This window comes from Hylaeus anthracinus, unplaced genomic scaffold (genome assembly GCF_026225885.1).
Source record: "Hylaeus anthracinus isolate JK02 unplaced genomic scaffold, UHH_iyHylAnth1.0_haploid 11981, whole genome shotgun sequence".
NCBI lineage: Eukaryota > Metazoa > Arthropoda > Insecta > Hymenoptera > Colletidae > Hylaeus > Hylaeus anthracinus.
In genome coordinates this window covers 9933326-10005414 of record NW_026534329.1, presented here as the reverse complement: position 1 = coordinate 10005414, position 72089 = coordinate 9933326, and the positions used below count along the sequence as shown (strand labels likewise).

At 37.2% G+C, this 72089-nt stretch overlaps 4 protein-coding genes and 1 pseudogene across 4 annotated transcripts; 3 read left to right on the top strand and 2 right to left on the bottom strand.

The window, feature by feature from the left end:
• Positions 1 to 8894: 8894 nt before the first annotated feature.
• Positions 8895 to 10862, bottom strand: LOC128885605 (E3 ubiquitin-protein ligase AMFR-like). The gene is made up of 3 exons (XM_054139703.1): positions 10809 to 10862; positions 9099 to 9356; positions 8895 to 9014 (listed from the first exon to the last, which is right to left on the bottom strand). Exons 1-3 carry the CDS (start codon positions 10860 to 10862, stop codon positions 8895 to 8897), a joined length of 432 nt encoding a protein of 143 aa, XP_053995678.1.
• Positions 10863 to 16594: 5732 nt separating this feature from the next.
• Positions 16595 to 17164, top strand: LOC128885603 (uncharacterized). Its single transcript, XM_054139702.1, has one exon. It carries the CDS (start codon positions 16595 to 16597, stop codon positions 17162 to 17164), a length of 570 nt encoding a protein of 189 aa, XP_053995677.1.
• Positions 17165 to 30839: 13675 nt separating this feature from the next.
• LOC128885687 (uncharacterized) lies at positions 30840 to 32287 on the top strand. Its single transcript, XM_054139871.1, has 2 exons — positions 30840 to 31265; positions 31343 to 32287. Exons 1-2 carry the CDS (start codon positions 31001 to 31003, stop codon positions 31654 to 31656), a joined length of 579 nt encoding a protein of 192 aa, XP_053995846.1. The 5' UTR covers positions 30840 to 31000; the 3' UTR covers positions 31657 to 32287.
• A 14113-nt stretch (positions 32288 to 46400) lies between these two features.
• On the top strand, positions 46401 to 48193 carry LOC128885683 (uncharacterized; annotated as a pseudogene).
• Positions 48194 to 62102: 13909 nt separating this feature from the next.
• On the bottom strand, positions 62103 to 63841 carry LOC128885692 (uncharacterized). Its single transcript, XM_054139877.1, has 2 exons — positions 63567 to 63841; positions 62103 to 63473 (listed from the first exon to the last, which is right to left on the bottom strand). The coding sequence occupies exons 1-2, from the start codon at positions 63819 to 63821 to the stop codon at positions 63396 to 63398; spliced, it is 333 nt and encodes a 110-aa protein (XP_053995852.1). The 5' UTR covers positions 63822 to 63841; the 3' UTR covers positions 62103 to 63395.
• Between the last annotated feature and the right edge of the window lie 8248 nt (positions 63842 to 72089).

The following is a 72089-nucleotide window of genomic DNA, read 5'->3' as shown; positions in this document are numbered from 1 at the left end:
AGATTCTTGTGGTGTGGTGTTTGGTACATTTGAGAACGCCACACACCACAAACTTGTGGCGACCTCTGCCCCCGCACGCGCTAAGGAAAAACTAGTTACTTTCCGTTAGTAACGTTTTCCTCCGGTAGGCGGCAAATATACAGGAAGCGACCAGCGCAATCTTGTCCAGCTTTTCAATCTTCTCCTAAAAAAGCAGGGAAGAAAGCATTAGGAAAAGAGTAGGCGTAAAACGTGGATCGTAGAAAGTCTGTAAAATCGTCGCACACATAAATAGAAAGTTGTTATTGTTAAGGAGGTATCCTGAATTAGGAGGTCCAAAAAAAGCGGTTCTTCGTGATTTTTTTAAGGATGGAAAAAAATAATTAATTCTATCGAACTTTTTATCCTATTTTTATACATATTTGAGTAGTCTGTACAAATTTTTTCAACAAGAAATATTCAAATTGAGTCGAGTGCTACGCACATTTCTAGGGCACCTCACAATTAAAACCTCCTATCGGCGGGAAAGATGCATGTCGTAATTTTGGTTTGGCACAAAAAAACCAAAAGAAATTTTCGTTCTCATACATTTTTCTTCTATGTGAATTAAGAAAAACCCGCAAAAATGGTGAAATGTGAAATTACTGCACGTTTGAGAAAAAGAACACGTTCTTTGAGTGAAAAAAATCACTTTAACTTGATAAAAAGGTTGTTTAAAATTTTGTTGGTATAAATTTTCTTAGTTCACATAGAAGAAAAATGTATGAAAATGAAAATTTCTTTTGGTTTTTTGTGTCAAACCAAAATTACTACCTGCATTTTTCCCGCCGATAGGAAGTTTTAATTGTGAGGTGCCCTAGAAATGTGCGTAGCACTCGACTCAATTTGAATATTTCTTGTTGAAAAAATTTGTATAGACAACTTAAATATGTATGAAAATAGGATAAAAAGTTCGATAGAATTAATTATTTTTTTCCATCCCAAAAAAATTCACGGAAAACCGCTTTTTTTAGACCTCCTAATTCAAGATACCCCCTTAACCCCTCAACTTATAAGTACGTGCGAGACTCGTAATCTTGTATTTGGGCCAATTGTAAATATTACGGCCTTGGCCCGTAGTACATCGGTCGCGCCAATCGTAAACATTACGGGCATGGCCCGTAGTACGACGGTCGCGATTTGTAATGTGATCACAATCAGTTACATGTTATTCTTGGTCGCTAATTTTTTATTATTGATTTTTGTATAAATGCTAATTATGTTCTTGATTTATGTTATATTTTATTAATTGATAAGAAACCTTTTGTAGTATTATATCTACCACGATTATTATTATACATCAGGTTGTAAGTACTTATCAAATATTTCACAAAATTAAATCAATTGTATATTACACATACAGTAGTGCGCGATTGGTACAACTTAGGTCCGATTTGCCGAACCGCGGAATGGCTCGAAGGCTGAGCGATCTTGTTTACGTTTTGGGCCCAGGCTGTTGGAACGTAAATCGTAGGTTAAGGGGTTAAGTTGTTGTTTGTATGTCATTGTTTTAATAAAACTTTATAAATATTAAAAATACAAATCGCTACAAACTGACGCCGAGTCCCGCTATTTGTTTAGGCTAAGTTTTAAGAGTGTCCGAGCGAATGGGTCGCTCTGTATACTGCGTGTTTGATTCGAAAGAATGTTTAGAGTGTCTGGTCGGAAGTCGCGAAGGGTGCGTATGTTTAGTGTTCGTTTAGAGTGAGAGGATTGGGAATAAATGAGATAAAGAATGTCTGTGATGTTTGAGCGAACAAATGGTTAGTTCGGTAAGATAACTCGTCGAGAACAGTCACGCGCGATACGCTTGCGGAGCTCGGAATAAAACTTTACTTCGTACAAGTCGAATCTTTATTCTGCACCTGCATACCACTACCTTCCCCATAAATTTTAAGAGTTTCATCGCGATTGGTTAATTCCTTGACGAGTTACATCAAAGAATAGGAATTTTACAGTAACAATAGTTATAAACATTAAGAAACTCATAAATTTCTGCAAATGTGATCATCGCGAAAACCTATCCGGCAACAAAATGTAAGGGGTTTTATCGATTTCAAATCAAACGTACGTAAAAAAATAATAAGCCGAAATGTTTTTTTATTGGATCAAGTGGCAGTGATGCTCTAACACAGTGATTCCCAAAGTTGGCGCCATCGCCCCCTGGTGGGTGCTGTAGCGATTCAGGGCGCTGATGGACAATATGGGCTGTAATTCAAAAGTTCTTAATTGCATTTCCTTCATCATATTTAGCGGCAGGTAAGTTCACTGCGGTAAAAAATTTATTAAAAAAAAAAAAGAAACCAATTGCAAATAGTCAATCGCAGTGATTTAAGATTACTGCTGACGAAAATAGAGCCAAGGATTACTAAATTGGTAGCAGCACACCAGGTTCATCCTTCTCATTAAGATGATTTCAAATGTTTTACCTTTCTTTTGTATTACATTCTACCCTGAGTTCAATAAATAGTTTCATAATTTCAAAGTTCAATGTTTTTAATTTACACCTTCCTTTACTATATTTTATGAGAAAGGTGTATATATATATTTCGTACTAATTGCTATTAAAATTAAAAAAAAATTAATTTCCGGGGGGCGTTAAATAATATTTTTTCTGGAAAGGGGGCAAAAAAGTTTGGGAACCACTGCTCTAACACATGCAAGAAGTTTCAATCCGATTCGCCCATTGGTCTCGGAGTAAGAAGCAGTACAAATTTTTCGGTCTTTCGCAAAAAAAAAACGGGTGAAAAATAACGGGGTCAACGGAGCGACATACTGTACAAGACGCAACAGGTTTCATTCCGATTGGTCAATCCATCTCGGCGTAATTGGAAAGATCATTTATATAAAAAAAAAAAAAAAAAAGAACATCGAATTGAGTAACCCGGGTGGTCTTATTGATACGGCAAGTACCATGCGGTCCTTGAAATCGGTACAGAGGGTCTCGTTTGGGATTGTAGGCCCAAGGGAGGAAATACGTGAAAAGTATTGTTCATCACTGATGCATTATTTGCAGCATACACGGTCTGTCTAAAAAGAAACCGAACTTTTGCTCTAAAATTTTTTCTAATCACGCCATCTAGTTACAGACAATAAAAGATGATAGGTTGAACGTTAATTGTTGACGGTGCACAGTATCATTTGAATTGGTCGTTCACATTCCGTTGTGTGACTTGAAATATAACGGACGTTTTGTGACGCTTGTTGGAATACCGCAATGGAGCGCTAACATTAAGTTCTGCGTTAAATTGAAAAAGACTTTTACCGAAACGCTTACGTTATTAAAACAAGTGTATGGGGATGAATGCCTAAGCCGTACACAAGTTTACGAGTGGTTCACTCGATTTGAAAACGATCGAGAGTACATTGAAGACGAAGTTGGACGACACACAGTGGTCCGGATGGCCAAAACCTGGTCAAAATTAAGAGTTTTCGGAACTTCGTGAAACTTGGTATTTTATGGTTATTTGGGCCGCAAATTACGAATCTGGTATCAGAATTGCAAAATTCAAAATGGCGGATCCAATATGGTCGCCATGTATATTACAAAGTTATTAGATTCTCATGAAACTTGGTATTTTATGGTTATTTGGGCCGCAAATTACGAATCTGGTATCAGAATTGGAACATTTAAAATGGCGGATCCATAATGGTCGACATGTATATTAAAAATATTAAATTATTATGAATTTTGTATGAAATAGGATTTCTAGGTTTATAGGGCAACATAGTTAGAATACATTGGCAGAAATAACAATAATAAATTAATGTTAAATTAAAATTAAGGATAATAAGGTTTGTTTTAATGCCGCGTAAACAGTCTTTCTATCCTTGTAAGCATGGCGCAAAGCGATGCGACGCCAGTGGTGCTTTTTCATGAAAAGCTGCCCAAGATTCATAAATTTTAGAATAAAGAATGTTGTTTTTAATCTTTATATAATAAGTACTTTATTTAAATGGTTATTTCGTTATTTATTTAAATGATATTTCGTCAACTTTGAACCTCTGTATATCAGTAACCGATTACTATTTTTTTTAAATTTCAAATGGCATTTAATGCACTCATATATATACAACACACGTACAATATTGAAAAAAGTGTGTTTGAAACTTCGAAAATTGCATTTTGGCCAGGTTTTCGGCCATTCGGACCACTGTGCGACAATGCACCTGCACCAAAGCCGCAATTGAGCATCAATTTTTGGCTAAAAAAGACATTGTTATCTTGGATCATTCACCCCACTCGCTTGATCTGTCACACTGCGATTATTTTTTTTCCCAAAATTGAAAATTCCAATGAAAGGGACACATTATAGCAACGTTTCGGATTACGCGGTCTACCAGCTGTATTAATGCAGAGGGTGATTATTTTAAATAAATAAACGTGTGTGTACAAACTTTAGTTGTACTTTTTTCTTTTTATAGCAAACGTTCAGTTTCTTTTTAGACAGACTGTGTATATAATTGTATTTTAAATGATGGCAGACACGTTGAATAAATTGTGTGTTGTTACCCTCAGCCATATGGCAATCACTTCGTGCACCAATCATCTGGTGATAACCCGCAATTCATTTCGTATAATCCGAAGTAGATAATATTCTTATCGTGCATTTTCACGTTGAATCAATGCTTTCTTTTTGCGGCTAGTCTTCGACTTACTCGTTTTAAAAGTTTCGACGAACGCCCAAGTGTTCTAGCTATAACCATTTGCGAATGCAGACAAACTTTGTCCAACAAACGACCAATATATTGATTTCCAGACGTACCACCCCGTGTAAATAAAAGATGGCAAGTAGTGCGTTGCGTGAAATGAGACAATGCAAAACCAGTCATGCTCACGAATGTCGTAACATCTTTGTTGCTCGTCCTCTATAAGACGCCTGCCAACTGCAGGGGCTGGTGCATCTCAAGTTAGTTGGTTTAAAGTGTGCTAAGATATTCGGTATATTTAACCGCATGTACAGGGTGGATCACGAAAATGAGTTTAACTAACAAGGGAAGTTCGAATAGAGATCATGAGGAACTAATCACAGTGCCTTTTTCCATTTTGGCTTAATATTTTCCCCGCCATAAATATTTCTACTACATACTGCATAAAAATTGTATTCGAAATTTTGTGGACGTTTTCATACTGTATAACTTTTATCTAACCAATTTTGTTCTATTCTATACTCATCACGAGGGACAAACTTGCAAAAGGAACTGTGAAGGAATACATACTTAATTTTGTCGTCTAACATTCTTTCCTCGAATTTACGAGACACTGCCATTTTCCCTTTTTATTCTTAATAAGCTTTTCTCCTGACTCAATGTGTCCACCGTTTTAGTCCTACAAATTCCGTAATTGAATTTCAACGTTTTGACAATATTCTTTACCAATGTCCGACGAAATTCTTCGATACTGAGCTATATACGTGTCGTAAAATGTAAAACCATGAAACAAAAATAATTTTTGGAAAAAAAGATTAACCGACTTCAAGAAAATATTAAAACTGCATTAAGAAGTATGAAATAATTTCTATTTCCTTTATCTTAAATGATATAGAATAATATATTAAATTTCTATTTTCTTTATGTTAAATTATGTTAAATAACCTTTTCTTAGTCGGCACAAAATTAAAACTTACCTATATTCAAAATGACCAAACTTGATTTAACTCTCTGTCGAAGCGAGAAAACATATGGCCTTCAATTATTGCTATCATTATATCTACTTTATTCATCATATACATTAAGGGGGGAAGACCATTTAGAAGATCCGAAAATGAGCGGTTTTGTAGGTTTTTTTTTTAAATAAAATAGATTGTCGGATACTATTGGAAGTTTGCAGCCTTTTTATTTAGGCTTTGAATATTGTAAAAAAAAATAGAAATATTTTTTTTAATACAAAATGGCGGTCGTAAACGCCGGCCATTTCGCCGGTAATCTCACAGCTGTTGGGATTGTACCTTCGGTAGTAATTGTCTGAAACAGATGAACCAATTTTTTTTTTAAAGTTTACACCCATACGCTGTCGGTGTACCAGTAGAAATGAAATATATGCGAAATTCGCAAGATGGCAAACTATCAAAGTCAATATTGTGATTTTTCACCAAATATTCGTTACATTTTGTAAAAAACTATATGATGTGATTCGATTTCCACACGTTTCTTAGGTTCACCGATACACTCATAGTATAAGGAAGACCTATGCAAAATTTCATTTAAATCGGTTGAATAGTTTTTGAGAAATCATGCTAACAGTTCGGAAAAATGTAGTTTTGAGAAAAACTTGTTTAAAGTTTCAACAAGGGAAAACTCGATGATTTTGACGGCTTTCCGGTTAATCGGCGATTCCTGCGCCATAAAGCAACCCTTCAGCTTCTTCGTTGTACTCCTCTTGTTGTTGCTGTAGTTCTTTTCGGGCCTTTCGAGCTTCTTTTGAAGTAAATGAGCTGCGGGTCTCTTGGCGAACTAAGCGACGCTCATCAGCTTCCTCGGCGAAGGTCTTCGATTGCCTACCGACGCTGACTTCCATCGCGCCCATAATTTTCAAAACTGCAGAATTCCCTTCGTTGAAAATGCTGCCTGCTAGGTATGACGCAATTTCGACAATTTTCGCCCCCAAATGTAGATGTTTTGGAGCTAAACGCCATGCGGTGGAATTGAAACTTTCGTTGGCATTCTGCGTGTAGCCACCCAAGCATCTCTGCAATAATGTGTCTTCGGACAAGTCTATATAAATAGGCAAAATATACTTTTGAACGTCAGGGTGAAGAGGCGCAGGGTGTTTAAAATTTTCACCAGTGACATATGCCTTTTGCCACTTGCACCAGCTATCGGCTCCTGGCGGGCAGCCCTCGTGTCTGGGATTCTTGTCGGTGGAAGATAAGTGATGGAATATAGCCATTATGGCTTTCTTCATATTTTCAACACTTTCGACATTTCGTCGAATTACCAGTCCATAATATGTAGTCATTTTTTTTTATTAGGCTGTCGGTTAATTTTCCAGCTCCTCTTCCTCCAAGCTTATGAATTTTTTTTGCATTTCTCGACGACCGCATCGACATTTCGATGAGTCGTCGTCTTACCTGAGATGTCGTTGAGGGTTCGGATGGTCCGCTAAATCTAAAATGCGCAATACGCAACAGACGGAATACAGAAAGGACCAAACACTGACCCGCTGAGCCTCGGCCGTATACCTGTAGTCGGTCTCGGCTCATAATGACATTGGAAATACTTGAAATATCGCTCTGGAAATTTAATATGATATTCTTAACATATTAAACTATCATTTTCTGGAAATTTTTTTTTTTCGATTTTTTGAAGTTTGTAAATGGTCTTCCCCCTTAACACTATTCAATATCTCCATGCCCACCAAATACTATCCCAAACCTAATTAGACAGTATTTTCATAGGGTGAGTATGAGTTATGTCACTTCGTTAACGAAATCATATTATTCCATTAGAAAAAGAAATGATCTTGTTCTTGGAATCTAATGAAACATAGCCATGATAACAAATTGTTTTCTTATCAAAACATTACACTCGTGGAAAGCTTCAGAATAAATTAACAAAAATTTTTCCAACTGAATTACAATTAAAAACAGCAATTTCTCATAGTACTGTGGATGCTATATTAATTTTAACATTCGAACGAACTAAGAAATAGCAACAATAAAATTATCCTTCAATCCTTACGAACCTCTTTCATAATCAAAGTGTTACAGAATTAATTGATTATTTTGTTAGAAATCTGAAATTATTTTGCAAATTATTTCCTTTAAGGGGGGTGTCTGGTCCAGCTAATGTACGTTTCTAAGGCATATAATTTCCAGATATAATTAATTTTTGTTATTGAAACTTTTTTTACATATAAAGGAACATTCAAAGAAGAAAATTTGACGGTGTAGATTTAATTTGAATGTATACATATATAGATATAGTAGTCGCAAGGAAAGGATTCGGTCAAAACGGTGGGACGCATAGCTCATCGAATTTGTATCCGATTCATTTGATTCAACGCTTAAATTGAAGGTAATTAAGTTTATATGCTAATGAACCTCGACTCTTAATAAATTATTATTGTAGCATAAAGTTATTGCAAAATAACGGCCGACATGTATCGTTCATTTTCATGTTTTTTGCCGCTATTTTTGCAATTAACAATTTTTTTTGCAAATTGAGGTTCATACGCATTTTACGTATCTACTAAAGAAAAAAATTTTCTGATTTTATTTATCAGATGTTTTCCCAGAGCTCCCCATGTCCCACCGTTTTGACTGAATCCTTTCCTTGCGACTGCTATATCTATATATGTATACATTCAAATTAAATCTACACCGTCAAATTTTCTTCTTTGAATGTTCCTTTATATGTAAAAAAAGTTTCAATAACAAAAATTAATTATATCTAGAAATTATATGCCTTAGAAACGTACATTAGCTGGACCAGACTCCCCCCCCTCCCCTCCCTTTAAGTAACTCCCTACCGGGATATTTTTAAAAATAGCTATTTTTAAAAATTTATTTCTCTAAAACGAAAGAGAGTTGCCCCTTCCTACTTTCAGAGATTGTTCTACATACCATTCTTCACATGTGAACAAAATTTGATTAAAAATTTCGGTGCACACTTGGAGCTGTGTCCTTGTTAGTAAGTGTAATTTACCAAATGAAATTATTATTATTCTTCTTATTTTATACAAACTATTATTGCGATTCCAGTAATTTTATTTAAAAAAATTAGTAACTCTGAACTTCAAAAAGAAAGTTCACTTAAAAATTCCACAATTAAACAGTTAACTTACAAAAACAGTTTTGAAAAAATCTGATAAAACCTGTAAACCTTGCAAACTTTTATATTTGATAAACAAATTACGAATCTAAGAAAACAATGACTTAAACCCCTCCTGTTTTCACATAGACTATAGCATATTTCAATCTCATCAAAATATCTGACTTCGAGAATGCATTAAAGTGATCAATTTGAGCAAGGATCAGCGAATTTATCATCGATCCCTAAAATATAATAACGCAACTATCCTCCGTTAATAATACACCCGTCTATAGTATGTTAAAAGTATAATCGTGTAAGTTACATACGTATTCGAATCGATCCTTGCAGAGTTGACTGAGCAGACTTAGGAACCCGAGCGCCGTGAACCATGCCCACCAAAGGACAACTTCGTCCATATACTGCACGTTCAGCACCCCGAATAGGAAGATGAATTTGTAAAAGACGAAGTTCCAAAACTTGTCCTTCAGGTGTTGCCTCTCCGAAGCTCGAAGTTCACCGAACACGAGCTTCTGGATCGATTTACCCAGAAGGATTAACACGCAGTACGCCATATTAATTAGTGTCTGAAAGCAAAAATCAAATTCCACATTGTTCGTTTTTCAATCCAACTTGACTGTTACACTGAATGTTCCCAATTATGGTAACTATTCTAAATATCTCCTTTGCTTCAAACGATACGAAAAAATTGTTCCGATAAAAACTTTATACATTACGTACATTAAATTCCACTATTTCTTTCTTATGTATTTTGGCCTATAAACTCGAAAATCGCAATGAAAAAATGTTTACCATTTCGAAGAGGCAATATTGTGAGGATCATGTGAGGAAAAAGTATCTTAGAGTCATATTTTCCGAAATTTCAAGATCACCAGCTAATGTATTTCTAAATGGAATATTTTCATTATCGTAGTATTATAGTTGATAAAAAGGCGAATTCAAACATGTGTAATATGTTGACCATAAAATGACTGCAAAAAGTAATTCTTATACAATCATACTCATACTCCAGAGTCAACACACTATACATACATTCCGGGACAAAAAGATAGCACACTTTAAAATTAACATAATTTTTATTTATTTAACACTACAACCAAGATTTTGTTTTTATACATTCTTGAAAAATACCTCTATAAACATACACAAATAATATTGAATTGGATTTCCCCAGTCTATACAATTTTATTTATAAAAAAAAAAAAAAAAAAAAAAAAAATATATATATATATAGTGGGACAAAATGATAGCACATTTAACTTAAAATTGTGCATAACAATAAATCAACGAATGATATTTAATGCTTAATATCTTATGCCTCCTCCTTTACATTTAATTACAGCCATCATTCTCTTTGGCAAAGATTTATAGAGTTTTTTAATAGTTTTTTCATTTAATTGCTCCTACTCATATTGAATACATTTTTTTAATTCGGCAATATTTCCAAATTGTCTGCCATTTCAATATACAGCTCGGGCAAGATTTTCCCAACAATTTTCAATAATGTTAAGGTCGGGTGATTCCTTGCTGGCCAATCCAAAACGCGAATTTTTTCTCGAGAAAAGTATTCTTTTACTACTTTTGCAGTGTGTGTTGCGGCATTATCCTGCTGAAAAATAAACTTCTCTCCAGCAATTCTGGTGGCGTACGTGTTTATTTGTTCCTTAATCATTCCCAAGTACATTTTGCTATTCATTCTTCCTGTTATAAATTTGATTTCCATTTTACCATAGTACCTGATACCGCACCAAATCATCACACCACCACTTCCCATTTGCCGACGACTCGAAAACTGTTCCTCTTTTCGCATGTCGTGAAAATAGTAACTCAGATCATCAGGTCCATCTAAGTTAGACCTCTTTTCATCCGTAAATATTATTCTTCGCCATTTCTTTCGCATATGAATATTCTTTTCCGCAAAGTATAACCGATTCATCTTATGTTGCACAGTTAACCAGGGCTTTTTCTTCAATTTTCTTCGTGTTATGTATTTGTAGTTTTGTTAAAACACGTCTCACATTCTTTATATTAGTGTTTCCACCAACACTTTGAGCTATTTGCCTTGCAGTCATCTTAGAATTTGATGCTGCTCTTAGTATTGCACGTCGTTCCCGGGCATTTAAACTTCGCGGACGTGCAGAACTCTTCTTTTTACCATAATTTTACGGATTTTTCAAGAAGTTCATTATTACTTTTCGACTTCTATTCATAATTTTTGCTATTTTTGTCACTGAATATTGTTCTTCTTTCAATTTTATTATAGTGTCAATTTCACACGCGTTCAATCTCTTATCGCGACTCATTTTTGCATAATATTTCGCCTTTTTTGAACAAATATGCAATACGAAATAATATTACAGACTTTGTTAACTATGCTCCAGGGTTGATGTTTGCAATTTGCGAGCTTCAGTGTAACGGGAAAGCGTAGATTTACTACATGTGCTATCATTTTGTCCCGCTTGCGAACAATAATATTTACATTTTTTGTGTTTGAATCCTGTCGAAGTATATGTTGTGGACGATACTTCGTAAATTGTATTCATAGACATGCTCTGAGTTATCAGTGAAAGAAAATATGTATCTTACTCAGCTTTTAACACAAAATATGGGAAAATATAAGGTGTGCTATCTTTTTGTCCCGGAATGTATTTGCATTCAATAATGAGAAATCCGATAATTAAAAATTGAGAATTAAATGTACAATTGCGTGGTATAATAAAATTAATTTAATACTCTTCCAGCATAAATAGAAACAAAATTTGTAAGAGTTAATCTTGCTAGAAATGGAACTACGACTAAATTTTACTAAAAACAAATTAGTAGTAAATATCACAAAATATCCAGGGTGTTCCTTAATATGTCGTCGCTTTTTGGAGAGTAAGGTCCTGACACCAGTAGGAATCAAAATGTTTTTTAACAATTTATGAATCGCGGTTTTGTTGTTGAGATATAAACAGTTGAAATTTACAGGTGTGACTTCCAACGCGAGCAGTTTGAATCTCTGTTATCGCACCTAGGAGCTGGCCAAATAGTATGGGCCAAGCAGGGCGAGGTCATTGCTATCTGGCTCAGTTTTGGGCCCGTTGTTGTGGGACCTCGGCTACGATGCGGTCCTGCGGGCCCCGCTTCCCGACAGCGCCAGTCTTGTCTGCTTTGCAGACGACACGTTAGTGGTTGCCGTCGGGAGCACTTTCAAGAGGACCATCCGCCGTGCAGAGGTGGCAGTAACGGCTGTCGTCGCTAGGATCCGCGAGCTGGGGCTTCGTGTGGCCCCTGAAAAGACCAAGGCCATATAGTTTCATGGCGGGCCTCGGTCTCGGCCACTGCCCAGGTCGTGGGTCCGGGTGGGTGGAGCCTGTGTCGAGGTCGGGAGCCGAACCAAGTACTTCGGCCTTGTCCTGAACAGCCACTGGCGTTTCGAGGTGCACTTCGACCGTCTGGTCCCCCGTGTGGAAAGGGCGGTGGCCGTGCGTGGTCGCCTATTGCCCAATATCGGGGGACCTGAGGATCGTGAGCGCCGCCTATATATGGGAGTGGTGCGGTCTATGATGTTGTACGGGGCCCCAGTATGGGCCTCGGACGCGATGGCAAGCCGGCGCATCAAACAGCTGCTGCGGCGGCTGGAGAGGCGGATGGCCATAAGGGTCATCCGCGGGTACCGCACCATCTCCTACGTGGCGGCGCAAGCTCTGGCGGGTGAAATACCCTTCGAACTGCAGGCTACCCGCCTCGTTCAAAGGATTCCGCCAGAGCCAGAGATGGAGACGGTCGAGGAATTCGAACGCCAGGCCTGGCGACTGGCGCTCGCAAATTGGCGTCTGGAGCTGAGCTCCCACGCCGGCGAGCGCGTCGCCGGGGCTCTCCTGCCACACCTCAAAAGGTGGAGGAAGAGGCGGCACGGTAGGCTCACCTACCGGGCGACGCAGGTATTCGCCGGGCATGGCTGCTTCGGTGTCTACCTGTGTCGCATAGGGAAGGAAGCGGCGGTAGCCTGCCACCACTGTGGCGAGGAGGAGGATTCGGCGCAGCACACGCTGGAGGAATGCCCCGCCTTTTCAGCGCAGCGTCGAGTCCTACGGGCCCAAATTGGGCATGACCTCTCGCTCCCAGCAGTAGTTGGGGCCATGCTGGAGTGCGAGAGGAACTCGATAACGAAGCCGCAGTTCACAAATTGATAAATGACTTTTGGCTTTGGACTGGTGAAGAACCTTCAAAAAGCATTCACATATACTACGGTCCATAACTATAGCACCGCTACCATTCTCGTGCGTTTTGTAGATTTAAATAATAATTTCTAATTTTTAAAGAGGCTAAAAATATATTATAGCAATGATCAAACGGCTAGCATAACATTTATTTAAGACAACTAATAATAATACTATAGATAGTTCATGGGTGCACAGCTATAGCACCAATGGAATTAGAACATAACAACAATATTAAATTACAATTCTTCGAATGAATAAATGGCAACAAATTGTTCTCCAATATTTCAATGTACTCTAAACTATTCATTCTGGATGAGGAAAGCGCTAATTGCCACTCGAGCAAAACGAAGCCCATACCATAAACGTTCTTCCTCAAAAATCGCGTTTAGAGAAATATTTTGGGTCTTTTCGTAGATCTTTCCAGTAACAATTGAACCCATGTGGGCCATCGAAATTAAACTTTTTCTCATCGGAAAATATTACATAACAAAGAACGTTAAATGGAAGAAAATAACGTCACCTCTTAATTTGTCGATTAACATTATACTTACATGATCCCAGTTTTTATTCATGTTTTCGCAGGCGTATTCCATTCTTGCTATTTTGTGGCGTTTAGAAAGAACGGGTGCTGAAATTAATTTTTGTCTGGCAATGTTTGGATTCCTTCTGAAGACACGTTGAATGGTCCAACGTGACACTTCGAGTCTACATTCCGCTGCTATTTCCCGACAGCTTTTCAAACTATTGCTCCCAATTTTAATAATTTGCCTCCCAGCACGTGGGGACAGTTTCTTCTTAGGTCCTCCTTTTTATTTTGGTCATATTTCGACGGATTACGTAAAAAATTTGATATTACTTTAGAGAATGGCCCAAGTTTACGTGCAATTTCCCTAATTCCCAGTTCTAGCTCGTTATAAGCTAAAATTCCACCTTGCTTTTTGGCAATAGGATCTTCCTACGCTACAATATGTTGATTGCATTGCTCCCTCTGGCGATATGTTTGTCTTTTGTTTTATGCGTTACGTTGCATATGCGCTTCGCGTCGCATCCGTTTTTCTATATGTAACATTATTATGTAATTCAACCTTTCTTAATAAACCACGTGTGTAAAACTAAATATGCGTAAACTTTGACAGGTTATAGACCTAGAGTCTTTAAAATAAGCAATTAATTCAAAGTGAGAAGTGTTATAACGGCGTCAAAAAGAATGGAAAGGCAGTAGCGCTAATCAACATTTGTATTTCTCAAAATCAATTAAACCACTTAAAGAAGGTCGTAACTGAAAAGGAAGCCTGGGATAAATTAAAAGTTGTTTTTGAATTCAAAGGACCAGTGAGGAAAGCCACACTCTATAAAGAGTTACTGCGTATGACAAAACAACCAAACGTAACCATGACACAATACGTGAACGCATTCGAGAGCAAAGCCGAACAATTGGACGCAGCAGGCATACAACTGCCTAACGATCTCCTGTCAATAATGCTACTAGCTTCGTTACCATCCGAATACGAAAATTTTTGTGTCGCGATCGAATCCCGAGACGATGTACCGACGCTCGATTACCTCAAGACTAAATTAAAAGAAGAGGAAGCAAGACAGCAAGACAGACTCGACCACTACGATAATACGGAGAGGAAGAACGAGGCTCTGGTGATAAAAACTATCGCCAATAATGGTAAATGAAAAACAAAGGTATGGTGATAAACAATATAAAAAGGTCTCGGGAAATTGTTTCAAGTGCGGTAAATCCGGACACATTAGCCGCAATTGTAGATCAGGGATGAAGCGATATAGTAAAGTGGATGCTATGACTGTTGTCACATATAATACTGTAAATTCTCGATCCGATGCATGGTGTCTCGATAGCGGCGCGACGAGGCATATGTGTACTACCGCTGACAAATTTATATCATACCGAAATGCGACGACTGATGTATACACCGGCGCGGATCAATGTGTAAAATCGTACGGTTCGGGAAAAATAAAACTTTGTGTCCAAACAAATCCAAAGCGTTCGAATCACATAGAGCTAAACAAAGTAATATATGTACCCGAGCTTAAAAGTAATTTGTTATCAGTTTCCGCAATTACGGACAAAGGCTACGTAGTCAAATTTAGTCGCAACGGTGCGGTAATAAAACGCGCGAACGGAACAACGGCGTTAACTGCGACTAAACGTGGACAATTATATATTGTAAATCAAAAATATAATCGTGCGTTGTGCACAAATGTTGAAGATGACGGTCTAGTAAAATGACATCAGTGCCTCGGACACCTTAATATAAGCGATATAAAAAGACTGAAATCGTGCGATATGGTTAAGGGTGTGGATTTTAGAATAAGTTAAGGAACTCTAAATTGTGAAGTATGCAACAAAGCAAAAATATGCCAGCAGCCGTATAAAACCTCAATTAATAGAAGCAATGAGAAACTTGGTCTTGTACATTCCGACATATGTGGACCAATGAAAACGGAGTCATTGGGTAGAGCAAGATACTTCGTAACTTTTATTGACGATTATACGAGGTACACGGAAACGAAAACGTTACGAAGCAAAACAGACGTCTTCGATGCGTTTAAGAAATATAAGCGCCAAGTCGAAAAGCAAATTGGTTGCTCAATTAAACAGCTGCGAACAGACAATGCTAAGGAGTATCTTTCCAATGATTTTTCAAGATATTTTGAGGAAGAAGGCATCAAACGCCAACTAAGCGTGGAGTATACTCCCCAACAGAATGGAGTAGCCGAACGTGCGAATCGCACGCTCGTAGAAATGACCAGGGGCATGATGATACAAGATGATCTCCCACAATCATTATGGGCAGAAGCGATAAATGCTACGACGTTTATTCGAAATAGATGTCCTACGAAAATATTCAACAATCAAACTCCGCTCGAAGCATGGTCAAATAGAAAACCCTATGTTGGTTTTTTAAAAATTATAGGAAGTAAAGGATACGTATTAAACAATAGAGAAAATCGCAGCAAGTTCGACCCAAAAGGGGATGAATATGTGTTAGTCGACTATGACAACATATCAAAAGCGTATCGCTTATAAAAGAGAAATACGAAAACTGTGATTCGAGCTCGTGAGGTGAAATTTATTGAAAGAAAAGAACGAGACGAGGAATCAATCAAACATGAAGCAATTATGCCATTAAATATGGAAGAGGCCACCGAAGAATTTGAAGAAATCAACATAGAAGAAGAAGATACACCCCAGCCGGAAGAAAACGAGTCATATCACTCACACAATCAATCACTGAAGCAGATCCGTGTGTCTATATATTTGGAACCAACAATGATAAAGTTATAATGATTAGTTACGTTGATGACCATATCATCATATTATATTGGCTTCAAAGAGCATGGATAAATTAAATAACGTTAAACATAAATTAAAATCAAAGTTCGAAATGACTGATCTTGGACCAATTAGTCATATTCTAGGTACTACGATTAACAGAAACGGAGAAACAGGAAGTATGACTCTTACACAAGAAAATTATACCAAAGAATTGATATGTAAATTTAATATGCAAAATGCAAAAACTGTCTCGACACCCATCAAATCTAATACAAAATTATAAAAAGATATGGAACCATCAACGAACGAAGAAAAACAAGAAATGCAGAATAAGCCATATCGAGAGTTCATTGGAGGGCTCATCTACTTGGCAAACGCAACAAGGCCGGATATTGCGTATGCAGCCGCTTTATTGAGCCGATTTACTTCGAATCCTGGTAAAGCTCACTGGGATTGTGCAAAACGCGTTCTTAGATACTTGAATACTACTTCTAGTTACAAAATAGAGTACAACAAAGACGATGAAAAATTAATAGCGTATTCTGACTCTGATTGGGCCGCTGACATCGATGATCGGAGATCATGTACTGGAAATTTATTAATTTTAGCAGGTGGACCAGTGAGCTGGAAATCTAAAAAACAGTCTTCAGTTTCATTGTCTACAATGGAAGCAGAATATGTTGCATTGTCAGAAATATGTAGAGAAGTGATGTTTATGATACGACTAATGGACTGTATGGACTATGTAGAAACTCCAGTAACAGTGTTTTGCGATAATCAAACTGCTATAGAACTAAGTAAAAATGCGATGTATCATAAGAGAAGTAAACATATAGGCATTAGTTTCCATTACACGTGAGAATTGGTGGAAAAAGGGATTGTAAAAGTTAATTATGTAAGCACTCAATATATGAAAGCAGATATTTTAACCAAAGCGTTACAGAAAAATAAACATCAAAATTGTCTATCAATGTTAAATATAAAATAAATAGCCAGATGTGTGATTTCGTGAGTACGTGTGAATGCGAAACAGTATTTGCGATTGTAGCGTATGTAGATTAGGGTGGACCTTATTTTTCGACCATCTGATTTTTTTTAATGATAAGAGTTACTGGTATAACATAAAAATATCATCTTTTGGTTGTATAATAAGAAATTTTACTTGAAAGTTTCAACAATATTGTCAATAGAGCTATAAGCGCGCCAAACGGTCGCGTTGTTGTATTGTCTACGCGCGGGAACCGCTCGGCTCTGGCCGTTGCAGCTGCCAACGATATAACCAAAAAGCTATCCTTCTATTTCCAGTTTTATACCTGCTTCCTAGTCCCTTAGTCCCTTAGTAAAAGAAACCTCACTTTACGTCGAGAGTTCGAGGTATTCGCATCACGAAGTATCGAAATTTGTTAGTGTGACAGTGAGCAAAAATGGAGACAAGAAGTAGTGATAAATTGTTTATATTGAACTACTACGAACAACAAATTGTCGGTGCAAAATTGCCGAGTAACGGACAAGTGTTACGAGTTCTTTTCTATAATATGAGAAAAGTAAAGCTGGACCTTAAAACAAGTGCTACTCTAGTTATAAAAGAAACTGAAATATTTTGGGAGAAAGCACGAATACCAGTGAAGAAGACGTTGGATAGCATTGACAAGTTGAAGTCTCTTTATCAGAAATAGAGAACATTATATAAATCTGTCAATCGTCGAACTGCAATCCAAATACAGCGGGAACAAGAATTCAAAGATTCGTTTGACGATTTATTTGACATCGCACATGCGAATGCTTTAGAAATGATAAAAATCGAAGAAGATAAATTATTTCTATTGAAACAGAGGGAAAAAGGGCGAGTTGGACTAATGGGTGCCAGTGATCGTGCTTTAGCAGAAAAAGAAAAGCGGAAAACTCTTCGAGAAGAACGGACGAAAACACTACAAGAACAAGGTCAACAATCACTTGTACAAGGTAACATATATTTTTTAAATTTAACTCTTTTAAATATATTTCTAACGTTTTAGAAATAAATTCAGTATATTTATTTTTACATTACAGAAACAGTGTAGCTACAATCTTCGTCGTCATCCAGCGACGATATGACAATGAATGTACCGTTAGGTTCGGGCATTGGAATATACCTGGGCCGAGTGACCGAAAAAGAAAAGGAAAAGTCCAAGTATTTTCTTCAAAGTTAGTTGCAGCTTTAGATGCGTGCAAAATCAGCGATCGCGATGCTGTTCGTATTATTATGGCAACAGCAGAAAGCTTAGGTCACAATACAAATGAATTAATTATTAATCGCACTTCTCTTCGGCGATTTCGCCATAATTTTTACGCAGATCACGCCAACATCTGCGGGAAATGTTCGGAGAAATTAATCTCAGGGGGATAACTGTACATTGGGATGGCGCGATGTTGCCTACTTTGGACAAGAAAACTGTGGAGCGACTTCCAGTGGTAATTTCGTGCAACGGTGTACGAAAATGATTGGGGATACCTGCGATTCCTTCCAGTAGTGGAAGCGATCAGGCCTTGGCGATATTTGCAACCTTAGAAGAATGGAATTTAACGGACCACGTAGAAGCTTTACGCTGTGACACGACTTCGTCAAATACGGAACGATTACAGGGCGCATGTGTGTTGCTAGAACAAAGAATTGAAAGAGATCTTTTGTATTTTCCTTGTCGCCATCACGTATACGAAATTGTGTTGCGTGGGGCCTTTAAACTAAAAATGCCGAAAACAACAGGCTCGAATATTCAACTTTTTAAAAAATTTCAAAACAGTTGGCCTGAAATAATAAAAATAATTACATCCTGGGAACGCACGACGATTACGTTCTGAAACATATTAATGATATACAAAAAAAATCGAAATTTTTAAAAATTACACAAAAATGAGTCACCCAAGAGATGACTACAAAGAACTTTTAGAATTAGCAATAATTTTTCTTGAGGGGATTCCTTTGGGTGGCATTTCATTCAAAATGCCTGGCGCATTTTACCATGCGAGGTGGATGGCTAAAATAATATACACTTTAAATATTTATTTTTCGAAACGAATTTCCTCTCAACCAGGAAGAGTATAGTAGCATTAGAGATACATGTGTATTTCTAATTAAAATTTATATTGAGCCGTGGATTTTGACCCCAATGGCTGCTATGGCGCCACGTGTAGATCTAGAATTTATTAAAAATATAATTCATTACAAAAATGTTAACGAAGAAATAAGCGATGTGGCATTAAAAAAAATTGTGAACCATTTGTGGTACTTGTTACCGGAGAATGCGGCGCTATCGTTTTTTGATAAAAAAGTTTCAGTAGAAACAAAAAGATCGATGGTGCAAGCACTACATAATGTAAACAATAATAATAATTATAAGAGATACATGACAACGACTATAAAAATTAAAAATCTTGCGAATTTGAAAATACAACATTTCGTATCATCTGAATCAAATAATTTTTTCAAACGGTTCAATATAAATTTAGATTTTCTTTTAATTGATCCAGCACTATGGGAAACTAATAATAATTATATCGAAGCGACAGGTATTATAACAAAATTAGAAGTTGTGAATGACGTTGCCGAAAGAGCAGTAAAATTAATGAAAGATTATAATTTGACGTTATGCAAAAACGAAGAAGAAAAACAATTCATATTACAAATTGTAACCGATTATAGGGAAAACTACCCAAAAATTGATAAAACAATATTAAGTACAGATTTTAAAAAATTATTTATACTCTTATTATAATTAGCCCTATAAATAAAATATTTAATTATAAGTATTTAACTGTCTTTTTCTACTTTTCCTTATATTAATGTGAGATCAAATTTTATATTTAAAAAATAAATATTAAAAATTTTGCTTAAACAAATTCATTAAACAATTTAATTTTTTCTTTGATATAATAAGAATATTACATTAAAATAAACAAACTCGTTGCGACACGTCTTCCCTTTGTCCGATCGACTTGAAATTTGGAGGGAATTAGTTTTTTACCGAGTAGATCAGATTGCAAGGGTCGCATCAAATGAATTTAAAAAAAAATTTTTACACAAGAGTAACTAAGGTCTACCCTAATGTAGATAGAGGGAGTGTTGGCAATAGGATCTTCCTACGCTACAATATGTTGATTGCATTGCTCCTTCTGGCGTTACGTTGCATATGCGCTTCGCGTCGCGTCTGTTTTTCTATATGTAACATTATTATGTAATTCAACCTTTCTTAATAAACCACATGTGTAAAACTAAATATGCGTAAACTCTGACATTGCTCTTTCTCAGTAAGATATTTACCGCGTGTCATTGTATTAATTAATAAATAAAACTGAATTAGATGAAAATTTTGTGACAAACACGCTTGAAGTGTGATGTAAATGAAGGTGGTGCTATAGTTTTTCACCAATTCTATAATGTTTTTCGACTTTATCTCGATATATGCTTAGACTACTTCAGTATATTTGCCTCTGAAATTAATTATTTACATCGCTTTTTCATATTATTCAACTACTTTCTTTGAATTTTTCTTTTAAGTTTAAAAAATCTTAATAATATCAGTGGTGCTACAGTTATGCATCGCAGTGTATTAAGAAAGCATGTATAATGTAAAATTTTGATAAAATTCTTTTCTAATCTAGCTTTAAGTTATGTTTAAGTTGTCACGGTGGTTCGGTCGGACAAACCGTCGCGATAGGTTAGCGCCGACTCAGTCGGTCGCCAGGTTCGGTTTTAGCAGGGTCAGTTCTGCTCGCAAAGCACGATCGCTCTTACACTATTCGCCTCGGGCTCATGGACCATTCCAATCGATCGTCAGGTAGGAGGATCTTTGGAATCAGAGTCGGACGGTGGCCTGAAGAGGCCGAGCAGACAGCGATCGCACGTTTCGCTCTTCCCGAGCAAGTTGTTCCGGGGTAGAAGGTCCTTCGTTTCGTGGCTTCGGCCACGACGGCAGGACGAGGTTAAAAAACGAGAGCTTACAGAACAAAGCAACTTGTATCTCTATTCAAAGTAACAAATACTTGCTAGTTACCATAGCAGTTACCGATCGTTGAGCGTTGGGGACAAAAAGTCGATTAATCGACTACCGTTCGGTAAAGTATTAAGCACAGATCGTACAATTCGACTCGCTCAGGCGTTCTGCCTGCCGAGCGTCGCGGTCAAGGTCTCATTGGTTACAGATAGAATAGCAGCCGCGAGAAATGCAGCAGCGCGCGTCGGACGCCTAGCGGCGATCTGCGGTATGCCTAGCGCGTAGCGATGCGGGAGAGAGAGGGTCGCGACTAACGGACGACGGGATCCACCTGTTACAAAGTTATTTTTAAGTAAACGAAACCATGCACAAGCAACTAGACTGTTTTCATGGTTATTACATATTCATATATTTATAATAAATGAATAAATGAATAAATACAATTTTGCAATAGGCTAGAAAAAACTTTGAAATTAATCCCATAACCAACTAGAGGATCGTGGTTGCTCGCTCGCGAGTAGGGTTGTTCATGCTCGCTTAATTTATATAGCTATTCATATTTATTTTATGTGCGACCATTTACAGACCACACAAGGAACTTCACGATTTCCGATTACAGCGCCATCTATCGCGAATAAAAAAATGTTTGAAACTAGTGTTTTGAAAAGGTCTCATAGCCAGCTTTCACAGTGCACGATAAAAAATGAGGCGTTCCATTAAAAAAATCATGTTGACCTTGACGTGACTTTGACCGGTCCTTTGAAGGTCAAACGAACACAATCGTTCAATAGAATTTTTGAAACCCTAAAACATTTCTCGAAACCATTTTTCTCACAAATGTTCCATTTTGGAAATATTTGACTGTTTCTATACTTTTGGAGCACCCTGTATGTATATACATGTGTTATACATATGCATATAAATGTAATAATAGTAATATATATATATTCTTGTTCTTCTTATTATCATTATTATGTTTTCTTAAAAAAACTAAAAAACTACTGGACCGAATTAGAATAAAATCTAATCAGATCTAAGTTAGATTGATACACATCGATTGCATCATCGATCATTTTGATCTCGCTATTAGTTTTTTAGAAAACGTTGACGAAAAATTTATTTACGTACGTACGTACATACGTACATATTATACATACATACGCTCGCGCGCGCAAGCACGCACGAACAATTTGTTAAAAATAGGCTAAAATTACTCCAATGACCTTGAAACATGGAGATCTGCTAAAAAAATTTAGGTGCAATTACAATAACTTCCCTATAAATTCGGAAGTTAAAACTTACGTTTAGCCTAATGACTAGAACATCGCCTTCGTGCAATAACTCCAGCTTCGAAGACTCCAATCTCGAACAACGCAAATCCTTATTTTATTTAAATGTATAAACAAACATCCAGACACAAAAATTGACCATTGCATTTATAGACTCATTATTTTTACTTATAATCTTGATTAAACAATTTCGAAAATGGTTAAATGTTAGATTGCATTGTTCTGTTTGTTTATCAGGTGCCTTAAACTCATCGCGGAATAACATCTTCTTATTTGGCAACAGAAGCAGGAAGCGAGCGGTAACAAATAGTGTCCGTTAAGTCGCGAACCACTAATATTAGTGTCTGCCAAACATATCGAACAGACGATTAATTTTAGTTTTGAGCTGAACACTTCAGCTGTTGTCGCTTAGCACGATTAAAGGATGTGCAAGTAAAACAAATATTATTGCAAATAAAGCCATGAGCGAAATCAGAATAATCTCGTGCAAAGAGAAGGCTAATTATTTACAATTACGACTACCTCCTCGATGACCTTGAAGTATTTGGTTGGAGTGGGAGGAGCATTCTTTTTTCGTGGTTCTTAATCTAACGCAATCTCCGAATTCTAATATACACAGTCTGTTTACAATTCTGACGAAAATCGTAATGAAAAAATATTATATGATTAGGTTTTCGAAATATGAGGTTTTGAATTCTTTTTCGATTTTTTTCTGAGGTAGATTAATATTTTTGGCCATATCTCGAGTCAAAAACGTCCGATTGGGTCGCGCAAGATATCATATTCAAGGTAATCAAATCTCCAACAATTGTTTCCAACATTGTTTTCAACATTGTTTCCAACATTGTTTCCCACTCGGTGCCGTAGTTTAAGTGTTATGGGTCAACATATGAGAAATTTCGATTTTTCGGGCTAAAATAAAACACGAAAATTTGTCCTATCGTCATGCAAAAATAGAAACTGTTAAAATATGTCCAGTTTCTTATTGTTTAAATAGAGATCGCACTTTTACGAAGAAAACAAGCTTTTGGTGAACAAAATCTGTGGATAAATACCGGAGTTATGAACAATTGAGTAAAGGAACAAAAATTCCAATTTTATTCTGTTTTTCGTTTTTTTTTTTCCTAATTATATAGAAAACGTTTATTTAATTCATTTCGTTCGCTTTTATTATTAACCGCCTTTGAAAAGGAGGAGGGTACTCAATTCGTCATGTATATATATATATTTTTAAATGGTGTATGTTACTCGATTACGCCGAGATGGATTGACCAATCGGAATGGAACCTGTTGCATCTTGTAGAGCATGTTCTCATTTTTTACACGTTTTTTTTTTTCAAAAAACAGAAAAATTTTGTATTGCTTCTTATTCCGAAATGGGTTGACCAATTCGATTGAATCTTCTTACATCTGGTAGGGCTTCATTGCCCCTTAAAAGCTTAAAAAGACATTTGACCTACTTCCATTTTTTACCACTTTATTGCACTTTTTGAATTCCAATTGTATATGAGAAGATTAAAAATAATTTTGGCCTTAGTTAATTAGTAATTAACTAAGTAGTAATTTTAGTGTTGCTATTCTTATGTTTTCTTAGTGTTAACATTGTGTCGTGTCTAATCGTATCTAACTTGATTAAATTGATCGAAAATTTACAAAATGAGTGTTGAGTTGTTAGTTCTATATTGTTACAGCGTCGCACAGTGGTCCCAAATCGCAAAATCCTGGCCGAAACCTCAAAACGTGTTTTAATTTGCTTAAAAATTCGTATCGTAATTCGTAAAATCGTAAAATCGATATTCGTAAAATCTAATGTCAGAATTTCATAATTCAGAATGGCGGATCCGATATGACCGACATGTATATTAAAAAATCATTAGATTTTTATGAAACTTGGTATTTAAGTACCAAAATTTCTAATTAATAATTATTAAAACTGTTAATTTTAAATAATTTAAAATTCTTAATCAAAAGTATTTAAATTATCAACCCAAATAGTAACTCATAATGGAATTGTGAGGCATTTGAAAATAAAAGTACTTGTCACACGTGATATTGTATTTACTATATTAAATATCTTCAGCAATTAAAAGAAATATAAAAATAAAAAAATTACAAAGAATCACGCAAAAACGAATTAATAGCAACACGCAGCCTTCGACGAGAGAACACATTTCCGAGAATTTGTAAACGTAACCACAGTTTTAATTTGAAGAATATACAGGTCTTGTACGACTCCCTAGAGTCATTCCGACGTTAAATAAATAAGTTCTACAAGTGATACAATCCACTAGATTATTTACAATTATGGGCCAAAATATATGAGAATCTTTGATTTTTTGGGCTAAAATAAAACACGAAAATTTTTTGTATCGCCATGCAAAAATAGAAACTGTCAAATTAGGTCTAGTTTCTTATTGTTTACGTATAGATCGCACTTTTACGAAGAAAACAATCTTTTGGTGAAGAAAATCTATGGGTACATACCGGAGTTATGAACAATTGTACAGAAATTCCATTTTACTCTTTTTTTATTTTTTTCATTGTGATTTTCGAGTTTAGCAGACCAAAATACGTAAGAAAAAAGTAGTTGCATTGAATGTACATTTTGGCTGTAAACTAGTGTAATGAACTAGATCAACTGGTTCATTAAAAAATATATAATTTTGAATAATAAAACTTTATTTATGCACTAGTTTCAAAAAGATTCATTTAATCTAAGAAGTCATCCCAAAATCATACATCTTTTATTTAAAAAAATTTGTTGTATCTGCGACAGTTTCCGAGAAAAAACCGCGTGAAATTAGTAACACGTTCACCCTACATTACATATGACCGTATGATCACTGTGGCACAAAGTGGCAACTAATTTTTGCAAATTCTCTTATATCAAAGTGTTACATACGAGTCTAAACAAGAATTTTAGCGGAATATTGTGGAATATGCAACTTTTTGCTTACTTCTTTACAATGTATGCATGAAATTTTACATTTTATTTTCAGTAATAAACGTATCGGTGTACGAACTTACTGGATTACAACTTTTAATATGTTAGTACTCAGAAATGTTCTACTTACATCCAGGAACAGCATCCATTTTGCAGAATTGAAATTGACGTCTTCTAAAAAAACTTACACACTTTTCACTTTAGACAGTACGCACTTCTGCTTGCGCTCACACCGAACGACTGACTAACGAACCCAAAGTTTGGTTGACCCGAAGTTTGGTTGCCATTTAGGTATAAAAGTATGACTCATTTATTTTTCCCTACCTTAAAGAGACATCATTAAACTAACCATTCCAACAGGTCAAACCTCCACAGCGAAAAATTATTTTTTGGGGTTTTGGCCAAGATTTTACGATTTGGGACCACTGTGGGTCGGTAGGAACAAACAGGGACAAAAAATAACAGTTATTCTCAAATTTTCAACGATAAAAATTGTTTCGGAACGAAATGTGGTCTGCGTTTCTTAACGTTATTATTCGAACGTGTGCCTTAACCGTTCGATCGCGGAGATCAATAATTTTTTCTAACTCGTACCGATCATTCGTCGCTCGTTACCGTTTCGAAGCGTTCAGTCGGTTACCGTTAGCCATCGAATACAGTCGTCTTGTATCGATACTTCCGACTCATGATCATTATTACACATTTTCTCGCTTTCGCGAAAATCTGTGTTGTATCGCCGCCTGTTATCTACTCGCTTAGCGAATAATCCGTACATACCGCCCAAAAATTATTCAAAGTGTAATAACGCGGATGTTGTGAATACCATTCGTTTAGGTTCTCGAATAAACAGCCTTCGACCTCCAGCAATTTTGAATTTGCTTAACCGACCACGAAACTGCCGATTCCCATCTTTTCCTTGATGACCGATCCTTTTGTATAAGGGTGTATCAGCCCTCGAACAAAAATAATTAATAAAAAACTGATTATTATTGAAATTCAAGATAATCAACAAAGAATATAAGGAAAAAAAATCGAAGAATAAAATGACTAAAAAATATCGATTTTTAAACTTTTTGGTTACAAATAACAGTTATTACTGTCCAATGGGATTATCAGGAATACATGTGCAACTAAATGTAAAAGGATTGATTGCGTTTGGGAAATTCCTTGTCGAGCTACACCAGAGCATAGCAATTTTGCACCAACAATGGTTTCAAACAATGTAAGTGTCCATAAATTTTTGCAAACGGGGACATCACGAATTAATCTATCATGAAATGCGAAAGGCTGCAGCGCGATCGGTTAATTCCTTGCCGAGTTACATTTAAAAATAGGAATTTTGCAATAACAATAGTTATAATAAATAATAAAATTAATAAAATTTTGCATATGTAATCATCGCGAAAACCTGACTGGCAGCAAAATGTAAGGAGTTTTTCATCGATTTCATTGATTTTAGGCCAAACATGTATAAAATAGTACTTTTTTGCGATAAAAAATGATATAAAGTGGTAAAAAATGAAATATGGCTAAATTTGTTATGGGACCAAGTGGCAGTGATGCTCTATCAGATGCAAGAAGTTTCAATCCGTTTGGTCCTTCTGACTCGGAGTAAGCAACAGTACTAAATTTTTTGGTTGTTCGCAAAAACAAAAACGGGTAAAAAATGACAAATCACAAAATGTTTTGTTTACGGTACCAACTGAAGAAATATTCTATACGATGCAAGACGTTTTCTCGGATTGGTTAAGCCATCTCGACGTTATCGTCAAACACACATAAAATTACAGTTCTTTGCAACAAAAAAAAATGGGTAAAAAATGAAAAATCGGCGAATAAGGCGAATAGTGTATGATCGAGCGTGCTTTGCGAGCAGAATCGACCCTGCTAAAACCGAACCCTGATGACCGACTGAGTCGGCGCTAACCTATCGCGACGGTTCGTCCGACCGAACCACCGCATGACAAAGTGAAATGATGATGTTGGTGAATTAACCCCTTCGCGTCAACCCTCGCCAATGCAACTTTATACACGCCTAGGGGATACTTCAAAAGTACTCCTCACGCAGTTTCATTTCAATCGGTTGAAAACTCCTATAGTTGACGGTTTGAAAAAGTGTCACGCTAATTGTTGGTAGTAGTGTACATATTTCATATGTTATAATTTATTGATTATAAACATTTATTCGTTTAATTTATGAATTAATATACATACCAGCAATTTTTTATCTTGTTGCAAGCAATTTAAATGTTAATGATGAAGTGAGAAAATGAACAAAGAGATCCACTATTTCTTACGCACAATACATTGTATTAGATTAAAGTTCCACGTAACGATTACTTATGCACAATATATTGTATTAGATTAAAGTTCCACGTAACGATTACTTATGCATAATACATTGTATTGGATTATAAAATTAATATAAGATGTTTATCGGTGTTCCGTTCACAGCGCGATTTTTTTTACTGATAAAATCCACAGGGTTGTAAGGCCCGTTGCTCTAATGCAGAGACATTGCTATCGGAACGTCACGCGCCTAGTTTTTGCGTGTCTAATTTGAGTGATTGAAATCCCAAACGATGGTTTTTTTTAAACTCTTGAGAGAGAAAATTTCTGTGATACGACTTCGTTGACTGTTTGATTATTTCTTTCCTTTCATATCGGGTGACCATCGAAGACGACTTGCAACGTTACGCCTTCGATCGGTTGCCACCCCCGTTGATCGGTGAGACACGCTGATTGGCACTCTGCCTTTCGTACGAGGCCTAATCAGTCTGTCTTCAGGCACACACCCACCCTCTTCGTCACGTTTTCGAAATTTAACGGTATCGAGACGAGGGTGGGTGGTCGGCTATTTACGCGACGCCGAGGACTCAGGTGGTGACCAATTCCGAGTCGAACTTCTGAACGAGTACTGTCGTTGAAAGGAATCATGTGAGGTCGTAAAGTCGGTCGGACATCGATCTTTACAACTTAAGTCGACCGCAATTAGCAATTTGACATCTTTTTAGACACGGACAGAGCTAGACTTTTCGTTCAGGGCCGTATGATATCAGAATTAGGATGTTCATATTTCAATAACTTTTTTGTTCTTATATATGTTCAGTTGTTCACGCATAATTCTGTAATGCATGAATCGATTACCATAAGACTATTTCGTTTTATAAAGTTTTCGGTTTTTCCAACTTGGAAAAACCCGCGTAGCAAACATCAAGTCTTGGGGCCCCGGGGTGTAACGTGGGCATGTATACTTTAGAGCCGTAACACCCCTGTCGTACTACGGGTCAGTTACCTGAGCCAATAAAGCAATAACTATTGTTTCGGTTTACGATCTCACAGGATCCCTTCCAGTGACTATAACATCGTGCAGTAAAGTGTTCCTACGGATAATCAAAAACCGCCTACTTGGCAGACATATACCTGAGCCCCGAGGCTCCTCACACGCACCTACAAATCATCATTACCAACACTGAAGAGGCCACAAACAAACTGGCTGATAGTCGACCCAACAAGGTCAAGCATGCCCATCGACATGCCACAAGAAAAGAAGGCACCAGAGAAACCTTTGTGATGCCACAGCCAACAGAATCAATCAAAACTCCCAGTCCACCAGAAAAAAATGGAAGTAAGTAGCAACATCCATATATCGAACAGATTTCAAATACTTGAAAAACACTTCGACACAAACCTGTGGCGACGATGAGCTGGCCCCGCATCGTCGCCCTTGTGTTTAGGTTTTCTACCATCTGATCAAATTTGACCCGGACTTGTAACGGTGCTGGTTACATACAACCACATAGGCGATTAAGGGGCGATCCCCACTCATGGAAGACTTGTATCCTCCGTTTATTCGCGAAGAGGAGAATTCGGGATAGTCGCGGCATCTGACACGCGTGCGCATCGATCCCCACTCGACATCCGATCGAGGGAGATCGACGCGCGTACTATGAGCTAGTGAAGGGGTAACCCTTATCTGAAACCGGGAACCCCTCCTACGAGGAGGAGAAATTAGGAGAAGCACCCTACCAAAAGAGGATGCGTGCGCATCGATCCCACTGGATCCTGGATTGAAGGAGCTCGATGCGAGAACTAGGACCGACACTCTACGTTTGGAAGCGACCGCGACAGCACGTTCAAATCCTTCAGCGAAAACCAGTATCCAATCGAGTGATCAAACCGATCAAGTAACTTAGTCAAACCGCCTAACTTACTCTCGTTGCATACGCGCACAAACCGAGCCGTGGCACTGCTGCATTGTGATTTGTGACGACGCCCAATCCGGCGTGACCACGTAGTAGTCAAAAGCAGTAAATTCATGAAGGTATGCAACGAGAGGGAGTCTGTATCTTTTGCTGAAGGAAACGGGTGAGAGGTGAGCGTTTTCGAGTAAGTTGTCACAGCAAGAAATCACGATCGGATTCGCACTGTTGAAATCAGGCGTCCGTCACCGGAGAACACCTATAGCTCACACTCGTGCCCTTTGGTGAACTCCTAGGTGTCACAACCTGATTTCGGCTTCGTGCACGTCTCCACCTGAACATCTCCTCCGAGAAATCGGCCGAGTGGGAAGGTGCTGCGACAAATCCACAATCGTGCATTTGATCACGAAGTAAATCCTGAACGCCCTCACCACTTCTCCAAACCGTGTGTATTCGGTTTCAAACGTAGCAGTCTCTTAAGAAAACACGTGCAATCTCGTGTGAATGCGGATAGGCATTCAGACGTCTTTGTACAACCAACTTTGGGTTTTTCTAAGGTATATCTCGCAATCGTTGGCCTATCATATTTGCATTGATAGATAAAGCGTGCCAATCACAGTTATTCACGTTGCCACAGATAATATTGATTTCAAGATATTGTTAATTTACGATAAATCCAATGGACAAGTGTCTCTAGTCTCATATCTGTATAGGCCCGCACTTATATATACATATATAGATAGATATTTTATATCCTCTGCGAACTCATTGTGATACTAGTTGTCGTCAAGTTTGATGGAATATATATATATTCAACTCTCGACGAAATCGTCGTGATATCCGTCGTTACTAAATTTAACAGAATATATTTCATTGATTACCAGATATATCAGAGTTTTCAAATTCTTTAATCACACCTCAGAACACTTCGCTATCCAGTACCTGAAGGCACGAGCCCTCAATTTCTTCCAGTAACTTCAAACATACGAGCTAAAGTTAAAATTTAGTGTCTATCAAGAGACTAAATTTTAAGACGATTACAGACTGGTCTATTTAAATCGCTCGCGTAAACTGAATCGGTAAAATATTTTTTTTCTAGTTTCGTATAACCTTCTTTGACATTCGTGTGAAGTGCGCGCGGAATACGTCCATTTTTGTGAGTTTGGCAGTCATTTGTTTACGACGCGAAACGTTTGTCTGGCGATTTTTGCTTTGGCAAAAAAAATTGAACATTGAGTTTACTTGAAATTTTGTGTTTCCAATGGAATTACGGCTACGCAGTCTTTGAAAATGTTACAGAAGTGTTATGGGGAGTATACCCTATCGAGAACTCAAGTATTTGAGTGGCATAAAGCATTCAGTGAGGGTCGTGAAGTCGTAGAAAACTTGCCTCATGTGAGTCGTTCATCCACCTCCGTTAATGACGATAATATTGAAAAAGTGAAGGAAATTGTACTTGGAAATCGTCGGGTTGGCATTAGAGAGATAACAGAGATAACAGAGGCTTTCAACATTATTTATGGATCGACTCAACACATTGTGGTTGATGTTTTGGGTATGAAGCGCGTTGCCCCCAGTACCGAAAGATCTGAATTTTCTAGCATTCTAGCCTGATTGTGACTAAATTTTTAGCCAAACATGAAACAAAAGTCATTGCTCAGCCATCGTACTCGCCAGATTTATCTTCCTGTGACTTTTTTCTGTTTTTGAAACTCAAATATCCACTTCAGGGAACATGCCATGAGTCGATTGAGGCCATAAAAAGAAATTCGCTGAAGGAGCTAATCCCGGCCGAGGCCTATAAGAAGTGTATGAAAAATTGGATTAACCGTTGGCATGCTTGTATTGGCTCAAAAGGAGCCTATTTTGAAGGCGATAATAAAGATTTATATTTAAAAAAAAAAACAACATTTTTATATATTTTAACTAGTCCGGGTCAAATTTGATCAGATGGTAGGTGGTATGTCTGGACGGATGGATCGAGATGCGTGTCGAGCGACTGTGATGAGTGACTGTTTAGGTTATAGGTTCGAATGTCGTGAGAATGTTTCTTCGGTTGGTTCGAATGTTATTAAGGGTGAATGCATTTGTTTAAACAGAGTGAAAGAGATACGTGAATTGAAGTGAGAAAGGTTTTCGTAAGTATGCTTGAGAGAACGAATGTCTAGTTCGTAAGATTTAGTTCTGTACAGAATCTTGGCAAGGGCAGACCGCGGGATACGCGTCTGCCGAAATAAATATTTTTTTTTGTTATCCGACTCCCAATCACCACCTTACCCACAAACCTAAACACGGAAACAACCAACACAACTACGGACACCCACACAGAATTCACCCCAGAAACATCCAAATACAAACCACCTCCCATTTACATTCACATCCACAAAAGAGACTACTTCCAATTCCTAAACATCTGAAAACATGCATATGGCGATGAGGTACAAGCCAAGTACCTCGGAAACCAACTTAAAATACACTCCAAAAACATTTCCAACTACAATTCATTCGAAGAATTCTGTAACCAGAAGCAAATAGAATATCATACCTTCTCCCTCCCAAACCAAAAAACCACATCCATGATACTCAAGAGCCTCCCAAAAGTCAGTCCTCAAGAAATTACAGATGAATTAAAAATCAATGGTTTAACCCTAATTCAAATGAAGTAGTTCCTGCATGCCTCCCTATGTAACGCCGTTGCAGTATGGTCCAAGTATGGTGTGAAACACCATGTGTTTTTTCACGTTTATATTTTCTTATGTATACGTAACCTTTAGTGTATAAGTTTTCATTTAATATATTATGTTTATCGTGTCCATGAGTTTTTCCTCGTGTATATATCGTGTATATATCGTATATATATATGGACGGGTTTTTCCTGGAAAGTTCGGTTATTTGATGTAATGGATGTGTATATATATATATGGTTTATATATATATATAAATATATATACCTATTATCGAGCATGTTATCGAACCTATTATATATATCTAACTATGCTACATACAAAATCACCTTCTCTCCTGAAAACACAATCCAACAGGTAAAGAAAACCAGTCATGTATACACCTCAAGAATTTACTGGGAAAAATACGATAGTAAGAAACCCTTTATTCAATGCTTCCAATGTCAAGCCCACAGTCATTCCTCGCAGAACTGCAATAAAACACCAAACTGCGTGAAATGTGCAGGCCAGCACGACACGCGTACCTGCTTCAAATCCCCAACCACCCCAGCTACCTGCTTCAACTCCAAAGGAAATCACCCAGCAAACTATAGGCAATGTTCCGCACTACTATCCTATCTACAGAAAAAACAAAACAGACTCACCAATACAAAACCAATTCCTACCATCCACCCTGAACAGAATTAAGTAACACCCAGCTACCCATCGCTCTACCGACGCAACACTAACACACAACCGAACCCACATGCCCAAATAGTGAAAAACGACACAGTGCCAGCACCAAACAACCAATGTAGGAGAGAGAGAGAGAGAGAGAGAGAGAGAGAGAGAGAGATGTGCCGCGAGGTGCAAATGTGTGCGTAGAACCGAGCGAACGCGGTTACTTTAAATCTTTGTAAAAGAATCAGAAGCCGACAACCAGCGGAGAAATAAAAGCGGGGTAAGTAGCGAAGCGTCGTTTAAGAAAGCAGAAGCTAACAAGAAGTGCGAGAGTTAAGACGTTCTGCGAGCTGTGTGAGCATTTCTTTTTAATAAACTTATTCATTATTTTAACCTTGCCATCCTTCTCTCCTACACCAATTCCTAAATCCCCCAACGCCAAGCATCCAAAACCACAATACCCCAAATTACTCCACACCCAACACCCCAAACCTCGAAACAATTAATACCAACATCCTAAACCTCACAATGCTGCTTCAATCACTTACCAGCGCAATAACCACCCTAGCATCAAGCATGGAGAAAATCCGAACACACTTATTCCTATCTTCAAAATAAAAAAAAAACCTGTTACATCCAGCCTACCGGTGTCCCTTTTCATCGACCTCGTATTGCGAATAGTTAAGATCAATAGACTTTTAGGAATGCGCACGAACCACAATTCGGAAATCGTGTTATTAAACAGAGTCGCATAAACCGCAAGTCAGCAAACAAGCGTCAGCGATATTAGGCTCTTGCGCACGAATCGCCCATTGCATTTGGGACTTGCTCCAGATTCGGGAAATATGGCAATTAAGATTCCGAAATTACGAATTGCGCCAGGCAAGGATCTGGGGCTATATAAACCCGTGGTCACGACCACGGCTACGGACAGCTCTTTGTGTATTATTATTTTGGCAGTCAATACTCTGCAGTCGCAGGTTAATCTCTCGCGTTAGTCTCATTTAGGTATCGTGTATCGTATCTCCAGCTGAGTAAAGAGTTCGCGTAAGTGAGAACATACGCAAAAAGATAGAGTCACCACGGAGTTACCTACGAAAATCCGACGTTTATTATTCGCCAATTATTAGAGTCCCGTGTCGCGAGTGTACAACCAGACCAGATACTCGCTACAGCCGAGCCCGGGACAACCTGACAACGCCGCCGATAGCATAAGATCAACGATTGGTATTGTTAAAACCATCTTCAATTGTATAATTTATATTCTTGTTTGTATGTAATCCCAAACTCAGTTTTGTTTCATAATTATATTTGTTAATACTTAAACTTAGTGACAATCATTATAGAATCCCAGAATTCCTTCTTTTCCAATTAAATACAGGTAAGGTGAGCTTTAGCTCTTTAACCGAAGACAAGAATCCCTAAAGATAGTCTCAAACTAATTGGGACGTAATAAACCCAACCAAATTACTCTTGTGGAACGCCACTAGCGTTCTACCCAAACTCCTCGAACTGCAACATTTCCTCGACACACATCAAATTGACATTGTAATCCTAACAGAAACATGGCTGAAACCCACAGACAATCCCAGAATTAATAATCACACAATAATTAGGAGAGACAGACCAAACACCACCGGTAGTAGAGTTACGATCCTAATACACAAAAATCACTCCTATGATAACCTTCCTCAACCAGACACAGGCGACATAGAAACAATATTTATCCAGATTAACTCAAATCCGAAACTTACAATAGGCGCAGCCTACTCCACCGCGAAAAACAAAATATCCGCTACAAACCTTGATGCCCTCACCTCCTTTCCAGGCAACTTCATCGTAGGAGGAGACTTTAATGCCAGACACCCAAACTGGAACAACACTAACGTAAACAAAAACGGAAAAACATTACACACACACATGAACAACAACAACTACCATATCATCCACAGTGACACCTACTCCCACCAAGCCCCTAGATCTAAACCTTCCAACATAGACATCTTCCTATCCAATACAACTAGACAACACGAATGCAAAACCATAAACGATCTCTCCTCCAACCATCTCCCAATTATCCTCACCATTGGGAATCATAACTCAACCTTCACAAACCACACAACAATACAAACAAACTTAGAAAAATTCACAACCAAATGTACAGAATCAACACTCAAATCTCCAGCACCAACGACATAGACATAGAAATAAAAGGATTACAGAAGCATACCCAAAATTCGTTTAACAAATCAACAACTAAACAAGAAATATACATTCGAAACTTTACTCCAGACCAAGAACTACTTAAATTAATTCAATTAAGAAACAGATACAGACGTAAACATCAAAAAACGGGAAATCCCATGCACAAACTTTTACGAAACGTACTCACAGGACAAACCAAACACAAAATCGCAGAATTAAAAACAGCAAAATGGCAACAAAAACAACACTCTGGACAACGACCAAAACGCTGTGTAGAAAATCTACAAAGCTATCAAAACAAAAAACACACACATACCACCACTCACCAAAACAAACTCCCCACCATATACCAACACAAATCTACACTCACACGTCCCTCTATCCATGAAATAGAAGCAAACTCCATCATAAACACTCTAGAAAACACACAAACCACACCAGACACATCCTTCATCACTCCCAACCTAATCAAAAATATAATCAAAAAACTTAAAAATGGAAAATCACCCAGCTCGGACAAAATAACCGCAGTACAACTCAAACATATACCATATAAACTAATTGTACAATTATACTATATTTACAAACAGACTTTCAAGATAGCATACTTCCCAATAACATGGAAAAATGCAAAGATAATAGCTTTCCTAAAACCCAAAAAACCACCCACGAACTCACAAAACATCTAAAAACGAACAAAATCATAGTAAATGAACAGTGCGGCTTTCAACCCGCATACTCAACAATACAACAAATACTATGAGTAACAGAACAACAGTAATGACTTTACTTGACATACAAAAAGCATTTGACACAGTATGGCACAACGAACTAATCCTTAAGCTACACAAGATAAGCACACCTAACTACCTTATAAAAATGGTAAAAAACTATCTTACAAACAGAACTTTACAAGTAACTGTTACGAGCCAGGGCGATAGCGACGCGCGTGTGAGCCCTGCGAGTGGGTTGAATTCAAGAATCGAAGAGAATACGATTAGTTCTGTTTATTTCAATAGATCCAAAGATTGAGGATGGAGTAGAAATCGCAGACGACTCTGACGCGAAGTCAGATAGCTGCTGGGAATTGGTATCTCCCGGTAAAGGGTAACCGTAGGATCGGTATCTCCCGGTAAAGAGTAACCGTTGGGAAGGTTAGGTAAGGATTGAATCGTATTGTTGGAATATAATACGCGTCGTGGATAAAGCCTCGCAACTATTAATTCTAAACAAATAATAACTCGAGCGGTAAAGTTATTATGTCGTGGGGTCGTTACACTGGTTAGGATTGTTTATTCCAATGGTGAAGGTTTAATAATGATTTAACAGACCTTTCAAGGTTAACAAATGATTATATATTCAAAACTGAATAATTCTAATAATACAATTGTACAGTGTCGTGTTGTCGCGGTTAGTGTATGAATTTAATTACCTAATTGCTGCACGGTGTTAACGCACTGGCGATGCGGGGGTCGAGAATGCTTCTATGCAGTAATAGATTTTGTACCGTCCTCGCGGATCTATATGGTTAATGTTGATCGAAAGGGATCTGAAGCCCGATCTCACTGAAGCGCAACTCTGAAGACGATCGACGTGACTTTACCAAGTAACTCTTTCGTACTAATTCCGCGAGTAACGAAAATCATGGGTTTATATACCCCTAGATATTGGTGGGGATACGTCAGTGATTCCCATATATGGAAATTTGGCGGTTGAGATTTTCGTTACTCAGAGGTGAACATCTGTGGGGCTTTAGGGAAAGTTTAGATACGGGTTACCCACGCAACGCGAGTTAAAAGATGATTCTGAGAAAAGTATGGTACAGCTGCAGGGTGCACTTCGGTAAGACCAGACTCCACATTCCAAGGGGTAGATAAAATAAATGAACGCGAGCTTCGAAAAGAACGGGTGTGCATACGTAACATAACAATAAACGACGGAACATCCTCTCCTAGACCTATGCCAGCAGGCGTTCCACAAGGATCCATCCTCGGCCCAATCCTATTCTCAATTTATATCAATGACGTACCCAAATCCATACACACACAAATCGCCCTCTACGCTGCTGACACAGCCATCTACTCCACCTCATGGAAGCTTTGGGTGAAATACACACAAACACATCTAACAAATATAACAGATTTCTTCACAGCTTAGAAATTAGATATCAATGATACCAAAACAGAAACAATATATTTCACAAGAAAAAGAACAAAAAATCCAGCAAAAATCAAAATAGGAAACCACCAAATAGAATGGACCAACAAAGTCAAATACCTAGGACTATGGATAGACAATAAACTTACATGGAAGCATACAATACAAGATAGAGCAAGGAAAACAATAGGCGTATTCAATCCTCCCGAACGTCCTCTTAGACGAATCGTTGGAGTAATCCTCCCAGGACATAGAGTACTACCATATACCATTTTGTGTGTGTTATTGTGAATAGTTGTTTCACCGTATCCGCCAATATTCCCTCGATTTCCGACAGCTTTTTGTCTGCGTACTTAAGGTCAGACAGATCTGTGTTAGCTAGTCGAATCGGCTTCAACAGTGCTGGATTTGTTAGTTGAAATTCAGGTAGTTCGGATTTGAAATATGCCATTTTTATGCGGAATGGTATCCTCCAAATGATCCGTATCCCCTTCACATAGAATCGCAGCGGTTGTTTGTTCTTGAAGAGTGTAGATTCAGCTGTTGTGTTCAATGTATTTCCAAATCTCACCATCAGTCCTCATTGTCCTTATGATGCAGTCGTTAGGAACTCGTATAATCGAAAGAGTCTGTTGGATTATCAATACGCTTCACGAAAAATGAACTTATTGTTCGTTGTCAAAAATTGAATCGACGTTCTATGTATCGCCGCCGATACTTTGTTTTAAGAGTCGAACTGTGGCGACGTGAAACCTAAACACCCGGGGATATGAGAGGACCCTGATTTCCTTCTGTCGAGCAACCTTAAATTATTACATTCTCGCTTTCCCAAATTCACAGAAAGGACCCCCCTAATTTCTCAACCCCTGTCTCGTTATTCTCGGTCCCAATATCCGGGACTAAATTATTGAGATCTGACCGAAAAATTTACGACTTCCTCTGGGACCGGAACATGACTCCAGCTCTCACTTTTCCGCCCGAAAACTTTCCTTTCCTAGAACACCGCCCTTTCCCGGAACACCACCCTTTTCTAGGACACCTCCCTTCCACTGGGCTACCGCCTCCTCAAAATTGTAATATAAAAGAAGGCCCATCGGAGACAACAGGCAGTCTTTTGCTAGCTCTAAGTTGGTGCGGGAGACTTTTGTACCGATCCTGAATAAAATAATTTATTGGAAAAAAAAATTTAACCGACTTCGAAAGAGGTGCAGTGAAAAGTATGAAATAATTTCTAGTCAATTTATATGAATACGCACTAGCTCTAGATATAATTGCTTAAAAGTATGGGAAAATGCAGTGAAACGTATGAAATAATTTCTAGTTAATGTATATGAATACGCACTAGCTCTAGATATAATTGTTTAAAAGTATGGGAAAATGCAGTGAAAAGTGTGAAATAGTTTCTATTTAAACTGCATTGTTATTGACCATCGTTTGATGAATTTGGTTAAATTATTAAATACATCATATTAAATGCAATGCACCTTTTTCGGAAGCGTCCACGGTATACTCGCGCCCCGATTGGCCGGGGGTTTCTGTCAATATCTCCTTAACGAAGCCTCGAACAGCATTTTCGCTATGAAAAAATTGTTTCAAATCATCCCCCGAAACACCCCATTCAAGGACATCCAACATATTTGGGACACCCTGTATAGTTGCAAATGAGATTATCAGGAATGCTGGAAGGTTATACAAATATGGAATTAATCGGGATCGGAATCGGAATTAATTAATAAACCAAGAAAAAAAAATAGGAATTTTGCAATAACAATAGTTATAAACAATATGAAAAATTCATAAATTTTTGCAAATGTGATCATCGCAAAAACCTGTACGGCAACAAAATGTAAGGGATTTCATCGATTTCAGGCCAAACATACGTGAAATAGTACGCTTTTTGCGATAAAAAGTGATATAAAGTTAAAAAAAACAAAATAAGGACAAATGTTTTGTTATGGGACCAAATGGCAAATGCTCTTCCAGATGCAAGAAGTTTCAATCTGATTGGTCCATCCGTCTCGGAGTAAGAAGCAAGACAAAATTTTTCTGTTTTAAAAAAAAAAACGGGTAAAAAATGACAAATCACAAAATGTTTCTTTTACGCGACCAACTGGAAGAAATATTCGACAAGATGGAATAGGTTTCACTTCGATTCATCAAGCCATCTCGGCGTAATCGGCAAGCATACCTAAAAATCACAGTTTTTTGGTAAAAAAAAAAACGGGTAAAAAATGACAAATTGCAAAAAGTCTTGATGGCAGGATCACCGGGGGAATATGCTCTACAAGATGCAACAGGATTCATTCCGATTGGTCAAGCCATCTCGGGGTAATCGGTGAACAGACATAAAAAAAAAAAATATATATATATATATATTTATATATATTTTATATATATATATATTTTTTATATTTTTTGTATATATATGTATATATATATATATATATATATATATATATATATATATGTATATATATATGTGTACATGTCGAATTGAGTAACCTCCTCCTTTTCGAAGTCGGTTAAAAATAAACTCGTTACAACAAAAACCCAGCGTTGTTTCTTCGCGGTTCGACGACATAAATTGGTGGCAGCTGTGGGATACTGTCTGCGGACTTCAATCAACGGAAAATCTAATTGAACTAGATATCATTCGAGGAGGAATCGTTGAAGTATCCTGAAAAAACTCGAAGAACCCCCAAGGAACGAACAACCTGGACGACCAGTGGACTCATTGGCGACAGAGCAAAACCAACGTAAGTCTCTCCACCGATTCTCTGTCCGACCCTCTTATTGACTACGTGATTGCTTCGCCCAACACAATGTCGCGAGCACAAAGTCCGAATCGTCTCCAAGTAGACTTTAACTTGTTAGCCGAAAAAGTTTTGCAAGTCGCTGATAGGCTCAAAGTTTTAGAAGAATCTAGGCCAGTTGGGCAAACGTCAGCAAACATTCAACCAACCCCTTCTAATGAAACACTTGGAAGCCACACTATCGGAAAATATGAACAATGCCTACCATTGATTCCGGATTTCGACGAAAATAATACGGAAATATTCATTAATACCGTAATAAAAGTCTCCTTCATGCTGTACTCAGACCAGAGTGCGCTACTCTTGCTAGCGATAATATCGCAAAAATTAAAAGGACGCGCAGCCTCAACGATACAGACACCATTGCGACCATACCGAATCTAATAGAGAAAATTCGCTTCTTGTATGGGAAAACGATTGATACGTCGGCATTAAAAACCAAACGCAATGCATGCAAACAGAGACCGAGTGAACCGATAAACGATTTTATAGATCGTTTCTCCCAAATCCAAAACGAATTGTTAACAGCCGTAAACTCCGAAAGAAGGTTGCAAGCATACATCGATATAAAGGAGATAATATGCAATGAAGAAGGTATCCAGTGCTTCCGCCGCAACATCAAGCCAGAAATCTCGCAGTATCTGTTCAGCCAGCAGCTGGAGACCCTCAACCAAGCCTTCGAAGCCGCACACATGTACAATACGAAGCTGCAATACATGCAACAGCAAACACGAATGTGGCAACTACCGAGGGACTCAAGAAGGCCAATGGAACAACACCCTGGAACCCAGAGAAATCTAACTCTAGACTGGAGGAGCAAGGAGTGCAATTATTGCAAACGACGAGGGCATACGGAACCAGAATGCCGAACGAAGCAGAGAAACCAGCCAGGAAGATCTACCGGACAGCAGCGAAATTTTCATTGGGCTCCGCAGAACACCGAACCGTCAGACGCACGGTCACCATCGGGAACGCCAGGCCAACAGCAACAGAGGAGCATCGTATGGACTCTTCCCCGTTTGTACGACTAGAGCTGCCAGGACTTCGACTGACGACCTTCCTCATCGATACAGGTAGCGAAATTTCGGTAATTAAGAAAAAACAGATAATAGACGAAACACTACAAAGAGGCGCACCCCTTACACTAGAGACTTACACTTAGACACAAACGTTGCAAGAAACCGAATAATAACTGTAGTAACAAGACGGTACTTGTTAATCAGGGACTGGAGCAATCACGAAAATCGATAAGGACGGTCAGCCAATTCTCTCTGATTTTCTGAAAACTCAAATCGAATCCACCGAGGAATTCGATGAACGATTGGTCTTCCATATTAACAATAATAGTGAAACGGACGAAAGATTAACGCTATTAAAAGAAAACACTCGCCTAGATCACTTAACCTCAGGTAGTAACGAACTATGAGAAATCATCACTGGTTATCACGACATTTTCCTGCTCCCTGGTGACCATCTTTCTAAAACCTCAATCCTCGAGCACGAAATTAAAACTACTGACGAAACGCCTATACACACTAAACAGTATAGATATCCTTCGATTCACTAGGACGAAATCAAACGACAGGTAGCAGATATGCTGGAAAAGGGAATCATTAGGGACAGTGATAGTCCATACAACAGCCCACTATGGATCGTTCCCAAGAAATCAGACGCGTCTGGAAAACGAAAGTGGCGATTAGTAATTGATTACAGGAAGTTAAACGAAAAGACCATTAAAGATTCGTACCCGATCCCTAATATAGACGAAATATTAGACAAACTCGGAAACGCGAAATATTTTTCTGCCTTCGATCTCGCTTTAGGGTTCCATCAGATAGGAATCAGTGAGGAAGACATACATAAAACCGCTTTCTCGGACAAGGACGGACACTACGAATTTGTACGAATGCCCTTCGGGTTAAAAAAACGCACCCCCTACGTTTCTAAGAGTCATGAATCGCGGATTACGTGGTCTAGTCGGTAGCAATTGTCTCATATACATCGACGACATAGTTGTTTTTGGTCAAACCTTAGAGGAACATGATAAAAATCTAAAAACCCTATTCGAGCGTTTAAAACAATGTGGCTTAAAACTCCAACCGGACAAGTGCGAGTATCTAAAACCGGAATTAGAATATTTAAACCATATTATATCAGCCGAGTCGTAAAACCTAATCCTAGCAGAATCGACAAAGTCAAAAACTACCAGGTACCGTAAAACGCGAAGGAGATTAAACAATTCTTAGGATTGTGCGGAAAATTTGTGAAGGATTTTGCCAAAGTAGCCAAGCCACTGAACCATCTGTTAAAGAAAGATGTCGAGTTCCTTTGGACGAATGAGCAGCAAATGGCCTTCGAAAACCTTTGCAACACTCTAACGACCCAACCCGTCTTGCAGTATCCTAATTGGGAGGAACCGTTCGTACTTACAACAGACGCGAGTAACCACGCGCTAGGTGCTGTTCTGTCTCAAGGCCCAATCGGATCGGAGAAACCGATAGCTTACGCATCGCATACCTTAAATAACGCGGAAACTCGATATACCACCACGGAAAAGGAACTAAGCATTTTCATCAATAAATTTACAATTGTGACAGACCATAGGCCGCTCGTATGGATAATGAACGTCAAGGACCCGAATTCTCGCCTGATGAGATGGCGTCTAAAACTACAGAGTACGAATACGAAATAATTTACAAACCGGGAAAAATTAACATTAACGCCGATGCACTTTCCAGAAGTAGAATTAGAGTCACACAACAAGAAGTTGTAGGAGACGAACTAGACAGATACTTAGCGTACTACACTGACAATCCTCAGACTACGACGGAAGACGATAACTTTATCAAAAACTTGGAATACCAGCTCCCGCCGATCCAACGGCACCCACAATCCGTTCCCAGACCACGATCCGTCACTGCTATCGTAAAGATGCTCCCACCATTATCTATACAGAGACACCTCCGGAGGTAACAAACAAAAGTAAGACCTACCTCTCTCCTCACGAAACCAATAGGTTTAAACTTCAGACCTTTAAGCAAATACTAGCCAGCGGAAATAAAATTAACGTAATCCAAGATGGGAATTACGAGACACAAATCGCCACCCTTCTATCAAAACTAAATCGAGACTTAGAAATTTACTTTTCCAAACCGACCCCCATAGACACTCAGGAAATAATCAGGTTAGCACACGACTCGTTGTTCGGTGGGCACCATACCTACGATAAAACCTTCCAAAAAATTCGCAAGCAATACGAATGGCCGAATATCACTCGCGATGTAAAGAAATATATAGATCAATGCGAAATCTGTCAGAGAAACAAGGACACTAAGCGATCGACATCCCCGCGAAACCAAACGACAAAATCTTCGAAAAAAAACAAGTACATACTGGTAATTCAGAATTATTTGACATGATACATCATATGTGAACCTTTAACAGATAAATCCACTGCAGCCATCATACAAGCCGTTTGGGCTTCGTGGCTACGAATATTCGGGAAACCTAAAGAAATACTTACGGATAACGCAAAAGAATTCACGTCGCAAGAATTCACGGAGTTTTACAACCTCATAAAATCGAAACACATCCTTATATCCGTCTACCACCCTCAGTCGAACGGCAAAAACGAAAGATCACACGTAATTTTAAAAGAATATATCAAATGCCATCAGACCGCAGAGAACCCGTGAGATATTCTCTTACCAAAAGCTATGCTTAATTATAACTGCACTATCAATCGTAACACAGGATATACACCATTCGAACTGCAATTAGGTTACGAACCTAACAGTATTCTTGACGAACAAGACGAACACCTAACACTTCAGCCGCAGATCGGCAATCTTAAGGGATCATCTCAGTGTGAAATGTAAAAAAAAATCGATTTTTTTTTTGCATTATCCAATAATATACACGGTTATAAACATTCTCTCAAATTTTTAAATCGAAATTCGAATTATTTCGATCACTACAGTGTTTCTTAGCGAAAGGCATTGGAGCGTGATCGCGTGAGCACGCCACGCAGGTGTGTACACGGTTAACCTGAGGGATGTTCATAGTTTCGAGGGGTCCAGCCCCTCTGCACGCGTATACTTTCAAAGCGTATGCTTTTTAGATTTTGTAGAAGGATTGTGAACTGAATGTACACAATTCGAAACTATACACGTAACTTTTTAACGTTGGATTCCTAATATTTTAACTTACGTTTTCGTAATCTGCGAACCAAAAATTACTAGATGGTACCAAAAGAAGTTCATCATTTTTGGTGTCCCAAAGTAAAGTTTGACCATCTTTTTACCTGCGGGGTTTCAGTTCTATAGTTTCGCCGAATAAACACGCGAAGTTCGTCAGTTCTGTTCCGTTCCACGGACCATCTGGTCGAGAATTTCGAAAGTCTGTTTATGACGGAACCGTTAAATAGCCGTTTTTAAGTCGACATTTCGAGTTGTTTTAGTAATTTAGTTTAGTCGATGACCCTGCCACAATGTTAAGGTTTTAATTTGCTTCGTCCTCAACAGCCGCTTTCCTATCATAAACTCGGTCTTTCCAAAGGGTGACTTTGGCGCGGTCACGTTCGCACCCAACGGTACTTTCGGTTCGCCACATGTTCACCCGGAGGAAAGGCCCCGGCATTGCCGGACATTCGGGGTCCTCCCGCTACCGATTGAGGTTCCCACCCTTCCTAAACGACGACGCTCTAAGGGAGCTAGGAAGGGTGGGCCTAATGAACACGGGGGCACGGTGATAGGTAATTTTCCAATTTTGCGAAAACCAATCAGCGTGTGACCTGAGACTCCGACACCGTCGTGAGAGTCAAGACGACAGCGAGTCGTCACTTCGAAACCATACGGTGAACAGTCAGTCCGCTTCGAAAATACAAGTCGCATAGACACTTCGAAAAGTCAACATAGAGTTACGGAAACAACGCGTCATAGTAATACATCGAGTCCGCGTTGAACTATCGGTAAGGGCAATCGGTCGACGCGAGATTGCCACGGAACAAGTTCGTTTTTGACAAAAAATGCCTAAAAAATCTGCGTCGCAGGATAGAAAAGGTTCGAGGAGTATACATCCACGATACGATAGGAAAAGATCCGCAGGGTTTAAGGGAACAAATCGACATTTTATCGAGACCGATACAACATTTGCAAGTACTTCAGCAGCAAAAATTGCAAAAAAGTGTCCGGAGTTTGAAGTTAAAATCGATCAAACATTCAACTATGTTTTGATAGAATTTTGTTTAGTTTTCGGCGCTCTGCAACAATTACTGAAGTGTAAAAAGTGCAATAGTGAAATGTGAAATGTGAAATTTTATAAAAAATCAATTCGAGGATTGGGATTTAAAATTTGTGTTGACTGTATGTGTTCGGATCCAGCAGAGATCAATTCTTGTCCGCTAATAAACAATGCGTACGAAATCAACCGTCATTTCTGTTTTGTCATGCGAATGCTCGGCATCGGCATACATGGCATCAGAAATTTTACCGCTTTGATGGATCTGACATCAACTTTTAATAGCACAACCTATTATGGGATCCTGAAGACGCTTCACATTGCTGTAAAAACGATCTACGAAGCCGTTATCCGAAAAGCAGGCACCGAAGAAAAGGAAAGAAATGTGGAAGCGGAAAATCGAGCGGATATACTCACGGTGTCTGGTGATGGATCTTGGTCGAAACGCGGTTTTTCTTCGCGCATGAGTATCGTGTCTGTTATAGGAAAATATACGAATAAAGTCCTGGACGTTGCTGTTAAATCAGGCTTTTGCAAGGCTTGCTCATTTTGGAAGGGAAAAGGGCGTACTGTCGGGTTCGAGGCATGGAAGGCGACACACGAATCAGAATGCAACGTGAATCACAAAGGCAGCGTTGGAAAAATGGAGGTCGATGGCATGATCGAAATTTTTAAGAGATCTGAGGAATTTCATAGTGCAAAATACGGATTTTATATAGGAGACGGAGATACGAAAACATTCAAAATGTTATTAGAAGCCAAGCCTTATGGTGACGATCTCACCGTCAAAAAAAAGGAATGCGTTTTACATGTGACAAAACGTATTTATAAAAGGGGCAACGAAGCAAGGAAAAGTTGATTCAATTAAGGAAAGCCAAAAAACAAATTGCAGACAAGCAAATGAAAAAATAAGAGAAAAAAGGAACTCGTTCGAGTACTTCAAAAGCAGAAAAATCTGGTAAAACCGAATCAAAAAAAGCGCAATTGACGCTAAAGCTATTAACCAATCTTTCAGAATATTATGGCTTAGCAGTTCGTTGAAACTCCGATTCAATTGAAAATATGAGGAAAGCAATATGCGCAACGTTTTACCACAAAAGCTCAACTGATGCAAATCCCCAGCATCAGTATTGCCCTTCGGGAGGAGATTCGTGGTACGAATGGCGGAAAGCTGAAGCCAATGGGTGTCTAGACGAATATTATCATCCACCAGCGCTCGACGACGATGTCCAAGAGGTTTTAAAGCCAATTTACGAAGACTTGGCCACAGAAGATTTATTAGAGAGATGTACGGGCGCAAACACGCAAAATAACAATGAGAGTTTTAATCATTGCGTGTGGCAACTCGCTCCCAAACACATATTTTCTGGGAAACAAACTGTGGAAATCGCGAAATATTGTGCAGCTTACATGTTCAACGAAGGGTATGACCCAATATTGAAAATCCTGGAGACAATGGGGGTCACCATAGGGCCGGTAGCCGCGGACTTCGCTGCTAAATACAGGACGGAGCGCATCGCAACTGTGAAACACGCCGAAGCTCTCTGGCCAGCAAAGAATCCAGGACAGCTCGTCGAACCGAAAGTTCCGCAGAAAATGAACAATTTGAGGAAGCAGAAGGAATATTGTATGGGCCTGGCATCGCCGATTGATCGTAAGTAAACGATTTATCTGAAAATTCCTCACTCCAACTTTTAAATGCGTTTTTCTCGTAATGGTGTTTTTCAAAACGGTGGCCACTCTCGAAGGAAGAGTTTTCGAGCTATCCATTTGAAATTTTGACAGAACATTCTTCACGTAATTCTTTATCGTGATATGGAAGCTTTATTTTCTGAAATCTTCCTATTTTTTTTTTACGAAAAACTGTCGAAAAAATAGGCTAAACTCGATACTTTATGTTCAACCCGCCGCCATTTTGTCAAATTTAAAAAAAAAAGCCTCCATAGCACGATAGTGGCTGCCCTATAGATTAATAATCTTTTTGAAATTTTTGTTTCAGATCAAATTTGCGGCCGCAATCATGGCCACCATAAGAGACCTTTTTTTCACCGCACTTTTCTATGCATTAAGATAATGTTAAACAATAAATGAATCCACTTAAAAAAAAAACATTTTATATTCTTCATCAGTACCTTGATTTGTAAAAAAAAAATCAGACCGATTAGCTTATCCTGACGATAAAAAAAAATCGCGAAAATCTGTTATTTTTCGGGCGATCACACTGTGATGATCCCTTAAGTTACAGCACGAAAACAAAATAATCGAGACAATCAACAACGTCCAAATGTAACAACCTTCCACTTCCTACGATCACCTTGAACCCATCCACAGGGGAAACCTCGTCCTCGTACGAAATTATAATGCTAAACCAGTAGAGGAAAAATGGCGAGGACCGTTCGAAGTCATCAAGATCACGGGGAATCACTCCGTTAAAATAAATCTTTTTCTATTTTCTTGTAGTTTTTTTTATGGGGAACTTCTATTTTTCAATGATAACTCCTTGATTCCTCCATTTTTTCAAGTACTTGACGTAATTTTTTTAGTTTTTTGAAGCTTTCTATCGAATCTCACTTCTTTTTCCAAATTATTTATTATATAGAATCTATTTTAAATTTATAAAAATAAAATTGATATTTCTGTAAACTCTACATAAGAAATCTAAATTATTATTTGTTTTTTTAATTGGATGGAGTAAAATAAAGGGAGAGGGTATAACAAAAGCGATATATATATACAGGGTGTCCCAAAACTCGGGGAGGAGCCGGAAATGGGGGGTAGCTGAGACGATTCTGAACAACAATTTCCTTTGCAAAAATGTCGGATGGGGCTTCGTTAAGGAGATATTAACCGAAAACTCCGACCAATCAGAGCGCGCGTAGACCGTTCGAGCGGCCGCGGTAGCGAAGGCTACGCGCTAGGCGGCAGCGTCAATGTCCTTCGATGCACGTCGAGTCACTTGTTCGCGTACAAGCGCTGCCGCCTAGCGCATAGCCTTCGCTACCGCGACCGTTCGAACGGTCTACGCGCGCTCTGATTGGTCGGGGTTTTCGGTTAATATCTCCTTAACGAAGCCCCACCCGACATTTTTGCAAAGAAAATTGTTGTTCAGAATCGTCTCAGCTACCCCCCATTTCCGGCTCCTCCCCGAGTTTTGGGACACCCTGTATATATATATGTATATTTCATATAATTTATTAATTATAAACATTTATTCGTTCAATTTATAAATAATTATATATACCTGCAATTTTTTTTTTGTGCATGAAATTTTAATGTTAATGATGAAATGAGAAAATGATTCCATTTTTATAAGCTCTACGTAAAAAGTCTAAATTAAAACCACTTTAGTGGTATGAATCTATTCTGTATGAATGAAGGTACCTGACAATTCAGATTTTGACCACTTACCTTGTAATGAAAATGGATAAACATTTTACAACAGTTGCTGCAATTTGTTAATAAATAACCTCCAAGCCTGTGGTTCCCTTCATTGGTATAAGCTCTGCATAAAAAGTCTAAATTCAAAACACTGGTGGTATGGATCTATGTATATTAAAAACAGTTTTCTGTATGAATAAAAGTACCTCGCAATTCAGATTTTGACAACTTACCTTGTAATCAAGATCGATCAACACTTTACAACATTGACAGCAATTTGTTATTAAACCCTACATAAAAAGTCTAAATTGAAAACATTTTTCTGATATAAATATAATTGTTACGTATACAGAAACTCTCCGTTTTTAGAAGCTCGCGTTCATTAATCTTATTTTATCTACCCTTCTGGAATTTGGAGCTTGGTCTCACTGGAGTGCATCCTGCAGCTGCATCCTCTTAATATCATCTTTGACTAGCGTTGCGTGGGATACTTTCTAATCTACCCTTTTCCCAGGGCACACAACTGCCGACCTCAGAGCAACGAAAATCCTAACCGTCAAATTTCCTAATATGGAAATCACTGACGGTTCCCCACCAACATTTAGGGGTATATAAACCCACGATTTTCGTTGCTCGGGGGCTAGTACGAAAGAGTTACTCGTTAGAGACACATTGATCGTCTGCAGAGTAGTACTCTAGTGAGATCGGGGTTCAGTTCCTTTCGATCATCGTTACCATATAGATCCGCGAAGACGGTTTTAAAATCTATTACGGCCATAAAAGTACTCTCGACCCCCGCATCGCCAGTGCGTCAACACCGCGCAACACTTAGGTAATTTTAACTTCATACACTAACCGCGACAACACGACACTGGATACTTGTAATTAGTACAGTTATTTTGAATATATACTCTTTGTGTAAACTTAAAAGTCTGTAAAATCAATCATCAAACCTTTACTTTGAAATCACCAAACCTAGTCAGTGTAACGATCCCTGAACATAATAACTTTACCGCTCGAGTTATTATTCTATTAAATTAACAAGTTGCGAGGCTTTATCCGCGACGCGTAGTATTCATTACCGATACGATTTAGTCATTGTGTACTCAACCCGAACTCCTAAACTTAACCTATCCTGCGGTTACCCTTTATTGGGAGATACCGATTCCTAGCAGCTATCTGACTTCGCGTCAGAGTCGCGTCGTCTGCACTTTTTCCAACAACCTCACAGTTCGAACCTTACCCTACGGTTACCCTTTACTGGGAGATACTAATTCCCAGCAGCTACCTGACTTCGCGTCCGAGGCGTCTGCATTTGTCTCCAATGACCAACAACCAAACACCCTAACCTAGGGTTACCCTTCACTGGGCGATACCGATTCCTGCAGCTATCTGACTTTGCGTCAGAGTCGTCTGCATTGTCTAATCTATCCTTAGCCTTCGGCACCATTGATACACAATAATTAATCGTATTGGTTCAATTCTCAAATCTATCCCACTCGCTGGGCTCACACGCGCGTCGCTATCGCCCTGGCTCGTAACATAATTAATAATGCAATAGTGTAAGAACTTTTGACACTTGGCAGGTTATAAATGATGACATCTGTTTCGACTCTCAACGCTCGATGGCCGATGAGCCATGCCGAACCGAATGATTCCGAGAGTCGACAAACGACACTCGGCTTTTGCTTAGCTCCTATTGACTAAAGGTTGACGACGGGAAAATCATACGAAAAATACCGTTTCTGACAGATTCATGACATGATATTAGGATATCTCAGTTGTAAGTGGACCGATTTTAATGATTTTGGTTTTATTCGAAAGCTTATATGCGGTTTACATAAGAAAAATGCCTTTAAATTTAGAAAATATTGCAGGCGTGTTGAGATATTCATAAAAGAAATGTCAGGTTAGGTTGGAATGGACCATCTCTCCTGTAAAAGATACGTGGTAGCTCTAACGCCAGTATATATGCGGTGACGGATAATTTTTCATTTACTTGGCGCCGGGACGCTACCGCGGCTTTAGATATAAGTTTCATTGTAATCGGCGTGTATCAGTTCGATGTGTTCCCTTGTTAAACATATTATAAGCAAACCGCTTTAACACATTAATGATTTTGTTTTTGCGTTACATACTATTGGTTGTGTGAAAATGTCTAATTTTCAAAAAATGTATGGGATGCTGCTCTAAGCGAAACAATGTGTCGTGATTGGTTCTGTTACTTCGTAAATGGCTTCAAACATTTTGCCTTTCTATAGATGTATAGTTAGAATTACTATAAAGTCTGAACCTTTCGAGCGACATAAACCACTAAACGGACGGCCAACAATAGTTTATAACATGCTCGGGAAAAGCTAGGCTGTTTTTGAGTTTATGCTGATATTGCCGTCAATATCGATCTAGTTGCGACCGTCGATGAGGTCTTTAGAATTTCATGCGGTTCCGATCCTCAGCAGCTGTTCGTGTTGTAAACTGGGAAAAACCCATGAGTGGCAGTGGCCTTCTGCAAGACATCAGGTAACCACCCACCCTTGCCTCCAGGACCGTTGATGAAGGCGTACCTACAAGGGTGGTGTAGGACTCTAGGTACCCTGATTGGGCCTCGTTTCTAAACCAAGCACCAATCAGGGTGCATTTTGAGAATGTAGGGGTGACAAATGAAAGTAGGAGAGATACACCGAGGTGTCTTCAATTGTCACTCCAAAAGAGAAGAGCAGATTCTCACGAACTACCACTGAGTTAACTAACTTGTAGAAACCTGCTACATTTACCAAATAAAGTTATTTGTTAAAAAGTGTTAAAGACTCATTCCAGTTCTACTACTTCAATAGTTTAATTAATTCGGTTGTGATTAACGTTCACATCCGAAGTGAGCATACCAGAATGACGTTCTTTCAAATACAACCCAGTTATTTTGCTCACGCCGTAACAGGTTCCGTCGGTTTAAAGACGGCGATTTCAATGTTGACGATCGTCCGCATAAAAGAAGGCCAAAAACCTTCGAAGATGCTGAACTGGACATTGTTCGACGAGGATCCGTGTCAAACGCAAGAAGAGCTTGCTTCAGCATTAGGAGTTACCCACCAAGCCATTTCCAAGCGATTACATGCGTTGAAAATGATTCAAAAGCAAGGAACCTAAGTTGCTTATGATTTGAGCCAAGAGACATTGAACGTCGTTTTTTCGTCTGTGAATAACTGCTCCAACGGCGAAAAAGAAAGGGTTTTCTTCATCGCATCGTCACTGGTGATGAAAAATGAATTCATTACAGCAACCCAAAGAGAAGAAAATCTTGGGGAGTACCCGGTCATGCTTCTACGTCATCTGCTCGGCCGAATATTCACACTGCGAAGATTATGCTGTGTATTTGGTGGTATCAGGTCGGTGTTATTTATTATGAGCTGTTGAAACCGAACGAAACCATCAATGAAGAGCGGTATCGAACTCAACTGAACTGCGCGAAAAACGGCCACAATACAAGGAGAGGCACGAAAAAGTGATTCTACTCCATGACAACGCTCGCCCTCATGTTGTCAAACCCGTTAAAACCTACTTGGAAACGCTCAAATGAGAAGTCCTATCCCACTCGCCATATTCCCCGGATATTGCGCCGTCCGATTTTCACTTTTTCTGTTCTGTGGCACATGATCCGACTGATCAGCAGTTCAGCTCCTATGAAGATACCAAAAAATGGCTTGATTCGTGGATAGCCTCAAAAGACGAACACTTTTACCGTCAAGGTATTCGAGCTCTGCCAGAAAGATGGGAACAAGTTGTAGCTAATGGTGGGCAATACTTTGAATGATTCATAGGTAACCATTTTTTCACAATAAAGTTGCATTTTCATAAAAAAAAACAGCGAGAACTTAGTTGCGCACCTAATATTTCTAACAGGACCGTTTTTACTTGTCACTCAAAATGAGACTCTTCCGCTGAAAATCAGTCAATTTCGAAGCGTTCTATCTTGAAAACTAATAAATAAAATAAATATATTCGATAGCAAGGGTCTATGTCCCTAGAAAGCCCCAACATCATATCTTTTAATTTAATAATATCAAAAGAATTTCGTTTATGCCACAATGTGAAGCCCATTGTATCCTGCAATTTACAAATAAACAATTTTTTCGTATCATCAGTAGTTATTGAAATATGCGTCTGTCACACTTTAGTGTAGACACCCTGTATACACATATCGTAACGGTCATCAGGTTAGTTCATATGTTATATAATATAGATATGTACAGATACACTAGACTGGAGACCAGGTCTAGAACACAATACGAAGTATGGCAATTAAATAACGAGACTAGTGTGAGAAATGTGATTTATTGCAAATAAAGTTACATTTAACTTTTATCCCCTTCAACATACTCTCCTCCCCTATCTATAGACCGCTGCATACGTGTCTTCCATTGTTCAAAACAATGCTGTAGCTCATCAGTTGTTAGCCTCTTCAACAACTCTGCCGTTTTTATTTTTACATCTTCAACAGAATGACTGACTAGGTGCCTGAAGGTCAAACCGTTAATCAAAAATACTACAAAGAAGTCCTAATCAAGCTGAGGGAAAGAGTAAGGAAGAGAAGACCGGATTTGTGGAAGAACGACTCATGGATTCTGCACCAGGACAACGCACCAGCCCACAATGCCCTATCTGTAAAGCAGTTTTTAGCGGACAAGCACATTCCATGCTTGATCATCCGTATTCACCAGATCTCGCACCGTGTGACGTCTACCTGTTCCCAAAAGTCAAAAGTGCATTGAAGAGAACACATTTTCAGTCTGTTGAAGATGTAAAAATAAAAACGGCAGAGTTGTTGAAGAGGCTAATAACTGATGAGCTGCAGCAATGTTTTGAACAATGGAAGACACGTATGCAGCGGTGTATAGGTAGGGGAGGAGAGTATGTTGAAGGAGATAAAAGTTAAATGGAACTTTATTTGCAATAAATCACATTTCTCACACCAGTCTCGTTATTTAAGTCCCACACCTCGTACAATACAAATTTTTTGTTTTTTTGCATCTCCTGAAAACCTAGGTTTTGGTACAAAGGTACACTTGTCTCAGAAACGGCTAGGCTGATGTGAACCAAATTTGGTACACTTGTTTTTTGATAGTTGGGCCTAATTTACACAGAGGATTTTTTTTTGTTTTTATTGAAATATATTAAAATTGAATATCGTTTCATACTTGGTATGATCGATTTGATAATTGTATATTTCAGACTGTTTATAATAAACGTTGTTAGTTTGTTTTTCTACATGATTGATTTGCTGTTCCTTGCAAGACATGTTGTATTAATATAACCCCCCAAAAAACTTCTAAAAAGTAAAAAAATTACGCCAAGTACATGAAAAAGTAGAGGACTTAACAAGTAATCACAAAAAATAGAAGATTCCCATAAAAAACTACAAGAAAGTAGAAAAAGAAGTGAAATCGAAATGATCTGCCAGTACATGAAGGTGCTTTCCAGCAAAGTGCAAAGGCGACACTATGTAACACAATGAAAAATTCGGTGCTTTCCAACTATGCGCAGTTAACATGCTGCGTGCAACAGTTCTGACGTTCAGACCATAATGACAACTCATGTAAAGTGACTGCTCCGCACTTTGGCGGTGAAATGAAGAAGCTAAATAGCGTAACACCCACACAGTTTTGTGAGACTGTTTAGAAATTTGCCTAGATGTCCGCGGCCTGGAAGTCAAATGCTTGACGTGGCCAGGCAAGGACAAGATGTCAATGAATAAGAATTAATTTAAAACGCAAAATAATGAAAGAGTAGTCATATTGTCAGAATTTAAAACTGACAAATTATCTGAAAGTCTGCAAGAAAGAATGTATGGGTATTGATGATCTAAGAATGCCTTGCCTGGCCACGTCAAGCATTTGACTTCCAGGCCGCGGACATCTAGGCAAATTTCTAAACAGTCTCACAAAACTGTGTGGGTGTTACGCTATTTAGCTTCTTCATTTCACCGCCAAAGTGCGGAGCAGTCACTTTACATGAGTTGTCATTATGGTCTGAACGTCAGCACTGTTGCACGCAGCATGTTAACTGCGCATAGTTGGAAAGCACCGAATTTTTCATTGTGTTACATAGTGTCGCCTTTGCACTTTGCTGGAAAGCACCTTCATGTACTGGCAGATCATTTCGATTTCACTTCTTTTTCTACTTTCTTGTAGTTTTTTATGGGAATCTTCTATTTTTTGTGATTACTTGTTAAGTCCTCTACTTTTTCATGTACTTGGCGTCATTTTTTTACTTTTTTGAAGTTTTTTGGGGGGATTTCACTTCTTTTTACAAAGATATAAATATAATATATTAATATAATAAAAATATATAAAAAAATGAACGTTGGTTTTGTGATTTATAAACAGATACCTTATTTTTTTATTTAAATAGAGAAAAACAAAGGGAGAGGGTGTAACGGAATCGAGGTGAGAAAACGAATAAACAAGTCCATTATTTTGTGTTATAAATAGTGAACCACTTTCTTTTATTTTCACTTAAACATAAACATTTAAATTGCTCGCAAATAGACTTTCTGCCACACGTTATGCATTACAAATAGTTGATTTCTTTTTTTTCATTTCTCGCTTCATCTTTAACATTTAAATTTCTTTCAGTGAGACATCCTGCCATGCGTTCTGTATACTTTTGAAAACTTAAAGGACTGAAGCTGGTCTCTTTCCTATATCTGACCAGACACATTATGTATATTGTAGACTCTATGCTTACTATAATAAAAGACAAATGTATTTTTATTTTAAGCTCTACATTAATTTGCGAGTAAAATAAAGTTTGTATATGTTATTTACAAATAAAATTAATGTCGTATGGAATATATATATTCACTTTTGTTACTCTCTCTCTCTCTTTCTTTTTACAGTTCATAAGTACACAGAACGCGTGACAGAAAGCTCTGTCGCAAGCAATTTAAATGTTTAGGACAAAGTGAAAATAAAAAAAGTGCTCCACTATTTATAATACACAATTTATTGTATTAAAACAGTTATTCTTATTCCACAATGTTTCTTATTTGCACAAAATGAACATTTACTAAAATTTGTATTATGAACTGCACACTCAAACACCAAATTTATACATATATTTCTTTCTACAACAACAAGGTAGATATTTTATCCCTTATAACCATATACTTCCCAATACAATATCACTACACGTAGCCTTTAAAATAATTATTCAACTTGCAGCGTCCAAATGTCATCAATACAGACTGACAGGTTATACAGGTTAGAAATGAACGAGCGGCGTGAGCGGCATATTACAATTCCGATAGATGAGTCCTGCCGACTGATTTCGAGAGTCGACGAATCGACGAACGGCCTTAGCTCCTATTGGCTAAGGGTTGACGAAAAATTCCTTGAAGAATCAGAATAAGAACAACAAGACTGCCTACTGCCTACCGTTTCAGGAAAAATCATGACGTGATATTACGATTTCTATGTTATTCGTGAACCGATTTTATTGATTTTGGTTGTATTCGAAAGCTTATGTGCGATTTACATAAGAAAAATGCCTTTACATTTAGAAAATATTGCAGGCGTGACGAGATATTAATGACAGAAGATTCAGATTAGGTTGGAATGGAGCTGCACTCCTGTAAAGATACGCAGTAGCGCCAGCGCCAGGCATACATGTACGTGGAGGCTATTTTTTCATGTACTTGGCGTCGAGACGCTACGGCGTCTCTAGATAAAGAGAAGTCATTCTTGTGTATCAAATGAATAATATTTCTTTTATTAATATTTAGTGTACAGTTTAATTAGTAACATAATCTAATATTTTTGATTCCAAAAAAAGTTACCGCCGCGCAGACCTATACATTTTTTTGTCCTACTTTGAGCATTTTAAAAAAATTAACCATTTGGAATTTCAAAAAAATCCACTGTGTAAATTAGGCCCAAGTATCAAAAAACAAGTGTGTAGAATTTGGTTCATATCGCGCTAACCGTTTCTGAGAAAAGTGTACCTTTGTACCAAAAACCTAGGTTTTGATAAGATGCAAAAAATTAAAAATTTGTATTTACTGCTCCATTATCGATATAAATGTTATCTAATCGTATAGAATGTTATCAAAATCGATTAAAACACTACCTTTTTAAAAATGTACTGACTTGTTTACCGTAGAAAACAATACTGTATGACTATAGCAAAGGTAAACGCGTCTCCGGTCTTCCGCAAATTGGACTGTCATTGTTTCTTCGTCGAAAAACTTGTCAGTTGTATTTCCTTATATAACAGTTTTATCGCGCTTTTTTAGGTTTTTTGTATCGTCAAACTTTTTTCTTGTGAGAAAGAAAGGAATTTTGCGAAAAAAAATAGAATTGTTTTCAAAATAATGTGTTTACCACTTCCAGTGCTCGAAATTCAGTTCTGTTTGGTAGACACTGGTGGTAGACACGGTACATGACCTCTCCTATTTCGGCCGGTCGGTATTACAGCAGATTGTTGCGCATAGAAATGGTAATAACCATAGTACTGAAATCGGTCAATACCAGGCGAACTCTGCTTATTCAAAATTGGCTCACGATTGCCGACAGCAGCGCCAACCGGTTTTCTATTATCTACGACACACGTGTTTCTTCTGTCTTGTAATAACAACAGAATTTTCTTTACAGTTCTTATCTTTATGTGTTAATAATATGTTATTCATGTATACGTATTTAGTTTTGTGTTCAATAATAAAATGATAAGTGCACTTAGCTATCCAAATCGCTTTATTGAAATCCCAACACATAGATACACGGCTGCCCGATGAAAACGAGATGGCGCTTTCTGCTATTTCTGTATTCTGTCCAGAATGTGAAAAGGAAGACCTAGCCACCGAAAGTGAGATACGTATTGTCTCTCCGATACGTTTCGGCTCTGCGCCTTGTGTCTTTGGACCTCGCTCTCTCTCCTCTACTGTCTGTCCCTTTCTACGTTGGCGCTCGGCGTGTAAACAAAATCGACACCTCGGTTGGGTATACATTATACGTATAACCAAATATTTCAAGTCCGTTCAGCTTCGAATCCGTTCAGAGTTTCAAAGCATCGACGAAGTAGAAAAAGACAGTTTGATGAAGAAGAAAGAGAGACTGATAAGGAATGTTTTTTAGGTGTCTGCCTCCGATTGTTTTGATTTTTGGATATGTTTTGAAGGGCCGAAAAATAAGATATACCTACTTTTTATTCTGTCCCGTTTTCATATTTAGGGTGTGAAATGATATGAAATTTCAGCTACAATAGGCTATCTCCGAAACTATTATAGATAGAAGAAATCTTTTTAAGAAAAAGTTTCATGATTTTCTATCTGCATATAAAATCGGACCCAAAATTTTGTAAAAAAAATAATTTCTTTGTTACGTATACAGAAACTCTCCGTTTTTAGAAGCTCGCGTTCATTAATCTTATTTTGTCTACCCTTCTGGAATTTGGAGCTCGGTCTCACTGGAGTGCATCCTGCAGCTGCATCCTCTTAATATCATCTTTGACTCGTGTTGCGTAGGATACTTTCTAATCTACCCTTTACCCAGGGCACACAGCTGCCGACCTCAGAGCAACGAAAATCCTAACCGTCAAATTTCCTAATATGGAAATCACTGACGGTTCCCCACCAACATTTAGGGGTATATAAACCCACGATTTTCGTTGCTCGGGGGCTAGTACGAAAGAGTTACTCGTTAGAGACACATTGATCGTCTGCAGAGTAGTACTCTAGTGAGATCGGGGTTCAGCTCCTTTCGATCATCGTTACCATATAGATCCGCGAAGACGGTTTTAAAATCTATTACGGCCATAAAAGTACTCTCAACCCTCGCATCGCCAGTGCGTCAACACCGCGCAGCACTTAGGTAATTTTAACTTCATACACTAATCGCGACAACACGACACTGGATACTTGTAATTAGTACAGTTATTTTGAATATATACTCTTTGTGTAAACTTAAAAGTCTGTAAAATCAATCATCAAACCTTTACTTTGAAATCACCAAACCTAGTCAGTGTAACGATCCCTGAACATAATAACTTTACCGCTCGAGTTATTATTCTATTAAATTAACAAGTTGCGAGGTTTTATTAACGACGCGTGTCACATTTTAACGATACGATTTAGTCATTGTGTACTCAAACCGAACTCCTAAACTTAACCTATCCTGCGGTTACCCTTCACTGGGAGATACCAATTCCTAGCATCTACCTGACTTCGCGTCAGAGGCGTCTGCGTTTGTCTCCAATAACCAAGAAAATCAAACACCTTAACCTACGGTTACCCTTCACTGGGAGATACCGATTCCTGCAACTATCTGACTTCGCGTCAGAGTCGTCTGCATTATCTACTCTATCCTCAAATCTTCGGCTCCATTGATACATACTAATTAATCGTATCGGTGCAATTCTCGAATACACCCCACTCGCAGAGCCACACACGCGCGTCGCTATCGCCCTAGCTCGTAACATCTTTATAATAAAGAATTTGTTTCTAACATTATTTTAAAAGTAATCGCAGTTCATATAATAACAAATATGAACATATTTTTTTTCTGAATCTATTGATGTATCACATGTACGTAGCTATATATGTATGTTGTTTACGAAAAACAATAGCTACAACAAAGATAATGACCATATCTGGTATGACCGCGACCCGGCGTATCTGCGCGATGCATATAATACACCCCCGCTCAGAAGTATGTGGACAGTAAATATCTAATAAAAGTTGCGAATCTATTAATACCAATTATGTCATTTATCTTTCGATATGTTTATGTTATATTAGCGAATATATTTTATTAATGTTTTTTTTTTAATATCACATTAGTAATGATAAAAAGCTTTAGAGCTTAAAGCTTTAAAGCTATAAAGCTTTTAACATTTTTTTTTACCAAATTTAGATACTATTAATTTCTTCATTGTATCCGAAGTAATATTATCTCATTTATTTTGTAATATTTCGCCATAAATGTGTTTGATACAATGAACATTCTTCCGGAACTTTCTATCGAAACGATCCCACAATTCCACTATAACATTAAATATAGCAGTCAAAACATTTAATATTATTAAATGTTGTTAAATACACATCCAACATAGAATTTAGCAACAAAAGTTGTATAGTAATAATTTACGGTGTATATTAGTTATTCATTGAAAGTAGTACGTGTCCACATATTTATGAGCGAGGGTGTACGTATAATATTAAAATGCGCAAAAATATAAGAACCAAACATGGTATACGATACATCAATAGATTCAGAAAAAAATGTATGTTCTTCTTAGTTGTTATATAAAATGTGATTACTTTTAAAATAATGTCATAAACAAATTCTTTATTATAAACTAATTATTTTTTACAAAATTTGGGGTATGATTTTATATACAGATAGAAAACCATGAAACATTTTCTTAAAAAGTTTTCTTCTATCCATGATAGTTTCGGAGATAGCCTATTGCAGCTGAAACTTTAAACACTCCTTCAGACACTCATATTACTACAGTGCCCGAAATTTCCATAAAGCCATTACGTTTTTTGGTAATATCTTATAATTATTCTGTACTTATGATAAATTTGAGTATGATTTCATTTTAGGCGTATTAAAAACACGTATATACAGTGTGTCTCATTATAATCTTTACATGCGATTATCTCGCAAAATATTTATCACGCGAAAAAAATGTGTAAACGAAACATACTCTATCCGAAGGGGGTCATTCAATGGTGTACATTGTTTTTTTCTAGGTGCAGGCACTGCCGAGATTTGAAGGTCATCTTTGTTTTTTTTAATGGAAACGTAGTTTTTTCACACTAGACACATAGCTTATCTCAAAACGAATTCATTGACCCATATTTTGTTGACCTTGAAATGTCATTCAAGGTTATTTCCATGGCTTAAAGTTTTCATCTTCTGGTGCCCAGTGAAGTGTCTTCTAAAAGGATTTCCAACTCAATACGAAGAAAATTATTGTATCGTTCTCCAGTTAGTGTACCGTTAAAAAAATATAGATCCACTAAATAGCCACCAATAATGCCACACCAAACATTTAGAGACCATTGACGCTGATGCTCAATTGCTCGATGCCAGTGAGGGTTTTCATCACACCAATAGTAGAAATTTTGACGATTCACTTCTCCTGTGTTTTTGAAAGTTGCTTCATCCGAAAATACCAGATAGGAGAAAAAGGATCACGCATTATCCTACGCTGAGACCATTGACAAAATCTCAATCTGGCACAATAATCGGTATCACGTAATGCTTGATGTAAAGAAATGTGATACGGGTGAAATGATGTCGTCGAAGGATTCTTGACACCGTAGATCGTGATACGCTGGACGTGCAGTGAAGAAGAAAACTTTACACCATGGAAATGACCTTGAATGACATTTCAAAAACAAAGGTGACCTTCAAATCTTGGAGGCGCCTCCACCTAGAAAAAAACAGTGTATACCATTGAATGTCCCCCTTCAGATAGAGCATGTTTCGTTTAAACATTTTTTTCGAATGATGAATATTTTGCGAGATAATCGCGTGGGAAGATTATAATGAGACACCCTGTATAGATTGAAATAATAGAAATAATATTTATTTAAAGAAATAAACGTAAATATATAATTTTATATAAAATAAACTGCGAAATTTCTATAAAGCCACATATTTTTTAAATAAGTAGGTTCAAAATTAACAGTAAAATATTTTTTATTTCTTCATTAATAATTAGTAGAACTGCCATTTCTTCGAATAACTTCGAAAATACGATGGGGCATTGACGAAATCAAACTCTGTAGTGTGTCTTCTTGAATAGATGTTCATGGTTCGTTCACCGCTTTCCATAATTCATTAACAGTACTGTATTGCTTATAATTGCCATAAACTTTTCTCGCGAGTATCCCCCAAAGATTTTCTATTGGGTTTCATTCTGGGGAACAAGCTGGCCATGTCAAAATCCTGATATTTTTTTCAGCTAACCACTGCTTTGTGTAATTTGATGTATGGATGGCAGCGTTATCGTGTTGATAAATGAAGTTATCTGTAGAAGTCTAACCGAAAAATAAGGCACGGGGATTCGAACCCACGATCCTCGGATCCACAGTCGACCGCTTTACCTACGCGACCAATCCCGTACCCTACGTTTCGTGTTCTTATTTGACTCCTTATTGTTGGGTATGGGAGGCGCGAACACTACATATCGTGTCCAATATCTTCAATAAATGGTATTAAAATTTTGTCTAATAATTCTGTATATTTTTCAGAATTTATTTTACGAGTAATGCGACAGATTGGTGTCTTGGCGTCAGCTTTAAATGCAACCCAGATCATTAATGTACCACCACCAAAGTTGCAACTCATTATTATATCTTTTTCTTTCCTTAAATCATGCCAGTAATATTTAAAACCATCTGGTCCATATAAATTGAATTTCTTTTCATCAGAAAAAATAACAAATTCCCACTCTTTGGACCAGGACATGTGTGTTTTTGCAAAATCAAGACGAGCTTGTTTGTGTTCAGCTTTGAGTGCTGGTTCTGCACCATTATTGTCCAGTGGAATCGTTTGGAATTTTTTTAAATTTGTTGTACGCGTCTTGTAGTTACTGGCAAATTTAATTCAACGCGAAGTTGTGCTGCACTTTTCAATTCTCTTGATGCAGGTCACATTAAAAATGAATGCTGTCTCTTGGTTAGCTTTTGATTTCCCCCTTTGGAATGGTTTTTACCATAATTTTTTCCTAAATTTACGTAATTATTTACAACGGTGTGTGATAGGTTAATTTTCTTTGCAATTATGCGCTTAGAACATCCCATATCCCTATAAGCGTCAGTGGATGCCTTTTATTCATTGGTTAACAATTGTTCTTGTGGCATTTTACTAGTAAGAAATTAAAATATAATATATTACGATTTCAATAAATTTACAGATCAATTTTTACGCAAATACTTACTTTTTTTATTGGAGTTTCACTTCCTTTATTGTACCTAGCTGGACTTATTTACTCAGAATCTAAGCACAAACTGAGTGGCCTTATAGAAATTTTGGACTTATATTTTGCTTCGTACAGCAAAAAATGTAAACACACCCAAAAGGTAATCATTTCTGAGCAGATACTCGTAGATTTATGATCAGTATCAATTAAATATAATTGTAGATGAGAAAAAAGTAGTAAAGTTAATAATACTTTTAAAAAATTCGTCAAAATATTGGTGGTTTTATAGAAATTTCGGGCATTGTAGATATTAACAAAATTTCGTTGAATCATGACCAAAGCATACTGTACCTTCCTCTTTCGAATGAGCCCTCACCAAGCCTCAAATATTCTCATATAAGGACGAAAAACGAAAAGTCCCGGACCTCTTTTTACGCCCATTTTTGCCGGTAATGTCATCTCGCTGCATTACCCGTGTCTACCTCCTTAATCTAAAGTTATAAATAGACTGCGGATCTTTATGCAAAATAAAATATTCGCGAACATCCCTATAAAAATTGAACCTAAATAAGAATTTATTTTATTCTGCAAATGTTATAACATGAACTTTATTTTCAATCTTTTTTATATTCTTGTATATTGTTTGCATTTTGTAGTTTCTTGCGCCTTCAAATTTTCTATAAATGCATAAAGATCCGCAGTCTAGTTATAAATAATTGAATATGAAGGCATAGATTTAATTTCTACACCTTATACTTTCACAGAGCCCGAAACAAACAATCATGTACCACTTACCCAGATGCAGATCGGCTCATCGAGCATGCATTCAAGTAGTTCCTTCAAATGCATTCCAAGATTCCTTGGATCGGACTCGACATCGCCGGCTATGGTATCCGTTTCGGTCTCCACGTACGTGTGATTACTTTTCCAACCAGGATCCTTGATAATTTGAGCAGCGTAGAACACCGAACAGGATAGGACGCCGAAACTGATAGTCGTGTAGACCCGAAGGCTCGGGATCGGGAATCGGTCTAAAAATTCCATCGGCATTTTGTTGCTTCTTCCTGCCCCTGGAAATACGTTCTTACTGTTATTAGTCGATTATACACTGTTAGTTTTGTTTCGAATCTTTTAACACTAGATTTACGGAGATTTCTTATCAGATTTCTATTAGTGATGAACTAATGTTTTAATAAGCGAAGTCGATTTACTAAAATTAATTAGAAGGCTTGAGCAAAAATTAATTTGAATACATGCTTATCATTTTATGTGAACAAAAGTCGACATAAATGGTTGGCATAAAATATAAATGGTTTAAAACCTTGTGAAATTTGGAATGGGTCAAAATGACCGTGCTCAGTAAGCATAGTGTTAACAGATCAATGCCAGCGATCGTTTAGATGTATTGAACATTTTATTGGACTTGCATGTACGTTGGATTGGTATTGGAGAAAATATAATTCGATTAATGATTGACAATTAGCAGTTGGCCTGCTACGATTGCTAGTATTCATTGTCTATGACAATTAAAACGAAACTTTCATTGGACTTATGTATACGATAGATTAATGTTAGACAAAATGTAATTCAATTAATAATTTATCTATCGTAACTGCTGGCATCCATTGCCAATTGAAATTAATCAATTGTCAATTGTACTTGACATTAACAATTGAATTTTCGTAACTACTCCGTGCAATTATTTATCAATTATAATTTCAGTCATAACTGTCAATTAAATTTAAATTCGTAGTATGTTGACAAGAATACGCAGGATTTTGTTAGGTTATGTTGTTCTGATCACCCAAAGGCTTTGCTTTAACCAAAGGCAAAGTTTGGCAAAATGTAATTCAATAATCAATAACACTAGTTTACAAAATAAAAAAATAAAAATGTACATTCAATGTCACAATTTTTTTCTTATGTATTTTGGTCTACTAAACTTGAAAATCGCAAGAAAAAATTTGTCTATCGATAGATTTTTTTTATATGAATTTTTGAATTTTTTTTCGATTTTTTTCTGACACTCCTTCACATTTTAGGCCATTACTCGAGTTAGAAACGTCCGATTGGGTCGCACAAGACGCCATTTTAAAGGTAATCGAATTTTCAACAATTACTTTTTATATTATTTTCCAATCGGTTCAATAGTTTAAGTGTTACGGGCCAATGTATACGAGAAACTTTGATTTTTTCGGCTAAAATAGAACACGAATATTTCTTCCATACCCATTTAAAAATAGAAATTGTCAAATTATCTCCACTTTCTTATTGTTTACGTATAGATTGCACTTTTACGAAGAAAACAAGCTTTTGTTGAACAAAATCTGTGGATGAATACCGGACTTAGGAACAATTGAATAAAGGTACAAAAATCCCAATTTTACTCTGTTTTTGTATTTCTTTCTATTTATATAAGAAACGTTTATGAAACTGTCAAATTATGTCCAATTTCTTATTGTTTATGTATAGATTGCATTTTTACGAAGAAAACAAGCTTTTGTTAAAGAAAAGCTTTTGTTAAAGAGTTAGGAACAATGGAGTAAAGGTACAAAAATCCTAATTTTACTTTTGTTTTTGTATTTTTTTCCTATTTATACAGGAAACATTTATTTAATTATTTCGATTAGAAATAATTTCGGCCTTTGCTTTGTCTTCTGTTATTCGTTGGGTTCGCTTTTTTGATGAGGAACAAAATGTAGTCTCTCAACATTTTTTCATCCCAATATCCTTGATAGCACTGTTCAATAGTTTAGGGCTTCTGGCTCGGCAGAGTATGAATTATAAGAAAGTTATTGAAGATTTGCTAATAAATTATGCAAAAATGGTTATGGAATATATATTGTTATTCTATTTAATTTGACAAAATGGAAAAATTTGTACATTTAATTTCAATTTTAATTTCAACAGGCGTAAATATATCGATCAAAATTCATTTTTTACATTCTCACTTGGATTTTTTCCCGGAGAATCTTGACGATGTAAGTGACGAACACGGCGAAAGGTTTCACCAAGATATAAAAACTATTGAGCAGCGCTATCAAGGATATTGGGATGAAAGAATGTTGGGAGACTACATTTGGTTCCTCATCAGAGAAACGAACTCAACGAGTAACAGAAGACAAAGTAAAGGCCGAAATTATTTCTAATCGAAATTAATTAAATAAATGTTTTCTATATAAATAAGAAAAAAATACAAGAACAGAGTAAAATTGGAATTTTTGTACCTTTACTCAATTGTTCCTAACTCCGGTATTTATCCATAGATTTTTCTCAGCAAAAGCTTGTTTTCTTCGTAAAAGTGCGATTTATACGTAAACAACAAGAAACTGGACATAAATTGATAGTTTCTATGTTTGCATGGCGATGGGAGACATTTTTGTGTTTTATTTTAGCCGAAATATCGAAGTTTCTCATATATTTTGACTCATAACACTTAAACGCCGAACCAGTTAAAAAACAATGTGAGAAACAATAGTTGGAGATTCGATTACCTTTAATATGGTATCTTGTTAGACTCAATTGGACGTTTCTAACTCGAGATATGGCCTAAAATGTGAAGGTATATCAGAAAAAAATTGAAAAAGAATTCATATCTCGAGAACCTATTCATACAAAATTTTTTCTTGCGATTTTCAAGTTTAGTAGGCCAAAATACATATGAAATAAATTGTGGCATTGAATGTACATTTTGGCTGTAAAGTAGTGTAACTAGTTGGATTGAAGGATTTTTCCGTGGCTTGAGTATTGGAATTACGGTGGCAAGCCTCCATTTCCTTGAAAAGATTCTCTTGGCCCAGATAATGTTGTATATTTTATTAAGAAATTGTAATGCTATTTCTGGAAGTTGTTTAATCATATTGTTACGCCGGGGGGTTGAAGCACGAGAATTCATTCAAACTAAATATAACGTTTATTAACAAACTATAACTTTTAACAATTTAACGATTATACAACGATAATCTTGGAGACTTGTAGTGAAACGTCTTCTCTCTTTGAGATTTCGAATCGCTTTCTTCTATTTTAAATGTTTGCCGCTTCCTGGCAACCGGAAGCGCGGGAACTCGTTTCCGCAACTTCACATCGTCGCAACATCTTCACACCGTCGCGACGATGTAACTCGGAACTGTAGTGCTGCATCTTCATACTGTCGCAACAATATTATTTGAGATATTTCGATACGGTTATTTTTTTCTTCTAATGTTTTAGTGATCCGATGTTTTCCAGTTTTGTTCGTTGGTACTATCATCAATTTCTTCTTTTTCAAAATCTGATTCGATAAATTTAGTAGATTTGTTCGTCTCTGTTGTGGTCATTGAAAGAGGGCGTTTAGTCGTAAAAGTGTTTACGTAGGTATCATTGTTTATATGGTGTTCATATTCCATGGTTGTTTTATGCATTTGTGCCCGGATGTCATGTACTTGGGTTGGCGTGAGAGAATTGTGGAGATTTTACATACCAGGTGATTAAACTGTAGTAATGTTCTCAATGTTTGACAGTTTGGACAGTTTTTAGTAAGATGTCCAGTTCCTTTACATACAGAGCGGTTAAGTGAGTCTGTCGATATATTTTTTCAATAATGATTGGTGTCTTCGTAGTTTATTTGTGTCTTCAGGATTAATGTAGGTTTGCGGGCGAAAACTTAGGACATGAGGTAGCCCTATATCTGCAAATCCTGCTCGAATAAAAGTAATTGATGACATTAGTGTCATATCTAGTTTCTTCAAGTGTTCTTCTAGGATTTGATGGTGGATCACTGGACATACATTCTTTTTTATTGGATTATGAGCGGCCTGATTGATTCTGTCTTGAATTTCAATCTGTTTCTTACTTTCTGTGAGCTGCTTTACTATTTCCTTATTGGCTACATGGAGACATATGCGATTGTTGGATATTCTTGATATGAAATGGATATCTGTTGGTTTCATGATTGTACAGAATGCTTTAACGTATTCCTTAATTTTGATTTCTTCTATGGCTTCAATACTTATTGCCTGTTATTTTTTTGGGAACTGCTCTTGTTGTGTGGTGTGTATACAATTGTCTTCGTCATTTTCCTAGACCCTTAGGTCAGGGAAAGTTTCGAATCTACATATGTAATGATGTATTCCTTCTATGGAATGGTTTTTAATCACTGGATATATTCACTGTTAACTCGTGATCCGCATAGGCATAAACAAACACTGTTACAATAAACACGTCTATGCTACACGATTGCTCGACCTCAATCAATTCTTCACTTTTGTTATAATGAATTTTAAAGAATTATTAAAGTACTTTTAATATAAATACTATCGTAGAATCGTGGTATATAAAAATATTTTAAACAATCCATAATTTCCTATTCGTGTATTATATTATCGTTGATATAGCCTTAACAAGGAATGATTGTTCAAATTTGTTGTAATTTTCTCAATAAGATTACGTCCTGCGTTATTTTGTAAAAATCTTTTTTATTTCTGCACGACCTTGTCGTGAATGAAGAGTATTTTTCTAAAAGAAATTTTTCTGTAAAAAATATTCGACTTTCAATGGTAGAATACTACTGCAAAACAAATTATGTCTTTACTCCTAATTATAAGTTTAATATAATGCATCTTATTCTAACAAATCATAATATGTTTTTTGGAAAATATCAATCGCAATCAATTTTCATTTGTCAAATTAGGAACCTTTTTTATGGTTTTTAATTCATGCATATTTTTCGATAATATTAATCAAACGGACAGTAACTGATCGAGATAATTGATTAACCAGTGATAATATTAACAGAGACAGAAATAATATACCCAATAAAGAAATTGTGTTATTGTTGATTCTCTTATGAAATTAATTCCATTGGCGAACTAAATATTTTTGAATCGTCCCAAAATTATTGAAATAATTAGACTGCAGATATTTATACAAATTCATTATGCATAATTTATACATTTTAATCATATTTAGTTAAAAGTGTATCTAATAAGTAGAATTTAATTCACGAATATAATAATAAACATAATTAGAACAATCAATAATATAATATAATATTCACAATGTAATAATTCCATAGTCGATATGATGATGAATATACATCCACTATTTACCATAATGTTGTAAATTTAAACTGTCTTTTTTTTCGGAAGTATCATTTTTCTTGTTTAAATATTAATGATGATTACGCGTTTAGAATGTGATTAATTATTTGTAATCTAGACGTACGCGTATCGACTAATTATCGATAAATCTTATCAACGTGTTATCGATGACTTTGAGAAATTTAAAAAAAAATAACGATGCAATGCGACAGGTGTATTAATTAAACCTTGAATGAAAGCGAATTAATCTCTAGTAGTCACTTTTCAACTTCTCACGTTTAAGATAAAGCTTGACAAGTATGTACAACTGTTTAAACTTCTAAACACCTGCACAAGGTTTGCGTTTGACTTCAATATGCAAACAAGTCATGCGTGGATAAAAATTGCTTACTGTTATGATAGGTATCATGATGAAAATTCACGTTTCATCTTTTGAGAGATTTGAATTTACTTAGAATTTGGAGTATGCATTAATTAAACGTTAAAGTTGAATAGGCATAAACATAATTATGCAAGTAATATCAGATTCAGAAGTAAATAATTTAAACTGCAACTTGAAACTCTTGCGATTTAAATTAAGGATAGTGTAAACCTCCGAAAAGGATGATCATTAAATTAATAAATTAAGTTTCTAATTTTATATTATTTTGTTAATTAAATTAGAGCGGCATATCATCAATTATCTTTGGGAATGAAAAGAAGAAAAATTATAAATCGTAAAATAGTAAATGGCTTTGTGAGACTTGGTTAGGAGGGGTGGCGTTGTGCGTAAGGGTGGCGAGAGTAGATTGCGTAAAAAGTGATTAAAAGTAATAAGAAAGCGATAGGTTTATACACAGGGAAAAGAATTAGGCAGGGTATTAGGGGGAGAGTAAGTGCAAGTGGAGGTGAGGCGGAAAATAAAGGGAAAGGGTGATACGGCTGAAATCGTGCGGGTCAGCCGATTGATAGGAACGAGGGGACAGTCGATAAAGTAGGCACGTTAGGGAAAGTAGTGGCAGAGCCGAGACTTACAAGAAGAGAGCGTCCAACAAATGCCGAAAAAACAGCGAAACACGAGAAAGAAAAGGAGAGAATGGAGGAATATACAGGGTGTCCCAAAAAAGTTGTAACACCTTGAAAGAGGTGGATCGGGATGTGATTTGAAACAACTTTTTCCTTAGCGAAAATGATGTACGAGGCTTCGTTGAGGATGTATTAACGGAAAACACTGACCAATAAGAGTGCGCGTATGCCGGTGGAGCGCCCGCAGTAGCGAATGAGCGCGGTCGCCTAGCGCGTAGCCTACGCCTACCGCGGCATCCTCGCGCTCTGATTAGTCGGAGTTTTCCGTTAATATCTTCTTAACGAAGCCTCGGACAGCATTTTCGCTAAGGAAAAAATTGTTTTAAATCACCTCCCGAACCACCTCTTTCAAGGTGTTACAACATTTTTGGGACACCCTGTATAAGCATAGAAGAGCTCTTAGAGGTTAGGTTTAACGTAAGAAATGTAAATTGGATAAGGAACTTAGTAAATGGGAAGGATAAGATTACAAACCACAATTAGTAACATACGTTCAGAGGAGAGAATGAAAGACAGTGTGTGTAATTGCGTGGTGTGACAAATGTAAAGTGGCAGGGTGGATAGATGTGTTAGTATAGAATATGTAAAACCAAGTCCCATTTCTGGACCGAAGGCTGAAATTAATAAACTTACTACTACTACTAGTAAATGACTTTGTGTTTACCAATACATACCTTAAAAGATTTACAACAGGTTTGTTTTGAGTGAAAGTATTTAGAAAATTTTATACGTATCATGGCATTACATGTATCTTTATAAATTTAAACAAAGACTTTGGTAAGAATGTTTATATAAAATAAAAGAATAGCGGAAGAAAGATTCATATATAGGCCAATCGGTAGAGAATTAAAACAGCGTTTTTGTGACAAAAATACGAACAGCAAACCGATTGTGCAGTTACATAAAAGGGGATGCGTAGATTAATAGGTATATGTTTTTCACTCCCAACTCTGTACCGTTCTTTTATTATCAACAACTTAATGCAAAAAAATCGCGATTTTTGTCGTTTTTTGCTTATAACTTTTAAACTAATGCAGCAATATCAATGGTCCAATGAAATGAAATGTAGGTGATGAAAATACCTATAGAATGAGACCTCGAACGTTTCGATCGGATAATGAGAAACGGAGAAAAATCTGGAAAACCGAGAAATTCAGCGTTTTTTTTTCAAAAATTCGTATCTCCGACATTTTATAAGATGAAGCGCTGGCCTTTGTGGGAACAAGTAGTGATTAATATGTTCTTTGTGTGTGCAAAAATCAGTGATTATCGGATAATTGGTTTTCTCACAATCACAATCTGAATTGTTCAATGCGCTTTTTTCAGGGGGTCTGTATGCGTTACCGTAGGACCGATTTTTATTTTTAAAAAAGATTTGAATAGTTGACGTTGTGTACTACAATACGTATATTCTAGTTTTTCGATAAAATGTTTTTTCGATAAAATTTTCGATAAAACACGGCCGAACGCTCAGTCGCGTGGTGGGTCGAGTGGTGGGGGACACAACGGCAGCCGAGGAGAGATTCACCGCGTGTCTATTATTATGTATTATTTCTCCTCGGCTGCCGTTGTGTCCCCCACACTCGACCGCGGTTCAGCGTTCGACCGTGTTTAGTCAACTTTACATGGATTTTTATCATACTTTAAAACATTTTATCGAAAAACTAGAATATATTACGTTGTCCCAAAAGTTTCTTTCGTGAGTTTCATTCAATTATTTTCTGTGGCAGTGTTTATATAAATACACAATCTAATTTCTTAGCATTGATGCTGTAACAGTAATGGAGCGAAATGAATTGTACACAATTTTTGTAATGTAACATAAAACATAAAATATTGTGTATGAATTAATTATTTATAAAATGAAAGAAACTTTTCGGACAAGCGCATTGAACAATTCAGATTGCGATTGTGAGAAAACCAATTATCCGACAATTACTGATTTTTGCACACACAAAGAACATATTAATCACTACGTGTTCCCAAAAGGCCAGCGCTTCAGCTGAAAAAATGGCAGAGATACGAATTTTTGAAAAAAAAAAACGCTAAATTTCTCGGTATTCCAGATTTTTCTCCGTTTCTTATTATTCGATCGAGACGTTCGAGGTCTCATTCTGTAGATATTTTCACCACCTATATTTCATCTTGTTGGAGCATTGATATTGCTGCATTATTT

Bases quoted from the DNA above. Each gene is read 5' to 3' on its own strand.
- LOC128885692 (XM_054139877.1), bottom strand. From the start codon at position 63,821: ATGCCGATGGAATTTTTAGACCGATTCCCGATCCCGAGCCTTCGGGTC. The intron at 63,474-63,566 runs GTAAGTGGTACA...ATTTATAACTAG, and splicing joins ATGAGCCGATCTGCATCTGG to ACTGCGGATCTTTATGCATT.
- LOC128885603 (XM_054139702.1), top strand. From the start codon at position 16,595: ATGGAACCATCAACGAACGAAGAAAAACAAGAAATGCAGAATAAGCCA.
- LOC128885687 (XM_054139871.1), top strand. From the start codon at position 31,001: ATGTTACAGAAGTGTTATGGGGAGTATACCCTATCGAGAACTCAAGTA. The intron at 31,266-31,342 runs GTATGAAGCGCG...CTAAATTTTTAG, and splicing joins CATTGTGGTTGATGTTTTGG to CCAAACATGAAACAAAAGTC.
- LOC128885605 (XM_054139703.1), bottom strand. From the start codon at position 10,862: ATGACTGCAAGGCAAATAGCTCAAAGTGTTGGTGGAAACACTAATATA. The intron at 9,357-10,808 runs GTGAGACGTGTT...TTTTGCTTTCAG, and splicing joins GAAACACTAATATAAAGAAT to ACACTAATTAATATGGCGTA. The intron at 9,015-9,098 runs GTATGTAACTTA...ATTATATTTTAG, and splicing joins GCAAGGATCGATTCGAATAC to GGATCGATGATAAATTCGCT.